At 43.2% G+C, this 68960-nt stretch overlaps 1 protein-coding gene across 1 annotated transcript; it reads right to left on the bottom strand.

Moving 5' to 3' along the window:
• Positions 1 to 8272: 8272 nt before the first annotated feature.
• Positions 8273 to 56650, bottom strand: LOC144696497 (sodium-coupled neutral amino acid symporter 1-like). The gene is made up of 16 exons (XM_078567850.1): positions 56430 to 56650; positions 44541 to 44707; positions 43927 to 44005; positions 42488 to 42603; positions 29857 to 29930; positions 27804 to 27896; positions 25278 to 25356; positions 24074 to 24156; positions 21169 to 21227; positions 20676 to 20783; positions 17743 to 17822; positions 17555 to 17655; positions 13792 to 13910; positions 11484 to 11625; positions 11270 to 11361; positions 8273 to 9865 (listed from the first exon to the last, which is right to left on the bottom strand). Exons 2-16 carry the CDS (start codon positions 44618 to 44620, stop codon positions 9743 to 9745), a joined length of 1428 nt encoding a protein of 475 aa, XP_078423976.1. The 5' UTR covers positions 44621 to 44707; positions 56430 to 56650; the 3' UTR covers positions 8273 to 9742.
• Positions 56651 to 68960: the final 12310 nt, after the last annotated feature.

Below are 68960 nucleotides of genomic sequence, written 5' to 3'. Positions count from 1 at the left end.
ATGCAGCTGACAGGGAGGAACATCCAGCGATGATTGCAATGGGTGCAGGGAAAGGGAAATTAAAGTTGGGGTCTGAAGGCAATGGTAGGCTTCCCTGGCTGATCTTCTCCCTCTGTTTCCACCTTTATGCTGGCTGATCTGGGGTAGGAATGTGAGGGAGAATCCAGACCAGGGTCTTCATGGGAATTGGGGTGTGAGCAACAGCGACAACTTACATTTATATAGTAATGAAACATCCCAAGGTGCTTCAACAGGAGCATTATAAAACAAAGTGTGACATGAGCCACATTAGGAGATTATTAGGTCAGATGCCCAAAAGTCTGGTCAAAGAGAAAGGTTTTAAGGAGTGTCTTAAAGGAGGAAAGTGAGATGGAGAGGCAGAGAGGTGCAGGGAAGGGATTCCAGAGCTTGGGACCTAGGCAACTGAAGGCATGGCCATCAATGGTGGAACACTTGGGAAAGAACAAGAGGCCAGAATTGGAGGAACGCAGATATCTTGTACTGTTGTGGGGTTGGAGGAGATTGCAGAGAGGAGGGCAAGGCCCATAGAAGGGTTTGAAAACAAGGATGAGAATTTTAAACGTAAGAAGTTGCTTGATCAATGTAGGTCAATGACCACAGGGGCAATAGGGGAATAGGACTTGCTGCTAGTTAAGACAGGGGCAGCAGAGTTTTGAAAGCATTGTCCAGGTGGCAGTTGATGGATTTGTGATAGAGCTGAAATGTCTCATAAGAGACACTAAATTTACAATCATATTGATAGACAAAATCTGAAACTGACTGACTCCAGCATTTTTGCCACAATCGTCTTCAACGCTGGTAAGTGAGTACACTACAGCTGCATATTTCCATTTACCCAATGTCTGACCCTGTTTCCTAGACAACTCTTCTCTTGGGAATGATGCCATGTCTCTCATTGTACCTGATCAGAAGACAGAAAAGACGAGAGATGAGCAGCTGGTTTGAGACTGTGCTGATGGAAGCATTAATCAATAATTTAAAAAGAACAATGCCCTCAGGATGAATGAAGGTAAGATTGCTTTAGATAGATAAATAAATAATTAACGTAGTACTGCTTCTTCAAAGGGTGAGTGCTCCAAAAATTTGCTTTGCATTTACTGCTTTTACAATCTTACGAGATGGAACAGAAACAGTGTGGTTGTCCTGTTCTAAAGGTTAAAAGGTTTGTAAATTAGATTTATTATATTACAGGAAAGTGATGAGCTTGATACCTCATTAATAGCACACAGTTCCAGCCTGCTGCAGTACACAAATTCTCACATAAATTCTCATTATAGGCTCAAACGCTTTTTGTGGACATTTCTTGTAAATTGAATGCAGGTTGAAGGCAATTGCAGCCTACCGTTAGCTTCCCGCACAGTATCACAGGTCAGCATTTTCCTTCTCTTTTGTCAATGCTTTCTACAATTTTCTCCCCTTCTGAAAGTGATGACTGCTTGTTGGGTAATGATTTCATGGCTGCAAATCACCCCTTAGTGCGTTGTCCAAGTGGCTATTTATTTATGTGTAAGCCTTGATGGTGAGTGTATCCAAGCTATTCAAAAAGGGGGCATCACAGCTGAACCTGATCCTGTCCTGACCTGTTGTCTAATGGGGATTGTGTTCAAGAATGGCAATCTTGGATGACTTTATTCTTCCCAACCTGGCTAATGAAGGCAATTGCAGCTACCATAATATTGGCTCGGCAGATATCAACGAATTCAACATGGGCTTCATCTGTATATCTCAGTGGCTCACTAGACAGTACACCCCCCCCAATTTGGCTCACCAGAAATGTTTCACTTTAGCATCCAAAATCCATGCAACTTCTGAGCTGATCATTCAGGATGAGCTCAACCTTGATGCCTTTTTTGAACAAATCTTCAAACCTTACCTTAAACATCACAAGAAAAAAATTTATTTTCACTTCTTTACATCACTCATCTGTCCCTCACCTGTACATTCCTAACTTGACTTTCTCAATTTTCCCCTTGCCAGTTCCTTACTACCACTCAATGTAACTGCAACTTATCCAAATCTCTGCTGCCTCCATCCTATCCAATTTCTTTCTCCTTATTTATCAACTCTGTCCTCACCCACCTTCACTATCCTCCTGCTCCCAAATGCAATGATTTCAACATCCTTATTGTTGTTTGTAAATTTGTCTATGGCCTTGCTCCAACCTATGGGCTGGAACTTACATTTTTCAGTGGAGGGAAGCCGAACAGAAACTGAGTGGTCTGTTCGCTTCTGCTCTCGCCGTCTCAGTTCATCCGATCAAGCACCGGATGGCCAATTAGGGTCTGTCCGCCTGGCAGGAAGCCAATTAGAGGTGCAAAGTTAGGGGGGGAGGTGCGTGGGGGGGATACGCAACACCAGATAAGGATGATAGGCTGGGATGTTATGTGGCAGAAGGGTAATGAACAGAATTTGTATTCATAGCCCCACATCAAAGACTTTTTAACCACTTGGAGCTGTCATTCAAACTGTGAACTGACAGGCACCTGATAATGATAGGTTATGAAATCAGTGTCATGCAGCACAAATCCTATAATGATAACCCTCAGGCTATTGTCAACAGCCAGAGTAAAATAGCAAGCACTGATTTTTTTAAAAACTGCAGACTTTTTATTAATTTAAAGGGCGGGAGATTTAAATGTCTTGACAGCTTAAAAGTTTCAGTGGGATTTAAATGCCTTGACAGCTTGACAGCCCCAATAAGTTCATTCAATTTTTACAAACATCGATGGCCTGAATTTTTCAGTTGGCAGGCAGGCTCAGCGGGCGGGGGCGGTCACAGAGCCGACTGTCACCCGCGATTGGTTTCACGCCACCATTTTACGCGGGTGGGCCAATTAAGCCCCACCCAGTGTAAGACGTGAGCCGTAGCGCTCAGCGCTGCCTGTGCAGGTGGGGGGAGGAGGGAGAGTCAAGGCCAGCGCCCTTTCGTGCATGCGCGCAAAAGAGCGCTTCAGTGTCCCTGAGGCACGCCGCTGCCTCAGGGTGATTGAAGCGATTGTTAAAAAAATAAATAAATGGATTAAAAATTTAATTGAACATGTCCCCTCATGTGACTGTGTAAACAATTACATTAATCAATTCGTCACTGGCCTTAATAGGCCTATCAGTTATCGGTGGGCGGGCAGCCAACTCCGGCGGGCGTCCACTGAACGAAACATCGTGAGACAGCGCGACGATGTCGGGACACACGCTCGATGTCATTGCGTGTTATTTTACATGCCAGCTTGTTGGGCCCGCCCCCGCACGGCAACTGAAAAATTCAGGCCCATGTCTACTTTTAACAGTCCTAAAATGCACTCGACTTCTTTCAAAGAGCACTTGGCTTCTTCCAAAGGGCACCTTTCCTTTCCCAAAGGTCTCCCTGGACCTATTCAAAAGGACACCCCACCTCTCCAAAGAACTCTGGTAGGGTTAAACCTTCCCCTGAAAAGTATAAAGCCCACAAGTCATGTTTTGGAGATTCCACGAGTGAAAATTGGATCTGTTTGAAGGCAGCTGCACTTTTACATGTGCAGCTGCCTCCGTGAACCTTTGATGTGCGAACTATAACACCCCATTCTGCCCCACCCACCCCCGCAACGGTGAAAATGGTGTGTGCCGGGTTTGGGAGTGGGACTCCCAAAATTGTGGCTCTGGCACCATTTTGGCTATGCCAGGGAGCCTCTTCAGCCCTGTGAAAATTCAGGCCATAGTTCTAAATACTGCTACACAGCAGAAAGCCTTGTGAAAAACAACTCAGTTGAACTATATTTATCATTAAGGTGTTGAGGTCTCTTCAGTAGGAAACAGCCTTCAAACTTAGAAAGGAAAGGGAAGTCTAATGTACTTTTAAAGTGTCTTGTGTCGTTGCGGCCTATGCATGTGATCAAATGTAAGAATGAAGATAAGTTTTGTAAGCTAGCATAGTAGTCTGGCCTACATGTGACTCCAGACCCACAGCAATATGATTGACTCTCAACTGCCCTTTGATATGGCCTTGGAAAGCACTCAGTTGTATCAAACTGCTATGAGAAAGGATAATAATAAAATAGGGCCACCTGGTATTGACCTCAGCACCAGACATGAGGCACACCCAGCCTGGTCAACGCTTTCTCTCCACTCACACCTGAGAACTTGTGCCAAAATTGGGAGAGCTGTCCCACAGACCAGTCATGCAATACCTGGACATAGTTTTTTCACAGAATCATACCTTTTAGCTATTGTATTAGACTCTTACATCACCATCCCTGGGTCTGCCCTGCCTCAGCACAGCACAGTGGTACACAGTCAAGAGAGAGAAAGGCCCTGGGACTTCTCAGCATTGAATCTGGAACCATGAAGTTTCATTGCATCAGGCAAACATGGGCAAAGAATCCTCCTGCTGGTTACCACATACAGTACTTCCTCAGCTGAATTATTATAGGAACATGGGATTTAGGAGCAGGAGTAGGCCATTCAGCCCTTCAAGCCTGCTCCGCCATTCAATAAGATCATGGCTGATCTGACTGTGGTCTCAACTCCACTTTTTTGTCAGTGATTCCCTTGTCTATCAAAAATCTATCTAACTCAGCCATGAATAAATTCAATAACTCAGCCTCCCTTTCTGGGGAAGAGAATTCCACAGACTCACCACTCTCTGAGAGAAAAAAAAGCCTCATCTCCATCTTAAAAGGGAGACCTCTTATTCATAAACTGTGTCCTCTAGTCTGCCCCACAAGAGGAAGCATCTTCCCAGTATGCAACCCATCAAGTCCCCTCAGGATCTTATATGTTTCAATAGGATCACCTCTCATTCCTCTAAACCCCAATGAGTATATGCCCAACCTGCTCAACCTTCTTCATAAGATAAACCCTTCATCCCAGGAATGAGCCGAGTGAACTTTCTCTGAACTGCTTCTAACACAATTATACATTTTTTCAAATAAGGAGACCAAAACTATACATAATATTCCAGATGCGGTTTCACCAATGCCCTGCATAAACCATCCCCACTTTTAAATTCTATCCCACTTGCAAAAAATGCCAACATTCCATTTGCCTTCCTAATCACTTGCTGTACATACATACTAACTTTTCCTGATTCATGTGCAAGAACGCCCAGATCAGTACTCCTCCATGCTGAACACCACTTGGAAGAAGCACTGAAGGAAGCAAGGGCACAGAATGTACTCTGAGTAGGGGACTTCAACATCTGTCACAAAGACTGGCTCTGTAGCACCAATACTGGCTGAGTCCTGAAGGGCAGACTCTGGCTGTGGCAAGTGCTGCGAGAACCCACAAAAGGGAAGAAGCTTCTTGATCTTGTCCTCACCAATATATCCGTTACGGGTGCAATTGTTAATGGCAGCACTGGTCGAAGTAACCTGCGGAACCAAAGTCCTGTCTTCACACTGAGGATACCGTTCATTGTGTTATGTGGCACTACCACCGTGCTAAATGGAGTAGATCCAGAACAGATCCAGTAGCTCAAAGTTTGGTATCCATGAGGTACTATGGCCAATCAGCAGCAGCAGAATTGTATTCAGCCACAACCATGAACTTCATGGCCTGGCATAGTTTGGCTTGTGTCTTTTCTCTCCAATTTTCTTGGGTCCGCTGATGGTCGGTGACTTCAACTATTTAGGCCCAAAACTCTGGAATTCCCTCCCTAAACCTCGTGTGCTCTCTCTCTTCCTTTAGGACACGCCTGTGAACTACCTTGAGACATTTTGCAATATTGATGGCACTATATAAACCTAAGTTATTGGGCTGGATTATATGTTGAGAGTGGGCTCCTTGCACCCCAGTGTGAATGTCATGGGCAAACCTGCCTCTGCATGGATTTTACAGCCGACAGGTCTTTAATTATTACAAGGTGAAGCTTCTGCCGCTCTCCAGGAGGAAGTCCTGCCTCCTAAAGCTGCCGACCAATTGGAGGACGGCAGCCCTGCAGTACTAGCCACGTCATCAGCAGGGTTGGCCACTGCCGGCACTGCACTGAGCACGTTGAGATGGAGGCATTCAGCCATGCGGATCACCATGGAAGTTTGGGATCTTGCTGGAGCTGGACTGGCAGGCTCTGGTGGGGGCGAGTGAGGAGTGCGGGGAGGAGAGGCAGTAGGGGAGACCTTGGAAGTATGGAAATGGGGCTTCTGTCACTGGGGACCCTGAAAGAAGGCTGCCCCCTTTTCACTGGCCAGCAGCCCACAGGGTCAAACCTACCAGAGTTGGATGCAGGCGTCTCCCGCTGCCCATTAAATCTGAGAGATGGTGGGATGAGGCATTTAACTGGGCATTAACAGCCCACCTGAAACCTCCCTACCACTTGCAAAATGGGTTGACGGTGGTTACGCCGCCAATAGCACCGTGCCTTTTTTTCGGGTCCACCTGCCCGTGGGTGGCCTGTAAAATTCAGCCCATTGTTGTTGTCATCTGGACATGAATCTAGCCCCACTTCCAAACAAACAGCATCTGAATAATTCACCACAGCATAATTGAGTGGCGTCTAGACATTGAAACCATGGGGCATACAGTCAAAGATGTTCTGTAATAACTTGTATTGGTTCTTGATCATTAGCACTCTCACCTCTGAGTCAGAGGTTGTGGACTCAAGTACCGCTGTAAGGGACTTGAGCACAAAGTCCAGGCCAACACTTTAGTGCAGTACCGAGGGAGCGCTGCATTGTCAGAGATGCCACCTTTCAGGTGAGACATTAAATCAGGTGAATGTAAAAGTTGGACACCAAAAATTCCAGGGCTCTGTTTCAAAAAGAAGTGTTATGGAGTTCTTCCTGGAGTGCTGCCTGGAATATATCCCTCAGCCAACATCACTAGAAAAAAAGCAGATCCATTGGTCATTACTTCATTGTTTATTTGTCGAATCTTGCTATGTGCAATTTGGCTTTTGCATTTCCTACTTGACAACAGTGACTACAATTCAAGAGATGGTAAGGCATGTTTTGATGCCCTGAGGTTGTAAAGGCACTATATAAATGCAAGTTCCCTCCTCCTTTCTAATAGAATTTGGAACTGGCATAGTCTTTTCTAGTTCAGTACTTTCCAATGCTCCTACTTCAAATGATGTAGAAGTAATGTCATTAGTCTGACTGCCCTTTCACTCATCTAGGGATTCCTGTGTAAACCTGAGAGGCTGAAAAGAGAAGAAAAATGCTAAGTAGTTTGTACAAAAACACAAAGGTGAATGTAGTTGAATGGATCTGTAACAGGGTTGAAATACACAAAAGAATACTACACTGAAATGATAAGGCATTTAAAATGTGAGAAGAAAGGAGCTTTATACAAATAAAATTCACAATATTTCTTTATTGTATTACATGAAAAAAAGACATAAAAAACATAATCTTTTGTTTTGTATTTATGATCAGTATTTGTACTACATTTTTCATTCCACATCGGAAAGTGTCACCAGTTTTAATGAAATAAGCTAACTTCTTCGACATGAGTGTAGCGGCCTTGTCCCAGAGGTGTTGGGTCACAAATAAATCAGTACAGTATTTTCTAAAATGCAAGTACTTGGCAGGATTTCAAATCCATTAACAGAAATCACTCAGTCTTGTTAGTTAGCTAGTAACTCTTACTAAAATAAATTGCATTATTTCATGGAGGTGAATTTATATCATAGTAAAAAAAAGTCTAGTTTACAACTATACTATAAGATACATTATATACACTGAAAGATGAACAAAGAACTGGTTTCAGTACTAAGTTGCTACCAACATGAATGTTAATTCACGTACTTTAAGAAAACACAGATTCAAACTATATCTCTTTAAATTAGGGTGCAGAATTTCTCCACTCTGAAAAGTCAGAATGCACCTTCGGGCTATATTGGAGGTGGCTTGCTTGCTGATTTTTAAATCAGTCCTTGTGTTGAAACTATTTCTGGCTTAGTGTCTCAGCCAATATTAAGGCCAAGATTGGGAAAATAAAGATTCTTTTACATTATGGGTAATTTTGACATTGTGTAATCGTGTAATATGGACAATGGCAATATAGGCAGTTCATTTTACATCTCTCCTGTTGGCTTCAAGGAACTATAAATGACAACAGATGTAAAATGGATGGCTGATTCACTATCATCCACTTTACACTATCATGCAGTCAAAATCTGCCTCCATTAGGTCCATCATTTTTCAAATTGTTTGAAAATTGTAATTTGAAGGAGTAAGGGCAACTGATATATGTGAACACCACCATCTGCAAGTTTCCCTACAAGTCCCTCACCCACCTGACTTAGAAATATATCACCGTTCCTTCACTGTCACTGGGTCAAAATCCTGGGACTCCCTCCCTAACAGCACTGCGGGTGTACCTGCACCATATGGACTGAAGCAGTTAAAGAAGCAGCACACCATCACCTTCTCAAGGGAAATTAGGGATGGGCAATAAATGTTTGTCTTGACAGCAATGCTCACATCCAAGAACAAATTTTTAAAAAACTCACATGAAAATACCACTTGGATTTAGAAGAAAAATTGTTGGCTGTGAAAGTGTCTGCAGCATTTATATTGGATATAATTGAGATTGGAGAAGCTGGGGTTGTTCTCCTTAAGGAGAAGGTTGAGAGGAGATTTGCTAGACAAAGGGTCTAGACAGAGTCGATGGTGAGAAACTGTTCCCATTGGTGAAAAGACCGAGAACCAATGGACATGGATTTAAGGTGATTGGCAAAAGAAGCAGACACATGAGGAGAAACCTTTTTACACAGCGAGTGCCTAGGATCTGAAATGTACTGCCTGAGGGTGTAGTGGAAGCAAATTCAATTGTGGCTTTCAAAAGAGAATTGGAAAAGAACCTGAAGAGCAGGGCTATGGGGTATGGGCAGGGGAGTGGGATCAGCTGAATTGCTCTTTCACAGAGCGGTATGGATATTAAAGGCCGAATGACCTCCTTCTGTGCTGTAACCAGTCTATGATTCTGGATACTGTATCTCCTAATATAGGGGTAATTAAGTAACAGTCAAATAATAATCTGGAAAATGCAAAATTTTGATAAGCACTGTTATCTAGGTCATGCAGTTCTCCAGCTAAAAAAAATACTGCTCCATTTGTCTCCGTTGAAATTGCAAAGAGAGGGATTTAAGAAGAATGTATTAAGTACTCATCTCTTTGTATCTAATGATGTAGTTTGAATCAAATTTTATAACTGGGATCTTTTCCAACTGAGGTAACACTAATTTCCCCAATACATGGCGATGTGCCATATTAAAGTAACTGATGGAGAAGGCAGGGAGAAGTTTTTAGGAGGTTTGTATCCATTCGTAGGAAATAAATCCTCTTTTAAAATGCCTAATTAAAATGAAATAACCTGCAAAGAGGCTGAAAAAATGTATTCTTCTGGTAATTTAAGATTTAGAATTTCTGGAAATACTTGAATATTTTCAGGAATTTTCATTTGCCAGTTAGGCACATACAAATTCTATAGAATTATTTTGCATTTACAATGGAAATGTATTCCAAGTTGTTTTTTTTTAGCAGCGACGAAATTTTGTGACAATTTCAAAAATAAAATCTGCTAATGATAGCCTGTCTATGAAGATTACGGCTTCAAAATGGTCCAAGAGTATATGATCAAATTGTTATCAAAGTTGTAAGAGGGATGCATTTTCCTTCAATGACAATCTTCAAAAAAGCCATGAAATGCAGTACTTTCTGACTAACCAGATAACATTTCAAACAAAGCATCTTCAGAGGCTCCTGCCTTGTTGAGAAAGCTTGCCTTGTTTTTCATCCTGTTGCTGATGTCAGTGTTGCCCAGGGCAGCTGTCCGTGATAGTGCTATTGTTGCTTCTTTTGTTCCATTCAACAAAGATCAATGGCACAGTAACAAACATAAATATTATTCCAACAGCGAGAAAAGCCATAGCCTGGAAGAAGTAAAAGACTAAAGGTAAATTACTTCTCATTCAATAAAATAAGTGATGATCAGCATTTAAATCACCAGTGGCTTGCGTACCTGTGAGGTGTGGCAAATGTCACTCTGATGGGATTTGACATACATTTTAGTGAAATGAGTACTGAGAGCAACAATTGCCAGCATCATCAATAAGATGTCACAGCACAACACTCAGTCATTTCAAAATACTTAAAATGGGACATGCATTGGCCTAAGGAGCAATGGTTATCTACTGCTGGATGTTAAAATGGCAAGATGAATTCTAAACAATTAATCTGTAGCATTTGTTGTGCTCTCTGTTTAAAAACAAGTATAAAACAGGTGCAGAAATTGATAATTTCTCTCTCCAAATACTGAACCAAGTTGAAAGTTCAAGAAGTGATCCAATATTGTAAGTTGGACTGGAACATCTATGCAGAGCTATTAACCACTCAGGTTGGATATTAAGGAAGCAGCATGGGGTCCTGTTGCTGAGGGAGAAAGCAGGGAACAAAGTCGCTCCACCGGTCAGCATAGCTGGGGCTACATCTTGTCGAAAGCAGCCAATTAAGTAGCTGCCATCCCATTGAGGATGGCCATCTGCCCCAATAGCTGCCAGCCAATCAGAGGGCCAGTAGCTCAGCATTACCACTGGGAATTGTGACCATTGCTGGGGCTGCACCTGAAGGAGGAGGTCGCATTGATGGCCCTGGTGAGATGGGGGAGGGGTGGGGAGCGGGTTGGCTGAGGGCAGGTGGCGCCCTTGCTGCAGGAGCAGCTATTATTACCAGGGAGCACCTCATTGGGCCGAAGAGTGCCTAAAAAGTAGGGCTCTCCCAATCCCTAAAGTCTGCCAGGAGGCAGCTTGGATTTATCTGGCAGTCTCCCCATATGACAGAGGGCTCCACAATTGATGGTTAAAAAGCCAGAGGAGGTGGGAAGACACCCTCAATTGGGCACTCAAGTGGCTTAATTGTGCTTCGGGCAGGAGGGCCGTGTGCCACCTTTTCCATTGCTGGCATGAAAGGATTGGCGGTGGAAAGCTGATGGGTATGCCAATCGCCACCTTTCCACCTCCCAGCTGGCCCCCAAGGGGCTGGTAATATCCAGGCCTTTGTCTATGTGCCCCTCCAGTTCTAGCCAGATATAGCTAATTTGTCTGTCCATTCTATGCAAGGTGTATGCATCAAATTCCTGCTGTAGTCTGCAGGTGTGCTTACCTCTCCTTCAGAACAAGATGGTTGCACAGGAAAAAAACAGGCTCTCAAAAGTAAGGGGACGCAAGGAAAAGCAAACATTTGATAGGAATATGCATTATTTTTCAAAACAAATCTATAATGTAATTTTCACATCCTGAAGTCATAAAATTGATGAATGCAATATCAAATGTACTTACCCCTATCCTTTGCCGGCTACTTTGAGGTGTGGCAAGTTTTAAATATAATGAAGCAGGAAGAATGAAGATCAACGTGTTAGCAGAAGTGCAACCTGTACCATAGAAAAAAATTTACATTTGAAACTGATATCAAACACAGTGCAATGCAAATGAAATGATGTTATTGAAAACAATATTGTAATTCAGCCTGTACTGAAATAATATTTTAACTTACCAATGACAGCAAATACATCCATTATCGATGGAATGTATATTACCAAAAGGTTACTGGCAGCTAGAAGAAAGGCTGTAATTAAAAAATGGTGAAGCCAGCTGAACTTTCCCTTAAACAGCAACAAGACAATTGAAGAGCGGACCTGTGAAAATAAAAATGACAAACATTTGTGTTAGCAAATTCCACGGATATAATCACTATCACAGCCAAATATCTTCATACTGGCTTCCCTCATGTTGCAAGTTTCTATATAATTTTCAATATCAATAGTTCAGCCAAATATATAAATATAATTCACAAATACATACACATAAGCAAAAATCAGAAGGATTTACACTTCCATCTCACGAAACAGAAGTGCTCAAGAATTGGCTCTATGTCAGAAATCTAAAAGGGCTTCCTCAGAAACTGATACACAGTAAAGCCATACATTAGCTTAATAAAAAGATCCCCTTTGGGAGATGCCCACCAGCATAAATCCTTCTCAGGCCATGGGCAGCAATGGTCTGGGCTTGTTAGCTTCTCCATAACAGTTATTAATATCTTTGTGATTACACATAGCAGTTATAATGCAATTAGGGAAAGTCACTCACTAAGCTCTGCATTCTACAAAATGGAAATTGTTCAATTCAGTGAGATACTCCATTTTGTTTACCCAATAATATAAATAAGATAAATTCACAAGCTCCATATAAAGAAAAAGCAACAAGATACTACACTAACATGAAAACTTACTGAACATACACTCTCAAAAGCTACATATGCCCTTGGCTAATTGGTAAAAGGGCTTTGAGATACCTAACTGAGAGCACAAACAAGTAACAAGCATGCTCTTAAGCATGCTCTGGAACAAATTCCCTCCATAAAACTATATGCTTGGATTAGAAATATAATTTAATTCACAACATCACTAATCAACAATACTAGAGTAAATGTATAAGCTAGAAAATCTAAATAGAATATAAAGGTAGGCTCTTAACTAGGACTAAAAATTCCCTATATCCCATTATTGCTTTAAAACAAATACCATTAAATGTATCTGAACACTGGTCTATTATGGTCCATGGAACTCAGTCTTTTGAATGGCAATAATAGATGACTATACAAAATGCAACAAGTCAGGTATATGTTGGTAATTATACCTGTGCAGCAGAAAGTCTAGTGTCTTTTATTACTCCCTGAAGGCCAGGCATGTGAACTGCTAACTTCTAGTCCATGCTATTCCTGGCTACAAAGAGGTGCAAGAATGGCCTGACCTGATTTTCCCTTCAATTGTCCCCTCTTTTGAGAGGAAGCCCTTTAAAAATGGAGGATGGGACCCGATTCTGGGATTTTCATCCCCATTCCCCGCACCTCCAATTTTCACCAGCATATGAACTCAAGACCTCACTGCCTCCATTACAGGGATAGACACCCTCCTATTTTCGTGGAGTCGGGCTAGCTTTTCAAGGACTCATGTTTCTTGACCCCTCAAAAGTGTCCTGAGCCATAGTCTGGATGAGGGAATCTTTTGAAAGATAAATTCAAAACATCTTATCATTGCTGCCCATGCCAACTCATGCACCACACCCACCCTCAATGGCTCCTCGCACCCTCCATGCCACACCAGAAAACATTAGTCTGTTGAAACAGCTGCACACAAGGGAAAACATTACTTGTTTGGCAACTTTTTTTTTTAGATCTATTTTGTCTTTTGCTCAATGTTTATTTACACAGGATAGAGGTGTCAAGTGCTTGCAGTTTCTGCAATCGATACTTCAAATGGCTGACTGATTGACACTTTATATGGTTTTATTAACAGCAGTTCTTTTTCAGAAAGTTATGAATGAATGGCTATTTTTTTTTACCACATGCCATTGTTACTATAAGGTTCGCTGATTCTGTACAAAGTATATATTAGTTGAATGAGCATGGAAGTGCTTAGCATTGGCAAGGAGGATATGAAGGGCCATTGGGGTATGTGGAGAAGCATGGGCTGGCATGAGTTGGAATGAATGAGGCATGGGGAGTGCATGGGGCGATGTGAGGGGTGAGGGCTAGAGGACTTATCATTGAATAAAACAAGTGGGACAAAATCCCAGAGAACCGAGGTGGACCTTTTAACTAGCCCACTTCGGCCCTCAGCAACCCTTCTGGCTGCCTCCGAACTGTCTCCAGGGCAGCAGACCGACTCCAGCATGCTGTGAGAATGGGAAAGGGGAAAGCAATTGGAAATCAATCTGAGGACCTTGTGTGTTCTGTTGATTTTTGAAACAAATCTGCGAAACAAAATTGATCAACTGATCCAAACTTAACCAGTAATACTCACACTGAACAGAAGGACGGGCACAGTCAGAACAACTGCTGTTATTACAGCCAAGCGAAGTACCAAAATAACTTTGTCACTACGATCAACATAAGAGAGAAGCAGCTCTTGATTAACATGGTCTGTATGAAGAAATAAAAAAATAACCAGGGAGTTTAGTTTTTTTTTGCTGTCATTAGCTTGCTTTCCAATTTACAAATAAACATAGTAAATTCTGCAGTATGATTCTAGTTAATGCTGTAACCTAACTCAATTCCAGAGTTCCCACTTCCCAGTTTCAATTAAATACCACGCATCCTTTATTAAAGAAATACAAAAATACAAAATATCAGTTTGCTTACACGACAATGTCAGCTCTTAAAGGAGTCATTAGGGAGAGTGAAATATCATCAGTCTAACTATTTTCTCTCCTGTGTTGAAGATAAGTTAACGTTTTCTAACTGGTTTTATCTGAACAGCATTTTGCAGTTGAGGTGCTGGACTCCCACAACCCCACTCAGAAGATAATCCCTATAATATTATCTCTTAACTCCCTTCTGCTGACACCTCACAAAAGAAAATTGTATTTAAACTCTGACACCCAATCTAGGTTTCCCTTGTGGTGTTAGTTTCAGGAAAGGAATATTTTTAGTTAAAATCTGAGAAATGTATTACTTGGAAAATTAAATCATTCGCTAACATTAACGAAACAATACAGGAGGAGACAGTAATGAGTCATGCCAGTGCTTGCTATCTGGCTAATGCTGGTGCCATTCCAATTTCCCTCAGAAGCTAAACTTCAGCAGTACTGTAATTTTGGCCAATCCTGCTTTGAAGTTGAGCAATGCTGAGATGCAATGCCTATGTTGGCAATGACTGTTTTTCCAGATCTCACGGGCAGAACCATCTGTTTGGCGAGTGGGGGCAGGGCTCGCTCGCCGACTCGTAAAATGACACGGGATGGCGTCGGGCGTGTGTCCCGTCATCACTGCGCGTCATTCACATTTTCAGGTCGGCGGGTGCGCTGCCGAGTTGGCTTTTAAGGCCATTAAAAAAACTAATTGAAATCATTAATGGTCCTGCCCATCCAACCTTGAGGTTGGTGGGCAGACAGGGAGCCCTGGCGGGCTTCTGAAAAAGCATGAAACCTCATCCACGGGCGGAATGAGGTTTCAGGAGTGTTTTAAAAATCTCAGAATATTTCAAACTAAAAGTTATGGACATGTCCTAGCTCATGTGGCAGCAAAAATTTTTTTCTCATCTTTATTTGAAGTTTCAAATCAGAGCCGATCTCCCTGAGGCAGCACTTTGCCTCAGGGAGATCTGTACACTCTTTTGTGCACATGTGCAAAAGAGCGCACTCCCGGCTGAAGGAATACCACCCCCCCACCCCCCCAACCCACCCCCACCTGCACAGGGAGCGCATAGCGCTTCCTAGCAGACGTCATGCGGGCGAGGACGCACCACCATTTTATGTGGGCTGGCCAATTAAGGCCCGCCCACATAAAATGGTGGTGCGTCCTCGCCCGCTCGCACCCACTCCCGCCCGCTCGCGCACATCCCCCCCCAATGGGGTAGAAGAAGTAACAACAAGCAGTAATGTCCCAATAGCAAACCAACTTAAAGGCAGGGGAACAGAGGTAATACAAAATAAATGGTACAATTCCAGAGAGAATTCAGGAGCAAGGCAAGAAGATTATGATGAACCTTTAGAAAACACTAATTCGGCCTCAACTGAAGTACTGTGTTCAGTCCCCAGCATTGGACTTTAGGAAGGATGTAAAGGTTTTAGAGATGGTGCAGAAGTCTTACAAGAATGGTTCTGGGGATGAGGCGCTTCCGTTACATGGATAGTTAGAGATGCTAGGTGGTTCTCCTTAAATAGGGGGTTGAGAGAAGATTTAATAGAGGTGTTCAAAATCATGAGTGATCTAGGCAGAGTAGCTGGAGAGAAACTATTCCCATTGGCAGAAGGATCGAGAATAAGAGGACACTGATTTCAGAGAACCAACGGGGGGGTGAGAGAAAACCTTTTTCGGTAGCAAGGTGGTTTGGATCTGGAATCCATTGTCTGAGAATGTGGTGAAGGCAGATTCAATTGAGGCTTTCAAAAGGGCATTGGGTTAACACTTCAAAAGAGAAAAAATGCAGGACTATAGGGAAAGGGCAGGGGAGTGGGACTAGCTGAGTTGCTCTTGCAGAGAGTCAACATGGGGCTGGACGTCACCTCGCCCCATTTAAACTTTCAGGAAGGCGGGGGTGCAGCGAGAACAACTGCGTGCCCGCTGATCTTCAATGGCCAATTGAGGCCATTGACAGATCAATTAAAGTAATTAGTGGACCTGCCCGTCCAACCTTAAGGTTGGCGGGCAGGCCAGGAGCCCCAGCGGGCAGTAGAAAAAACATGAAACCTCATCCAAGGGCAGGATGAGGTTTCATGTAGGGTTTTAAAAATTTTAATAAAGCCTTTTTGGAAATTGCGAACATGTCCCAACTCATGTGACATTGAGGGGACATGTAAGGGAATTTTTTTTTCTATTTTTAATATTTTTGAAAGCAGAGCCGATCTCCCTGAGGCAGCACTTAGCCGCAGGGAGATGAGTGCGCACTTTCGTGCGCATGCGCGAAAGAGCGTGCTCTCAATTTTAGGAATCCCCCCGCCCGCACAGGGAGCGCATAGCGCTTCCCTGCAGACATCACCCTGGGCGGGCCTTAATTGGCCCGCCCATGTAAAATGGTGCCTTCGATTGGGGTCGCCGATTGGAAGTGCACGTGCACGTGCCCGCCCATCAACTTCCCCCCTGACGGGGGGGAAAATTCAGCCCATGGACTTGAAAGGGCCAAACGGCCTCCTTCTATGCTGTAACCATTCTATGATTCTTGGAGCTCATTTTCTGGGGCAAGGGGTTGGGGGGGGTGTGAAGTGGAAAGGGATTGGGGAGATTACCTACACCCCCCGGTGAAAAAGTCTATTGGCACTGCACCGACCAGAAATCCAGCTGCCCCACAGTGATAATGCACTGGGAGTGGCCTTAATTAGTTAAGAGTGGGACTTATGCCCTTCAAGAACAGGAAGCACCTCCCTAGAGAGCTGCTGGCCAATCTGATTGGCCGGCAGCTCTGTAGACCCAGCAACTCCAGGATCGAGTAGTCACTGCTGGAGCTACAAGCAGTCCCCAAAGATCAAGTGCTATGGATCCTGAGGTTCAGGTACGTCCAGGGATTTTGGACAGGTCTGCCTGGCAGACCCCAGCAAGTGGGTGGGGAGGGGGAGGGGGGCGGGCGGGGGGGTGTTGGTGGGGAGAAAGAGGTCGGGGTGTTAGGTTTTATGGGCCGGGGAGAAGAATAAAGGGATGGAATATGATCATGGGAGAGTGGGGGGATGCCCCTGATGGGCACCGGGACCTGCCAAAAGGAGATATCCACCCCTGCTTCCTGCCCACCAGGAACTCGTGCAGTGAACACTGCCAGGCTGCTTGCCATTCCCCCACTTGTTCCCCATTGTAGTGGAGGTGGACTGAAGCCCTTATGTGACAGTTAATTATCTACTTAAGAGCCTCAGTAGGCCTTAATTGCAGGCAGGTTGCCTGACACTTTCCCCGCTCCTGGTAATCCGGTGGATAGGTAGGGGGTGGGTGGTAAGGTGGCAGGCTGGCAACCCGCTTTATTTTATGTGCTGTGCTCACCTTCAAATAGGCCGGCGTTGGGGGGGAGGAGGGGCGGTGGGATGGGTGTAAAATTCACGCCTAGGACCTTGAATCTGGGCGGAAATGTTCTTCATACTTACCATAGAAGGTAAGATATCCAAAGAGTGCGGTCAGCAAGTACATGGTAAACATTGAGAGGAAGGATATAGCTGAAACATATTCCATTTTTCTGCATGTGCGACTGAAAAACAAAAATTATTTTATTTATGCTCAAGCTCAGCGGGGTTGCAAATATCTACTAAATATATATTTAATTAAGCACACTTACTGCTCGAGTTCACGGTAGATGGGCAGTACTGATGGATGGCACACGAAAGCAAAGGCCATAGTGGGCAAAGCATAAACTGTCTGGAAAATAAAACAACAGTTCATAGTCGAGCATGACTGCAAACCAAAACCAACAGCAAAATGAGCTTTGAGGTTACACACACCACACAGAAAAATACTATAGTGTTATATATTTTTCTAGTGAGTTTAAAATGCTTTCAATGACCTATGTATTGGAGGAATTGAGCACAGTGGCACAGAAAGGGAGGATACAAGTTTGAATTCCCAGAAATGTTCCGATTCCGAGCAGGGATGCCAGGTCAATGCTGTGGCACTTCTCCAAGGGGCTGGGGGGGGGTGGGGTGTGGGTGGGGGGGAGGGGGGGGGGTGCGGTGGGAAATCAGATGGGGGAAGTGGCTGCTGGGTTTCTCAGTAGGTGCCCAATGAAGCCATTGTTAGAGATCTAGGGCGGGAATTTTCCCTTGGCAGGCGGGCGCGTGCCCGACCCGCTTGAGTATGAAATGACGTGCGTTGGCGTCCACCGAGCACGCCGACGTCAACGCGCAGTGGTGCGGTAATCCGTTCGGCGGGCGTGCGGCAGAGTCGGTCTGTTAAGGCCATCAAGCAATCAATTTAATTGATTTTTTCACTGCCTGTCCAACCTTACGGTTGGCGGGCAGGTGAAAAGGCCAAGCGGCCTTTGCATTTTTTTGGAAACATCATCCACGGGTGGGCTGAGGTTGACAAAAGCAAATAATAAAATAAAAGTTTTAAAATTTAATTAACAACATGTCCCTGCTCATGTGACAGAGTCACATGAGGGGATGTGTTTCATTACATTTTTAAAAAATTAATTTTTAAAATATCACTTCATCTCCCTGAGGCACGGAGCTGCCTCAGGGAGATTATGCAGCGCTCACTCGCGCGCATGCGTGAAGTTTGGCCCGCTTGCACTCCCCCCACTGCTGCTTGCACAGTCAGTGCTCAGCGCTGCCTCTCGTGTTTCACGCTGGGTGGACCTTATTTGGCCCGCCAGCCTGAAATCACGGTGTGGTGCTGATCGCGGGCGACCATCGTCTTCCTGACCGCACCCGCCGAGCACCCCCGCCAAGGGCAAAATTCTGCCCCTAGAGGTGACCAGCAGAATGCGTTTGGCACTTGCAGTTGGTGTAGTATTATCTCCTGCCTGGTACAAAGCCAGATTTGAAACAAGCCCTGACCGTCCACAGTACTATTGGGAATATTCTAAATCCAGCAACCTTTGAGTAAAAGTGGGTAGTGTTACATGCTCTCTCACATCATTAGAAATTCAATGAACAGCAGAACACAATGCAGGTATCAACATTGCTCATGTCTATCAGCTCTTTGCCATACTGTAGAAATATAGAAAATCTATGGATAGAGGGAGTAGTGTCTAAATTTTCAGACACAACTGAAAAAAACGCAGTAAATAATTCTGACAGTGACAGGGGGCTGCAAGGGTGTGCTGGTAAGATGATGGAATGGGCAAATAAAGGTTGCAGGTGGAATTCAATTCCAGTGAATATGGGGTGGTACAATTTGTTTAAATGTTAGTGATTGCTCCTTTAATGAATGATGGGTAGGTGATGTTGAAGAGCAGAAGGATTTGCATGGACAGGTTCACAGGACATTAGAAGCATCATCTTCAAGTGGTTAAGGAGGTTTAGGAAAAAAACTAATGGAATACTGGGTTTTATGACAAGAGGGATAGAATAAAAGATTGAGGTATTATGATGATTCTATATAAAATCTTATAGGTCCACAGTTAGGTTTTAATTTAGTGAGGCTGCAGGGGACCCAACGATGGGCTGGAAAACCAGGGTAAACCCCTGACTTGGTTGTTCTGGGGATCCCAGGCCACATTTTAGACCCATCTGGCAACTAATTAGTTGTTGTTAGGGCTCCTGTCTCTTTATAAGAAGGGAGCAGATCCCCAAGAGCTGGTGGCCCCTGCTGGGACTGTACCCAGCTGAGAGGACGTAACAATAGACACTGCCCTCACAACTAACTGAGTTGCCAGGACCAGTCAGGCAGGCCCCAGTGAGGGAAGGAGGGTTGTTCCTGAGGTCTGACGGTGATATAACCATGGGGGCGGCCGATGGGACCCCTCCAAGGGTCACAGAGTGCCTGGTTAGGTTGGCCTCCCCCGCCCATAAGCCTGCAGGTAGGTTGCCAGGGTTTACCAGACAGTCTCCCCATGCAGCAGAAGGCCCACTCACAGCTCGTAAAATGCCAGCGGTAATAGACAGATGCAATTAATTGGCCACTTAAGTGGATCAATTGGCCAGTGGTTGGTGTGTCCAGGACACAGAGGCATAAATGTAGGATTAAATGTATGAGGTTTAGCACAGTAGGAGAAGCACAAAGGGCTGTGATGTTATACTACATTATATTTGTCCCCTTTTGAAAAGCTACTTTGTCCTTCAGAGATTCCTTCCACCACATGTAACTCTTGCTCCCAGACCTTTTCCAGCACCAGTCTTGAGCTCATGTCTGCAGGACACAAAGAAGGTTAGATATCAATGTCCCCTCCCAATTTTTTGCGTTGTGCATGTCCTATTTATTTGCATGTGCAGTACCTTTAGTTATTTGAACAGCTGCGCACACGTGGTATTTTAAAGTGGACGACTTGTGAGTAGCTTGCCTGGTACCTTCCAGGGTTGCCGCACAGCCACACACACACACACACACACACACAGCTCACAAGGAACACTCATTCATTTTTGTCATCTTCCTACATTGTAGAGTTAACTTTTATAATCACATTAATTAAATTAAGATCTCCTGACCCAAATCATTGCAATGGAAATATGTAATCGTAGTATTGGGAATGCCTAATGAAATGCATTAGTACCTTAATAAAACCATTTGGCATACATTCATACATCAGTAATGAAACAAAATGTTTGATACCTTATCATTCAAGACCAAACTCTTTGCTGTGCACGTGGTTTTACAAGAAAAGCTTGAAAGATTAGTTGATACCAAAGGACAGAGAAGCTGTGTCTTTTTATAGATAACCTGAAATCAAAGCAAACGATCACTGCTTCTTATGTTTCCCTCACCAATCATTTATAAGCATCATTGCCTAAATATATTTAACACCTGGTATTAATCCTAATATCTATTCTATGATTTCCAAAACAACATTCTCCAACTTTTCCAGTAATATACATTGTTGAGGCACGGTTTTATAACAATGCAATAAAAGCAAAATAACGCAAATGCTGGAAATCTAAAATAAAACAGGAAGTCCTGGTTCTGAGCAAGGGTCACATTTGACTCAAAACATTGTTTTTTCTCTCTCCACAGATGCTGCCAGACTCACTGAGTATTTCCAGCACTTTCTGTTTTTATTTATAACAATATATCTGGTTTGTCTGAATGAAATACAAATATTACTTACTACAATTAGGAAGAAAATCATACAGGCAAGTGAAAATCCACTGGTATATCCAAGGTACCCTATGAAGCAGGAGAAGAATATGTTACCTTGAATATTGATGCAGTGTAACACAGAGGGGGGTAAAGCAGGATATTTCATCTTTGGCCTTCACATTTGAAAGTACTTTTTTCATTAACAGACTAATGATAGTAATGTTCACAATGCCTTTAAATCACAGAATTGTTATGGTGTAAAAGGAGGCCATTCGGTCCATCAAGCCTCAGAAATTTCCACAAGTTTAGAAAATTATTTGATATTACTCTGTGCTATGGCCTTGCAAAGCACAATACCCAGATATTGCAATATATTAATCTGTTGACCTGCTCAACCACTTCATCTCCTCCACTTCTGATCCGTTTGTCACCCAGCAAAACGTTTATTCACCCCTATCATTGTCGGTGCCACTGTTATGGCTCCCGTCTTCGGTCCTTCAAGTCCAAGGAGGACAGACTTGAGAGCAAATTTGGTGCACAGCTGGTTTAGCCATCCATCAGCAAGTCTGGCCAGACCACATGAAGAAGTTTCCATCAGCAAAAGTAGAAAAGGTATAGAAGACAGTAGAGAAGGTCCTGGCAGGAGCCAAGAGAAGGAGAAAGGGAAAGAGAAATAACAGGATTGGGTTTGGAGCAGCAACCAAAAGGCTCATGTCAATGAGCAGATAGAATTCATTTACAAAGGGCACCTTGCAATGTTTCATCCTCAACTTCTGTGGCTTAGCGATTTTATTTCTTAGGCAAATTACAGCAGCCAATTTTCATACAACTAGCAATGAGATAAACGATTAGTTACTCTATTCCTTTTTACTGATGGATATAAACTACGGCAGCGAACAACACCCCTTTCTTCTTTGGGTTGATACATCCATCTTGTTGCAACATCTCATCTAAAAGGCGGCCCCTCCTCCAATGCAAAGCTCTCTCAGTGCTTCACTGTAGTATCAGCCTAAGAGATACTCAACTCTAGAATGGTACATAAGGCCACGACATTCTGACTCAGAGGCAAAAGTGCCACCTAGGACAAAGCTGATGGTTAATTTTACATAAAGGAGGAGGGGGATTTCCACACTTGGATCAGATAGATATCTTGCCACCGATTAAAAGCAGGCCCTTACTAGCACAGCAGATCAGGAGGAGAGTTTTTACCAGAATATCCAAGTGCAGCTTTGAAAATCCATTGGTGGAAGCCTGAACTTAGTTTGTCAATGTGCATTTAAGCTTCCAGAGATGGAGTTTGGGGGGGATTGGGCAAAAAAAAAAAATACTCATATCAAAAGCAATAAAAAAAAATCTAAAGTGAATTTTTTTTAAAAAAGTGAGCATTTTTGGCCAAGGGTTGTGAGGTAATTTTCCAATGTCTGTTCAAAATATTTTCATCTCTGGCAGTCATAAGTTTTTTCAATCTTTCGCCATGCCCTAACTCCTTATCTGTCGTGCAATAACATAATGAGCACTCCCTGTTTCAGCTCTGACTCATATTTGAATACCTGGTAGGGGAGGGTGGGGGGGGGGCGGGGGGGTGGGGGGGGGGAAGAAATGTAACTTGTGCCAGATTTCAGTGCAAAATGGGCTGCATGACGCAACACACACACCTGAGTACGTCAACTGAAGACCTGTTGGAAATTAGGCCATCGGCCTCACCTGCAAATGTAATTGGTGGGTAGGCGTAGCAGAGGAGGGAGAGCCTAGGGTAGCAGCCCCCCGCTGCAGTTTTGTAAGACCAACAGCACTGAAATGAAACAATTCACAAGGTTCCTTAACTTTTCATGGGTGGCTTCCAGAAGTCCCTTTAAAGACTATTTGTTAGGCTGCTGACGCCCCATATTATCTGTGCAGAGCAAGAGTGGCGTTATGCCCACTTGTTCACCAATTTTGCACGGAGGTTCTAAAACTGGTGCGACTTGCATATTCAAGCACCTTAAACCTGTTTCAGGCATCGGATACTTAGAACCACCATGTATTTCCGGGTCAAATCGGACTCTATCACAACCCAAATTTTGCCATTCCAACCTTCATTTCTCACCCCAAAAAATAAGCAAGCTAAGATTGAATTTCTCCCCCGCAGTGATTTAGTTAAGTTTGGCAAATGAACAAATGTCATTTAATGTAGACGTAAAAATAGCGGTGTGCCAGATATTTCCATGCACCCAGTAGCTAGGAACCATCATATTCCAAAGTATTTGGTTAGCAAAATCAATACTTTTCCTTGCAATCATCAGTTCCCTTCTTAAGTAGATCACCATTCAGCTTTTCATACCCCTCCCCCTTAATCCTGCCAATTTTCCACCTTGAAGGTGGAACTACAGTTAGTACTGTTCACAGCCTCTTTCTCCATCAAGTGCAATGCTCCATCCAACTGATGGTTCTTCACTGATATTCTATTTAATTGTGGGAGACGTCAGAGCCAATTTTTTTTTTTTCTTTATCCTTTCGTGGGACGCGGACGTGTGGTAAGGCCAGCATTTGTTGCCCATCCCTAACTGTCCTTAAACTGGGTAGCTTGCTAGGCCATTTCGGAGGACAGTTAAAAGTCAGCCGCATTGCTATGGGTCAGGAGTCACATGTAGGCCAGGCCTGGTGAGGATGGCAGCTTTCTGATCCCTAAAGGGCATTATATAGGGGACGAGATTTTCTGACCCCACCTGCCGTCGGGATTGTCCGGTCCCATCGAAATTCGATGAACCTTTGGCTGGGCCAGCGAATCTCCCGCAGCGGGTCCCACCATGTTGGGGCCAGAAAATCGCAGCCAGGGTTAACCTTTACCATATATGTGCTATTCTAAGCAATCATACATAATTATTCTTGTATATGTTGCCTTCGCTTCCTTTGACATATTAAGATACATTACTGCTGGCACATCAGATACTTACCTAAGTTCTTGAGTAGGCACAAGGGTAGGATGATGATTAAAGTCACAAGTATAACAAGGTAGTTGCCAACCATATACCACTCCCTGAAAGCAAATAAAAAGGGTGCTTACTTATCAGGAATAGTGAACATGGTGTCTCAGCTGAAAGAAACTAACTGCAACTTTCTTCCTTCGAAACACTACTGAACACTACTTACACATGTGCGAATTCAGAAACTGTTGGTAGCTAGCCAGCACATACAAGGTGTTCAAAATAATGAATGGTTCTGACTGAGTAAATAAGGAGAAACTGTTTCCAACGGTAGAAGGATTAGTAACTGGTGAAGACTGGTGAAAGAACCAGATGTGACATGAGGAAATGTTTATTTTTACACAGCAAAGTGTTGAGATCTGGGATGCTTTGTCTCAAAAGGTGGTGGAAACTGACTCAATGGCAACATTCAAAAGAGGATTTAGATAAATACTTGGAGGGGAAAATAAATTATGGGCTGGGGGGAAATAAGAGGATAGTTGGACTAACTGGATAGTTCTACCAAAGACCTAGCATATGCATGATGGTCCACTTCAGTGCTGTATTGTTTTGATTCTAAGAGGGTTAGAATGTGAATTTTTTTTACCACAAACTGTTGTTGAAATAGAATCCATTTTTTCAAGTAGAATTGGACATTGTTTAAAAACGAATATTGAGTAGTTCAGAGCAGGAATACAGGATTAGACCAGGCAGCTAATGTGGAGAAAAACAATCTTGCTGTTGCATTCTAATAAACATTTGTTAATTAAAAAATATTTGACTTGAATTTTCCCCCCACAGGATGAAACTTCAACTCTTGTTATCATTAATGACAAGACACTAAGAACTGTAGTTAAAAGATTCTCACTTAAAATGCCTAGTTATTCTTTTATATATGTATCCTAAATTTTTTTTTTTATTCATTGGATACAGGCATCACTGGCTAGACAAGCATTTATTGCTCATCCCAAATTGCCCTTGTTCAGAGGGCATTTAAGAGTCAATCACATAGGTGGGTCTGGAGTTACATGTGACAATACCATTGCGCCATTGCCTCCCCTTATCTGTCAGTACCAAGTTATGTGGCAATGAGTCAAACAATCTTGATTCCAATTTTTCTACATCACTTTCATGTGATGAACCAACTTCTCTTAATGGGTTTGCACATTTGAACACATAAATGAATCATACTTACTCAGAATTGTTTTGACCCATAAAGGACTGGATGACTTCTGGTAGTTCTTTCTTGACGACGAATAGGTAACTCAAGATCGCTAAAATAAAGGGAGGGTTACTTTAATATACAATCAGGTTTCTTGTTATTCATCATACCTTCCTCGGCCACCTAGAAGGACAAAGGCAGCAGACGCATGGGAGCATCACCACCAGCGCGTTCCCCTGCACACCAACGTGACTTTGAGCTATATCGCCGCTCCTTCACTGTCACTAGGTCAAAACCCTAACAACACTGTGGGTGTACCTACACCAGATGGACTGCAGTGCTTCAAGAAAGTGGCTCACCACCACCTTCTCAGGGGCAATTAGGGAATGGTAAAAATGTTGGCCTTGCCAGTGATACTCACATCCCATGAAAGAATTCAAAAAAACTTTTAACCTTCCTTCAAAATGCCACCAAATATATTCAATTCCAGACCCCCCGGTGACATTGCTCTAGGTGAGCGGCAGAATACTGCAGGGTAGGAGTGTCATCAATGAAGTGTTATAAGAGGTCAATTATAAAACTTTACAGGAAGGATATACTATGCCCAAGCTTTATGTTATATGTATGAATGCTCTATCCTGTCACTCTACAATCAGTAACAGAAATTCTTGGCACCAATGCTGATATAAACTATAATTTTGTATATCAAAGCAAAACAGGGATGAATATTTGATTTGCTGTTTTTTATGTATGTGCAGAAATACTTTTAATATTCATGGAAGAATGGTCTCACCTGCCACTGGAACTTAAGAAAAGTCAATCCCATTTACTGATTTTATGATTATTATTTCTCTCATACCAAGTACCAACAGCATCCTTCCCCCCACCAACTCCCTTTGCCCCACCATTAGTGGCTGTGCCTTCAGCAAGCCTATCTTAAGCACCGAAAATCCCTCTCTAAACCTTCCATCTCACTTCCTTCCTAAAAGAGCTTTGTAGACCATTTTTGAAATAATACTTTAATTAAATGGTAGCATTTCCATCAAATTGGAAGTAGGCGCATTTGTAGCCCTAACGCCACTGTAACTCAGAAAATGTATTTACAACCTGAATTAATAACATCCCTACCAACTATAGCAAAGCTCATGCACTGCTTTTAATGATATGGAGCAGAATTATAAGTGAGGTAAAGATTTTGTGTATGGCAGAGTAACAGATGCATAATGAAGACAGCACTATTTAGTGACCGTGTAAAGTAAATTGAATCTTTCTCTATTTTTGTGCCTTTTCATTACATTTTAGTATTAGTTGGCGAACAACAGTTGAGGTTATGTATCCCCTGTATTAGATTTGGTTAGCAGTGGTTTGACGAGATGGTGTTCCTCCTGCAAACTACAATTGGGGCAGAAATTTTCCCCTGTTGGGGTGGGGGGGTGGTTGAGTGGGGGCTGGCGGCATGTTACCTGGGTGGGCCAATTAAGGCCCACCCAGTGTGACGCTCGCCTGGAAGTGCTGAGCACTCCCTGTGCAGGCGGGGAGGGGGATTCCCTGAGTCTGGAGTGTGCTAAAGAGTGCAGAAATCTCCCTGAGGCACAAAGGTGCCTCAGGGAGATTTGTTTAAGTCTTAAACATTTAAATAAAGAAATTACATGAGCTGGGACATGTCAATGAATTTTTAAAACAATTTTACTGAATTTTTAAACACTTCATGAAATCTCACCCTGCCCGCGGATGAGGTTCCATGAAAAATGCGAAGGCCGCCTGGGCTCTTCCTCTGCCCGCCAACCTTAAGGTTGGACGGGCAGCTCATTTAATTATTTCAACTAGTTTTTACCAGGCCTTTGACAGTTTGGCGGGTGGGCAGCCGAGTCCTCTGAACTGAAAACCTAAATGACGGACGGTGATGTCAGGACATCTGCCCGACGTTACTGCGCGTCATTTTACCCGTCGGCTAGCGGGTCCCACCCCCACCCCCGCTCGCCAACCCGAAAATTCTACCCTTGATGACTCTTCTCTACAAAAATGGCAGAAAGTTGCTGTTCAGAAAGATTTGTCCCATCCTCAAGGCTCCAATAACCTAGTGTTTCAGTGAATTTGCAAAGTTGTTCATTTTATGGAATAAGACACAATGACTTGCTTTCTGAGGTGTCTGATTTATTCTAGTTGATCATTTTATTATTATATTTAATGAACAGAGAGCATAAGGAAATTAGAGACCACAGATAAATCAGGGCTGTTGGTATTTCAAGTACAAGGGCATTAGGAGCCATAACAGAGAGGGTTTGTGTTTCCTGTGACAGTCACCACCACGATAAAGGGTTTCAAATGAAGACAAGATCAAATGCCATTAATGGTAAATACTTTGTCTGGAAATTTACTTGTGTTATTTTAATATAAGTATAAGGTACTCTGCTCTGGTTGGACAGCTGCCGGCCTGTTATGAGTACTGAAATGTGTCATGGGTAGAATGTGACCACACACCAATCAGCAGATTGAGAACTACTGATTTGACTGTTAACACACTTGTGACTAAAATGACCATAGTTCTCTAAGTATTACCTCCGATGTTCTGTAGTGATGTTGATCCAAAGACTGCAAATTTCCCAGGTTTACCGAATGCTAGTTGTCCCAGTGTTTCATAAACCATGGAACCTAAATGCAGGAACAGTTTTGGCAATTAAAAAAGTTAAGCTTTCAAAGTAAAATTTCAAAGTGCTCAGATATTTTCTCCAATAATTTGCTGCTTTGTCAGTAGGTCATTATTGAAGTCACTTTGTGATTTGTTATACATTTTCATTGAAATGGACAATATCTGATTTCACAAATTAAATGCATAAAAGCTCTGCATTTCAGGAGTTTCATTAATATTGGTGAAAAACATGCTTTTCCCCCATTTTGGTAGAACAGAAATACATTGGCTCACTGTATCATTGGGAGAATTCAAAAATGCTGCTCTAACTTTAGTGTTAGGTTTTCAAGTTTCTTTGCATCACTTTTCATTCTAGCTCTGTCGAATGTCAATGTCTCATCAATTATATTGTTAAGGTTTGTTAATGTCAATTACATTGTTAAGGTTAAGAAAAACAGGTGATGGCTATTAATTGTCATTAGCACATATAAATAGGAGATAGCTGGGAGACTTGGTGTGTGAGAGGTTAAGCTGTGAAACTGAACAAGTAAATAAACCCCCTCTGCGTCTTGGTTGCTGCTTCACTAACCGGCTTGAACGTTGTTAACATCGAGTACATCGTATAAAATTTCCTGCCTCTTGATTAAATCATCTAATCTTATAACTTTTCTCACCAATGTTGAAACGTTAACTGATTTGAAAAAGCTATTTTTGTTCTGGATTGTTGGCCTAAATTCAGATATTCCAAGCAAGCAGAGGCTAAAGTACTGAGGAGACTACATTCTTAAGATAATGTAATTGATAGGTTTTTAAAATATATGAAGCTGAAACTGCTTATAGCTTTTAATTTATGGTAAGTATGATGGTTCAGTGCTTTAAACCATGTAATGAATAAGTTAATAATTTAAGAAACATAGGGCAGCACCCCGTTGGGGGGGGTTGTGCGGGGGCTGGCGCAAACCCGATCGGCGCCCCCGATCGGAGACGCGCCGCCATTTTACATGGGCGGGCCAATTAAGGCCTGAGCGCTCCCTGTGCGGGCAGGGGTGGGGGGGATTCCCTGAGTGGTTCCCTGCATGCACGCGAAAGAGCGCAGCGATCTCCCTGAGGCACGGAGGGTACCTCGGGGAGATCAGTTTAAGGTTTTAAAGTTTAAATAAAGGAAAAAAAAACTTTTAAAACATGTCCCCTCGTGTGACAGTGTCACATGAGCTGGGACATGTCAATGAATTTTTAAAATAATTTTTACTGAATTTTAAAACACTTCATGAAACCTCATCCCGCCCGTGGATGAGGTTTCATGAAAAATGCGAAGGCCGCTTGGGCTCTTCGCCTGCCCGCCAACTTTAAGATTGGACGGGCAGCTCATTTAATTGAGTTAATGCCTACTTAAATGGCCTTAATAGGCCTTTGACAGTTTGGCGGGCGTGCAGGCCAACCCGGCTGCGCGCCTGCTGAACTGACAATCTAAATGACGCGCGGTGACGTTGGGACGCACGCCCGACGTCACCACGTGTCATTTTACGCCTCGGCCAGCAAAATGCTGCCCATGGATCTAGTTGCTGGCTACTTTTCATTTTATTTATTTGCTTCAAAGGTTAATTTAATTACTTCATTTTACCTTCAAGGTATTTAATTATATTATTGTACATTCCTGATAAGAAACTATTTTGTTCAAAAGCAAAATCATGACAATCTGAAAAAGACATTGACATTTGTGGCGCTTGCAAACATATATATCTGAGTCCATTTTAAATTATGAAATGTGTGCAAACTTTACGTACAACCAATGTGCTCTCAGACAGGGTTTTTAAACGTGCAGATAACTACTGCATATGACCAAAAAATTAACCAACAAGTTTCAAAGCCAGAACTAAAGTTCATTTTCTTAGTTGTTTATCTAAACAATGAGCCCTGAAGATGCAAAGCAATTTAACAATTAATTCTGGTGCTATAGTCTGACAGAAAGTTAGGTCATCTTACCTGTTAAGACTGAAATCTGGAGCAAAAGGTGAATAGAATAAAGTGACAACAGAGCGATACCAATTAAAAGGAACCTGCAGAGGAAATAAAGTAAAACAAATGTCCTGAATGAAACTAACGAGCACTTTCTCAGATTTCTTTTGCTCGTTTTTATTTAAGCTTTGAAATGAAGACATGCCTGGTGGCATAACAGTCGACAAAGAAAAACGGGATCATTTGACTTTGGATTACAGTGTAAAATGGGTGGTATCAATACAAATCCCCATTATGCATCTATTCTGAAATGAAAATCAAGAGAGATATCTAACACACGGCTGAATCAATACTGACCATTTTACTCCACTGGCCAAAGTTAAAATCACCCTCAAGTAATTGCTGTAATTCTTTTCCTCAATGATTTTGAAAGGACTTGTTATGTATCCTGGTGAACTTCGTTTCACAGAATCACAGAATCGTCATGGTGCAGGAGGCCATTCGGCCCATCGTGTCTGCACCGGCTCTCTAAATGAGCACTATGGCTTAGTGCCATTCTCCTGCCTTTCCCCCATGCCCTTGCACATTGTTTCTATTCGAATAATCATCCAATGCTCATAACCTGCTTAATTACTATGTGGAAAAGAAAGCAATGAGACCAAATTGTAATCTCTGTAACAATGGAAGAATTTCAACTTACCTGACATGCTTGGAGCAGGAGGTAGGAGGGCAACAGAGCCTGGAGAACCTGGCTTCCTCTGCATGCTCCAGTGTAGGGGATAATTTTGGAGAATACTGCAGGACCTGCTGCATCTGTGCCCTAACTAGTTGGCAGGGATCCGATTCCAAGGAGTAGTTCAGGCTTTGGTTAGGGGTAGTTCAGGTGTAGGTTAGGGACTGGGGGAGGGTGTGGGAAATCAGAGCCTGGGCTGCAGGGGAAGGATCAGATGCTGGGTCGGGAGAAGAGATGGTAGTCCGATTATGGGGGCTGTCCAAGCAAGCATAGTAGATCCTGCTGGCGAGTGGAAAGGTGCTAACCCCCTGATCTTGCAGGTTCTTGTCTGGGTTTAGTTGGCAGGTTTCCCAAGGCTTAGGAAACCCTGACTTCCAGTCTTAAATTTCAAATGGTGAATAAAAATGAGGCACATGCTCTGTATAATAAATAAAATGCAACCCTGCATCCTTGGTGTGGGTTGATCATCTCATTCCCTTCCTGTCTCCATTAAAACTGGAAGTGAGCAGGTTGGAGATGGGTTGTGGTCAGGATTCGGACTTATAACACTTCAACTCATCCCACCCAAATCCATCCATTTTTAGGGGTAAAGCACCTTCAATTTGTTTAACCACTTCTGTTATACAAATCCATTAACTTTCTTCACTAAAATCAAAGTATTAACCCAATAGAAAGTTTGTAATATTCATTATAATGCAGCATAAGCATCACTGTTCGCTAATATCAATTCACACCTGATGCTTTGCTCACATTGCAATAAAAGCCCAAACAATAAGCTTTAAGTCAGATCTTGAGATCAGCAATAGATAATGACCAACCCCAGGAGGTTACAGGTCAAACAGGTAAAAAAACAAACAATTAAGGCCCGCCCAGCTTGAAACGTGAGCGGCAGCGCTGAGTGCTGCCTGTGCGGTCGGGGGAGGAAGATGAGCGTGAACTTGGCGCATGCGCGCAAGTGAGCGCTTGAAAATCTCCCTGAGGCACAGAGCTGCCTCGGGGAGATGAACAGTTTCCAAAAAAAAAATAATAAAGATTTCTAAAAAGTTATAAAACATGTCCCCTCATGTTATAAATTAAATGTAAAATGTTTTATTTTAATTTTTATTTGCTGTTGGAAACCTCACCCCGCCCATGGATGAGGTTTCCTAAAAAGTGCAAAGGCTGCTTGGCCTTTTCGCCTGCCCCGCCCACCGTAAGGTTGGACAGGCAGTGAAAAATTTAAGTTAACTATCTTTTTAATGGCCTCAATAGGCCTTTTAATTGTCGGCGGGCGTGTTGCTGATTCCCCACGTGCGCCCGCCGAACGAAATATCGCGTGACTGCGCGTTGATATCAGGACGCTCGCCCGACGTCAACGCGCATCATTTTACGCTCGAGTGGGTTGGGCCCGCCGAAGTAAAAATTCTGCCCAATATATATTGATTTCAAGTTCTGGAAAGTTGGATGGGTTCTATTACGAATTGGTGACCCACTCCCCTGGATTAACATGCAGTGAAGACTAAAAATGACCCCAATTACGTTTAATCTTTACACTCTAGAGACAGCTTCTAAATTTAGTTGTCAACTGTCCTTCAAAATTTGAGATGGTGGCGCAGGGGATGGTGAAGCATCATTTGTTAAAGATATACAAAATGCTGAAAATGTCTTCTCTCCTATGGCAGTCTGCCACTAATGCACATGCAGAAGTTAGCAGATTCTTTTTTTTTGACATGAAATAATAGTGGCCTCTTGTTTAAAAATACTGTTCAACACCATATATTTACACTTATATGAAGTGTCAAACCCAAGCGAAAGGAATAAAAAAAACCACAAGTAGCTACAAGTAAAAAAAACATGCTGGGTGCAGCAACACCTCTCACATACAATAATGTATGTACACTAACGGTAAAAGACCAAATGTAGTCAAATGTTATGTATAAATCTAGGTTAAGGGTCGGTAAAGCGCCCACAACAGACCCTGTTTTTTAATATTTATACTTTCATGGGATATGGGCATCACTGGCAAGGCCAGCATTCATTGCCCATCCCTAATTGCCCTTGAGCTGAATGGCTTACTGGGCCATTTCACGGGGCAGTTAAGAGTCAGCCACATTGCTGTGGATCTGGAGTCACATGTAGGCCACACTAGGTAAGGATAGCAGATTTCCCTCCCTAATGGACATTAGTGAACCAGATGGGTATTTACAACAATTGATTATAGTCACCATTACTGAAGCTAGCTTTCAATTCCAGATTTTATTATTTGAATTTAAATTCCAACAGCTGCCTTGGTGGGATTTGAACCCTCATCGCCAAAGCATTAGCATTAGCGTTAGCCTGGGCCTCTGGGTTACTAGCCCAGGGACATGACCACTATGCCACTATCCACACCCACCCCCCACCCCATCCCGTGAAGTTAATCTGGGGTAATTTCCACAGACAATCGTGGATGGACAGCCTGCCATCCCACTGGAGTCAATAGAAAGGCAATTGGACAGGGCTTCTGAGAGAAATCAGGAGCCAGAGGATTGCACTTTTCACTAAGCAGCATCTCACTTTCTGCATAGGTGTAGAGAGTTGGGGTGCATGTGTGTGTGAATAGGATTGCCACACGATAAAGGCATCATGGCAGCTGTCATCGTAATTCCTGTGATCAGGAAATTAGCATACAGCGGACGGGTGACATCACCAGTACATTTAGTAAATTAATTTATTCAATTTTAGGAAGGTTGATTGTGAAGCCGCCAGGGTTGAAGTGGAGAGAACACATTAGAAAAATACATCAGGAAAATGTTAAATAAAAATAGAATACTTTTGAGAATGTATTGGAAAAGATGCAAATAAAATATATGCAATAAGCAAGTAGCTGGTTAATATTAAAGCCTTAAACTTAGTAGTGAAATACAGGGCTAAACAGGAGAAAAAATGTTTTAAGAGATTTAACAGGAAGGATGAAAGATCAAGCAATGCATAAAACAAAGCTAAAACTGCCAAGAGCATTATCTATGGTGGAAACAGAAAAGGGACAAAACAAATTGCAAGAGATATAAGGAAAAACAAAGATTTAAATATGTTCATAATGAATAAAGCATCAAAAAACAAATGGACCTCTTAAAGACTGGTGAGGTAACATAGCAGAAAAGGTAAAGATGCACACAAATATTACATTTATTTCCAATGAAGAATGACGGCGTTCCTTTAATAGAAGATGTATCTGCATTTCTTGAAAAATAGAGGGTTAATGAATGAAATGCTGATTAAAAAACTAGGGCGCTTGAATGTATATCAGACAGAAAACTGGAATACGTTCAGGGGGATGTTAGGCAATGCGGATTAGGCAATAAGGGAGAGAAATTGGTGTAAGTTTTTCATAGCTTATTAGTTATAGTGGGTGATTATATGATCCAGCACTCCCAGTGAGAAGGGATATTCATTCAAGGCACAGCCATAATTTATCAAAATGTTTTTCCTGCAAGGGTTACTCCCAGTGGGAGTGCTAAATTTTGGAATCAACCTACAGTGTCATAGCAGAATTGGGTAATTATTATTTTTTAACAATTATTTTAAAATGTCAAAAACATGAGTCCTTGCAATTATTAGTCAATTAGATTAATATCTATAAAAATAAAGGCATTAGGGCATATTAGTAAGGAAGCAATTCCACAACATTTAGCATGTATTTGAATAATTTGAAGATAATGCGGGCTACTGAAAGGAAACAATGAAAGTAGTGGTTATTAATTGCAATAGTTCTAAACAGGCAATTGCAGCTGGAGTACACCAGCACTCTGCCTTGAAACCTATATTGTTCACAATAGTTATAAATAATTCCGATGAAGCTGCTAAAAGTGAAATGTCTAGTTTGCAGGCTCTTTATCAGTGAAAGCAACAAGTTCAGCAAAAAATTGAAAAAGCTCTATAGAGACTTAGTAACAGGATAGATGAATCACAAATGGTAATTAAAGTTGGAAATATGAGCTAATACATCTATATTAGTAATAAAATATCAAATATGAATGGGAAATGAATATTTAAACAAATTAAGTCAAAAAATGAGCTGCTTTTAGTAAATTTGCTGAACTAAAAGTATAGACATTGAATACGACAACTGTTGCAAAGCCAAATAAAATACTGAGAATGTCGATTTAGATCAGAGAATATAAATACAAGTAAGCTTTATTCACACTTCATGGGCTGAGTTGCCCTCCCCCCCCACCGTTAGGGGGGAAGTTGAATGGCGGGCGCGCACAGGCGAGCTTCCGATCGGCGCCCCAATTGGGGGTGCGGTGCCATTTTACTTGGGCGGGCTAATTAAGGCTCACCCAGTGTGATGTCTGCACAGAAGTGCTATGCGCTTTCTGTGCGGGAGGGGGACGATTCCTAAAATCGAGAGTGCGCTCTTTTGCGCATGTGCACGAAAGAGCGCATTCATCTCCCTGAGGCTAAGTGCAGCCTCAGGGACGTTGGCTGTAAATGTCAAAAAGATAAAAATAGAAAAATAAAATTTCCCTAACATGTCTCCTCACAATGTCACATGAGTTGGGACACGTCCATAATTTTGACAAAAACTTTATTAAAATGTTTTAAAAGCCAATTTTCCAATTTGCGCTGGGGCTCCTGGCCTGCCCGCCAACCTTAAGGTTGGATGGGCAGGTCCACTAATTACTCAATAGCCTCTATCAATGGCCTCAATTGGCCATTGATAGGTCGGCGGGTGCGCAGCTGATTTCGCTGTGTCCCTGTCTCCCTGAAAATTTAAATGGGGTGCGGTGATGCTGGGAGTTCCCCCCGAAGTCACTGTGCGTCATTTTACGCGTTGGCGAGCAGGCCCCGCCCCCGCTCGCTGACGCGTAAAATCCTGCCCCATAAGTTATTAGTGAAATCGCACATGGAGTTATGTGAGCAGATGTGGTCAACATTCTTTAAATGACATAAACATGGAAAAGGTTCATGAAAGAGCAACAGAAGGAATTAGGCAACAAACTTAATCCCACGGCCTTAATTTTGCACACGTTGTGCGCATGCGATTGGCGGGCCCAAAAACGGCCGCAAATATCAAAACAACGCAACTTCATGGTGGCTGGCCAATTAAAGGCCGGCCAGCGTGAACCATGCGCCTACATTGGGGAAGGGCTGCCGGCAGGGCGGGAGCATGGCGGGTGCCAACAGGGGCTCGGGGGCTTAAAACACTTGAGGCTGCACCTTGAAGGCCGCAAGGAGTTCCAGAGGAGGCACAGCGAGCTGTCCAAATCTAAGCTGAAGGTATGGCATAAGCTCCTCCTTGACATGCCAGGTGGGAGGGCAATGCAGGTGGGCATTCTGACCCCACTTCTCGACCGAGCGCCTGTGCACTCTTGTGGAGGCAGTAAGTACCAGGCGGGACATCCTGATGTCGTGGGATGGCAAGAGGAGACTGCCCCACCAAACGAAGAAGGCCTGGGTGGAGCTGGCAGACCAGGGCAGCGGGCATGGCGTCGTGTGCTGCACCTAGAGTCAGTGCTGAAAAAGGTTTCACGATCTTCTGCGCTTGGGAAGGGTGAGTACCAATTTGGCTTGGTATTGTGTGGAGAAGTCTTGAAGGGCGGCCATCCTTTGTGGCGCTCAGGGGTGTAAGATTCAGAGTAACAGAAGGCTGGGAGATCAGACCTGTAGACCTGGGTGTATTTAATAGTCAGGTGTGCAAATATGATGGGCACTTCAACCTGCTGCCCGGAGGCAGGGTGAGGGGGAGGAAGCAAGCCTGGTATGGTGTAGCTGGTAGAGGGCAGACTAATGAATGGACCTTTGTCCTTACAGGAGAAGAAAGGCCACAATGCCGCTGAGCCCACAAGAATGGGTGGTGGGGTGATCAATATTGCTCACCCTGAGCAAATCTGTGACGGACGCCATGGAGCTTGAGTGCGAGCGCACACCAAGGTCATCAGGTCACAGAGAGGCAGGCATCTAGGAGAAAGATAGGAGTCCAGTGGGTAGATGCGGGACAGACACGGACTGCAAACAATGTAGGGCTCTCTCATCTCAAAAGATAACTTCTAATCAAGAGCCCCCAGTGATCCAGCAATGAAGATGGCACCATGATGCTGCTATCCATAGTCTCACCAGGCCACCTAGCATGCACATACAATATGTGCTGATTGATACCACTGATATATTGTCTTCCTCTATCCTCCAGAGGCACCCAGTGGAGGAGCCACACACAGATCCACCTGTGTCACACGATCTCTTGCGACCAGGCACCAGCTCAGATATAAGTACGTCGATGGTCTCAAGTTCATCGGCTTAGATGGTTGTGCACTGTGGGGAGGTCAGGGCACATTACATAAGGAGCCGGCAGAGGCAGAGTGTGCCCAGGGCACCAACTGTTGGAGGACAGCTGGAGACCAGGGCGATACTGAGTCTGAGGGAAATGATCAACCTCTGGAGGAGTCAATCAGGCTACAGATGCTGGATGTCCAGCAGGATGCATGGGAAGATCTTGCAAAGATCCCTGGGAGTTTGCGTCCCATGGTCTCTGTTATGGAGGAGTCGTTGAGGAGCTTGAGCACTGCGTTGATCCTGTGCACCGGGTACACAGCCTCCTCCATGAGGGTGGCGGCTCCAGGAACAGAGTCAAGGGTTCCTGGGGTTGCGTTCGGATCTGCAAGCTCTCACACCGGCAGTGACCTCAGGATGCCATTGTGAGTGTGTGAGATGGATGAGGCACCTAGTCTCTCTGCTAGGTGCCCATCCATCAATGGTGAGCAGGGAGGTCCAGACATGCCTCACGCAGGCGGACGAGCTGCCTGTATTCTCAGTGGGCTTCTCTCAAGATGCTCTGGAATGAGGGCAGCAGGTCCTCCGCAACGCCCCCCCCCCCCCCGCCAGTGATTGTGGCATCTTGAAAGGCCGCAATGATTAAAGAGTGCCCAGCCATGTCACAGGTCACACCCTCCCAGATCGAGCCTACCCAGGCCCCGCCGGCCAGAGGATGACTACCATGGTCACCGGGGCCGACAGGGTAGCATAGTCAGAAATCTGCCTCCAATGCCGCTGCGAGTGAGTGGGGGGGTGGGGGTTGGCATCAAGACGTAGCACTCACAAGCGTAGGTTTAAAGCACCATGAGCACAAGATGGGGTTCTCACAGGCAACGTCCTTTCATTTCATCAGTGCTTTGTATTGTTTTTGTTTGACAGTAGCAACAAAACTATGTAATGTTCCTTTTTTGCAACTCTGGGAAAGATATAAATCTAGATTTTGTTTCAATGCCCTGAGTGTCCTTCATGTTTTCCATAGGCGCTGGCCTCATCACTGCCTTATGATAGACGGCAGGGACAGCAAACATTATCACAGCGGTTGTGAGGCGACATTGGGGTCATGGGGTTTCCTCCTCAGAAATGTGTGTGAAGGAGGCAGCGCCCTCGCCATGACAGCGAAGCCAAGCCTTGGCAGCCTAGCTGAGGGTGCATTGAATCAAGGCCTCCCTGGTGTCCCTGCCTCCCTGAAGATTCCTCCAGTCTGCCTCCACGTCCTCACCGTGTGCCTGCCTGGGCTGCTCATCAGATCCATCAGTTGAGTCTTCCTCTAAGGCCTGTGGAGCTGTGTCACTAACCTCATCCTCCAGTGGGTTCCCCCCCCCATGCCAGTGCCTGATTGTGCAAAGTGCAGCAGACAATGGCGACAGGCGACACGTGTTCCGAAGGATATTGCAGGGCACCCCCTGATCGGCCCAGGCAGTGGAACCTCATCTTCAGCAGACAACAGACCTCTCGGCCACTGCCCTTGTAGAGGCGTGACTCCTATTGTATCTCTCTTCCGCCTCTGCCCTTGGGTGCCAGAGTAGCACCACCTTTTCAAGGGATAGCCTCTGTCACCCAGCATCCGACCATCCAGCCGAGCTGGTGCCACAAACAGCCTTGGCCCCTGGGAGTGTCGCAGGGTGTATGCATCATGGTAGCTGCCAGGGTACCTTGCACAGGCTTGCAGAATCTGGGTCTTATGATCACATACCATTCGCACTTTTTTGGAGTGGTGACCCTTTCTATTCACAAGGGCACCCGGCTAACCTGCTGCCGCTTTGAAGGCCACATGAGTGCAGTCTATGGCACGCTGTATGCAGGGGGAACCCAGCAATAGCTGCGAAGCCTCTGGCTCATTCAGCCTGGCTGGCCTGGTCCATCCGGTAATGAATGAGTGTGAGGACCCATCTGAACAGAGCATCAGTGACGAGCCTGACACAACTGTGAACAGTTGATTGGGACACCCTACACAGATTCCCCACTGACCCCTGGAAAGATCCAGATGCATAAAAATTGAGGGCTACTGGCACCTTCAGAGCCACCGGCATAGGGCGCCACCCATACAGTTGGAGGCGATCTCCGGCCCAATCACATGGCATATTGATGTCATGGTGTCCATGGAGAGGTGGAGCCTCCTGCGGCACTGGACCTCAGACATGTTGAGGTAGCTGGATCACTGCCTGTACACTCTGGCAGTGGGATAGTGGCGCCTTTTGTGGTCCCTTCCGCCTTGCTCTCCCTGCTGGTCCTGCACCCACAGTGCCACGCCTCCCCTCCCACAGGTCTGTCCCTGCGATGCTGCCTGCGGACACTTGGCCTCCTCTCCCTTCCGCCCCCCTCTTCCTCCTCAGAGGAGGTCCCCCCAGTGGAGAACATAATCCCCATCTTCTGAAATGCAGGTGGCACTGCCCCGTGCACTGAAGGCTGCACTGGGCAGAAATGTTCCAAGGGAGATTACAAAACAAAAGAGCCCTCAAAGCAATGCTAACAAAGCAAATACTTCAGAAGAGACCACAGGAAAAGGTATGAAATCTCAGCAAACAAGTAGCAGCAAACTCTCAACAAGAATAAAATACCTGGAAAAACTCAGCAGGTCTGGCAGCATCTGCGGAGAGGAACACAGTTAATGTTTCGAGTCCATATGACTCTTCAACAGAACTAAGGAAAAATAGAAAAGAGGTGAAATATAAGCTGGTTTAAGGGGGGGGGGGGGGGGAGGGGTGGGACAAGTAGAGCTGGATAGAGGGCCAGTGATAGGTGGAGATAGCCAACAGATATCATAGACAAAAGGACAGAGGTGTTGAAGGTGGTGATAATATCTAAGGAATGTGCTAATTAAGGGTAGAAAGCAGGACAAGCAAGGTACAGATAGCCCTAGTGGGGGTGGGGTGGGGTGAAGGGAAGGGATTGAAATAGGCTAAAAGGTAGAGATAAAACAATGGATGGAAATACATTTAAAAATAATGGAAATAGGTGGGAAAAGAAAAATCTATACAAATTATTGGAAAAAAGGGGGATCGGAAAGGGGGTGGAGATGGAGGAGAGAGTTCATGATCTAAAATTGTTGAACTCAATATTCAGTCCGGAAGGCTATAAAATGCCTAGTCGGAAGATAAGGTGCTGTTCCTCCAGTTTGCGTTGAGCTTCACTGGAACAATGCAGCAGGCCAGGGATGGACACGTGGGCATGAGAGCAGGGTGGAGTGTTGAAATGGCAAGCGACAGGGAGGTCTGGGTCATGCTTGCGGACAGACCGAAGGTGTTCCGTAAAGGGGTCACCCAGTCTGCGTTTGGTCTCTCCAATGTAAACTCTCACCTGAACCCCTCACAGCTCACGCAGCCAATGCTCTGCTCCCCTTTTATCCTGCCCTTGGATGAGAAAAGTGAAAAAACGAGTTGGCTGCCCACCCATGTTGCCCATGCGATGAGCGCCAAATCGCACGGGCAATGTAAAATTGACTTCAATTGCACTTTTAATTGCCTTAAGTGGCTGATTAATTGTTGGCGGGCCGCTTCCAAGCCCCATACTTGCCCGCTGACTGAAATATCATGCGAGATTTAACATTCTACTTTTGAGATTTAACACTATTCCGGGTCAGGCATGTGCCTGCTGCTAATGCGTAAAATTCTAGCCCACGTTTCTGATCACTAATTCATGAAGAAAGTTAAGTATATTCATATTTATAAAAAAGGGTGTTTGAAAAAATGAAGATAAATTGAATCTAGAGTGATACTTTGTGAAAAATCAGAATAGGCAAACCAGGGAACATGATTGCAAACTGAACAAGAGTAAAAATTAACAAAAGAAAATGATCTCTATCATTTCGGAATCTTTCACTTATTGAAATGATTGCTGCTTAAAAGTCCACAGGATTTATTATTGCAGCTTTAAAGTGAGAGCTGAATCAATTTTTGATTCAGCAAAAAAAAGTTGTGGAATACTGGGTTGGAATATGGAAGTTATTAAAAGTGGTCATTGTGGGTCCTTGAAGCAGCAGACTGGATAGGCTGAATAGTTTTTTTCAGCTCCTCTGTTCTTCATTCTTACAACAATAACCAACGTGTAGATGACCTTAACGCACTAGTTCTATTGAGGGCCTCGACAGCATTGCAAATTGTAGGAGATGAACCCTCATTTCATCTCCTAAGGGGAGAATTTTCCTCCTGTCGGGCGGGCTGGTTGGGAGCGGGCGCGGAGCCGATCGTCACCCGCGATCGGCTGCACGCCGCCATTTTATGTGGGCAGGACAATTAAGGCCTGTCCACCGTGACGCACGCCCGATTGCGCTCACGGAGCTGCCTCAGGGAGATTAAGTTTAGATTGAAAGTTTTTAATAAAGACAGATAAAAATTATTTAGACATGTCCCCTCATGTCACATGAGCTGGGACATGTTTATGAATTTTGGGAAAAATGTTTATTTAATTATTAAACCCTTCATGAAACCTCATCCTGCCTGTGGATGAGGTTTCATGAAAAACGCAAAGGCCACTTGGGCTCTTCGCCTGCCCGCCAACCTTAAGGTTGGACAGGCAGCCCTGTTAATTATGTAAATATGTTTTTAAATGGCCTTAACAGGCCTTTGATAGTTCGGCCGGCCCGCGCCCGCTGAACGGAAGATCGGAATGATGCGCGATGATGTCCGAACGCACACCAGTTGCCAGGAATAGCCAGTTTCCATGTGGATAGCCAAGTGTATTCAAGGACAATTGTGAGAACATGTTAACTAGCACTGAGTGCAGTCTTTTACTTTCTCCTTAAGTTGTAAGATGTGTTATTTATTTTACGCACCTAGTAAAGATAAAAGTTTGAGTTGATTTTCTGGCCCTGAATTTAATGCTACCTAATGAGCTGCTCAACATTCAACTAATTTAGATGTATCCATTAATCTTCATTTGTTTCTTATATGTGTGTTGACAACCCTATCACCTAGCTTCATTTACTGAGCATTTCATTAATGAAGCCAACAGCTCTGGATAAGCTTAGCAAATTTCAGGTATCAGTTCTGGTTAAAACATTCAGCAATTAAATTAACTCTGTACCTTCTATTAAATTAAAACTCATTCTCCTCACGTTATATATCAAATTATTTTGTTTTACCTAGATCGCTGACGTTGTCTGTGACACGCTGTGATACAATTCAGTAAAGTTGATCCCCATAAATATGCTGATTGGCCTTCACACAGTTCAAAATGAGCTGGATACAATTTATCATGAGAAAAAAAATTGCTACACTTCGTCAGTATATTTGTCCAATGTATCCACATCCAAGACAGTTCCCTATCATGAGTATAAACAGAATTACTCCCAAATCATCACAGATTTTCTGATTAAATACAAGACCAGCAAGAGAAAACATCTGAACACAATTTTGAATGTGATGTGTGGGTGATCTACATAGCATCTGAAAAGGCAAAAAGGAATTCTTAAAGTTTCAGACATAGTTTGAAACTCAAAACCATTGTATCAAAAATAATGTATCTTGCTACTGACCAAATGTTGTCAATCAAAAGAACCATGCAATAATCTCTTTACCAACCAACAGAGCAATGCTGTAAGGTGTTTGAACAGAACATGTTTATTTCTGATTGTATTAAAATTAAAGGAACTGTTCGTTATAAGAAAAGGTATGAGCTATAACAATAATGTTAACTTTTACATTTGATACTTACATAAATAGTGCAATCCCTGTATTGGCCAATGCAAATGATAAGCCTAAGAGCCCAGTGCCAATGATGGCATTGCTCAGGTTAAACACAGACATATAAGTGGAGGTTGATCCAGGATACTAAAAAAAAATAAAAAATAAAAAAATTAACGTGACTTAATCAGACTAACAGGTTTAACAAGCCTCCAACAGATGAACTGACACAATGATATCCCAAGTGATCATCGAATTTTAAACATTTGTATTTTACATGATGTAACCAAATTGTCAAAGTGGTGTTATAATTCAGGTGCATATTGGTTCTAACAGCCTTGCTAAACTTTGATTTGTATTAAGGATTTATCTACTTTCTGTGCCCTGATACATAATTTATAGAAGACATGCAATAACCCCAACTTTTGTTTTATTCATTAGTATGTTACTTAAAGACATAGAAAAGAATTCAGAAAACAAAATAAGCACAATGGGAACGGTTTTGGTGTGCATGTTATAAAATAGCTAGCAATTGCAATGTGTATTGTTTTTGTATGAAATTGGATTGTTAGGTATCTTACAATTAGAAGTTTTACTGAACACAATGGAGGTTATTTACAAGCGCTACTGGCAGGATGTTTCAGCTGACAGCAGCACACATCCAAAATTCAGGTCTTCATGGTCCATAATTTCATGATCATTAATAGAAATGAGCAGAACCTCATGAACTGTGCACTCCCGATCATTATCTCCCCCTCCTCCTCGATCATGTACAGAACCTTCTCCTCCCCTGATCACGCAGTCTCCCCTTCCCCGATCATGCACAGTGTCTCCCCATAATAGTTGATCGTCTCACCATACTAGTCAATCATGTACAGAGCCTCCTCCACCCACCGCACCCCCCCCACCCCCCCGATCACATACAAAGTCTTCCCCTCCCCCAGTCAGATACAGAGTCTCCCCCTCCACCCCAATCAGGTCCAGAGTCTCTCAAAACGTCCTCCCACCTTCCTCCATCGAATATTTCCAGATTCCCCCCTCTCTCTCTGTTCACAGCCTTGCCCCTCACTAACAGCTGGGGATGTTCCAACATGGTCCCCCACTGTGGCATCCTACGCCTTGCCACTGACTAGGCTGACCATCTGACTGGATGCCGAGTGGGATTCTGCATTATTTTATTTAAATGATATCCTACATTAAGATAGGCAGTGCTTCCTCATCCCCAACCTTGCTGGCTTCATTGTCTGTTGTTGGGCTACCCTGCACATTAAAATGCAGGCCATAAAATCACCCGCTGGATTTCTTTCTGAGTCATTCATCCAGGCCTTTGGCTTACTAGTACAGTAACATAACCACTACACAACCACTCCTTTACTGAACATCTATATCAAAGTTGCCAAACTTTGCTGCCTCTTCTTTTGAAGGTTGCAAATACATTCCGGTAGCTTCACAAAACCACTGGCTACTTACATGCTCCCCATTTTCCTTCCTTCCTTTATCACTGCTTCCATGGCACGCTGTACTTTCAAAATCATTGCCACCACATTTGCTGGAAGACAATAATAACAATATCACTTAAATCTATGTTTATAAATGTACTGGATTTAACCTTTGCTCTGTATCATATTCTCATTTTAAACATCCCTAATTATTGATTGAGCTGCATTTTAGATTCCCCTAAACAATTGCAAATAACATAATAAAACAATGAACTTGGGAAAATCCTTTAATTTTTTAGAAGCGAATTGGCAATTCTAATATAACATACACTAAATCATACCCCTAATGTTAAATGCCATTATTTTAATGTCTGACAAGAAAGCATATCTGCAAAAAAAGTAATTTGCATTCTCCATAATGTTGTATATTTTCCATTTTGTGATACTAACTTTCCTGAGAGTCCAGAGCTGCACTATTTTCGATAACTGATTCTTTTCTTCCAAGAAAGTTAATTTGATACCTGTAATGAATGTCCAAAATCTTATTATACAAATTATAAATGGAACAAGTGCCAACGATCCTAATATTAAGTGAATGTTTTTGTAATAATGTTGCATATAAGTGATTTTTTTTTTACTGCATACCTTTTCATTCCAACCCCTGTGAAGTCTTTGAGTTCAGAGCCTCCAGACTTGATACCAGCTCCAGATTCCAAATTATCCATTCCAACTCCCGGTACAGCTTTTGGAAATTTGCAGATAGTGGAGGTCTTTACAAAAATTGTTCAGCCTGGTCTCGAAGTAACTTTAACCTGTTTGGACCAAAACGTTTACCCATTAAAAGCAGAAATGGTACATTTAAAAGGGAGGAACTGCGTTACTGCTTGCTTAGCCACAGTCAGATCAAACTTCTCCAAAAAGTGTTTTGATCCATGCAATTGATGTGAATAACAAATCTATATAGAGTTTCAGGTAGTAAATGTGATGCATAAAACATCTAAAGAATCCCAAATTTAACATTCTACTAAATCATTCTGGTCTCACTGAATGCGCAGAGCAGATTCTTTGCAGCAGAACACCATTTTGGAGAGAGAGAGCTGGGGAAGAGATGGCAACATGTTACACTGTGTAAACTTCCAGGTTGTTAGCCCTACATTCTGTATTTTTATTGAAAGACATTATTAGCCTTGTAAGAACTGCAAAGGATTCACCAAAAATACTGAGCATTGAGAAGAATGATCTGCAGAAACTGCATCAAAATCAATCCGTTTGTTGTTTATTTTTAATGAGGGCAAAACCAATTTCAGTAAAACTTAATAGTCAGGATTTAATCACTTGAAAGCAGAAATTGAACTGGACCAGCCACATAAATACTGTGGATAGGCTACATGAGCAGATCAGAGGCTGGGTATTCTCTGGTGAATTACTCGCCTCCTGTGTCCCCATCTACAAGGCACAAGTCAGGGGTGCAATGGAAAACTCTCCTGCCTGGATGAGTGCAGCTCCAACAACATTCAAGAAGCTTAACATCTCCCAAGACAGAGCAGCCCACTTGATTGAAACCCCATTCGCCACCTTAAAAGTTCACTATCTCCACCATCATGTCTACAGTGTGTACTATCTACAAGATGCATTGTAGCAACTCGGCAAAGCTTTCTTGACAGCACCTCCCAAACCTGCAGCAGATGCTTGGAACACCATCACTTCCAACTTCCCCTTCGATTCGTACATCATCCTGACTTGGAAATACTTTAGCACTCCTTCATTGTCACTGGATCAAAATCTTGGAACTCATTACTTAATACATTATTGGAGTATCTTCATCACACAGACTGCAGTGGTTCAAAACGTGGCTCACCACCTTCTCAAGGAAAATTAAGGGTGTTAAATAAATGCTGGCATTGCATTCAACACCCACATCCTGTTGATGAATAAAAAGATAAGCACTTGTATTCTACTAGTATTCACATATAAAAGTTCAATAGAAAAAGGAATAGATCTAGAGGGCTGGTGAATAGCAAATGTAATTCTTATCTTCAAAATGGGAAATAGAACTAAGAAAGTTATAGACCAATTAACTAACTTAATGTCAGTGTTAGGAAAGATGCTAGAAAAAAAAACACTAGACAACAAAACATCTCAAGATGGAGAACGTGAAAAATTGCATGGGTTTCTAAAAAGAAAGGTTATGTTTAACCAACCATAACAAATTCTTTGAAGAAACAACAGAAAGAGCGGACAATGTCAAGGGCTGGGAATTTCCGGGTCCTGTTGGGGTGGGACCTGCCGCAAGGGATGTGGCGGGCCAGCAAAATTCCATTGATTTTCAATGGGACCGCAAGATCTCGACACCGGGCGGGATTGGAAAATCCCAGCCAAGGTGTGGTACACATGGCTTTTCAGGAGGCCTTTGATAAGGAGCCACAAAATAAACTGATGACAAAGACCAGGGGCCAGGTGACAGAATGGCATCAGATATAGCAGATGGCTATGAAACAGAAAACAGAGGAATAGAACACAAAAACAAGGAGGTAAAGTTAGATTAATGTGGAACTATGGCTATAGAATCACACTTGGCCTACTTTGTGCAGGGCTGGATTTCGTACATGTGCTTTGGCACAGAGCACTATAGACAAATGCAAGTTCTCTTATACACGATGGATATCAACGGGCTTGAACTACTGCAATATCACCCGGATACCATCTATATTTACATGGGCCATTTATATTTGCACAGTTACTTTCTTTGTTTGTGCTATGACAAATTTTAAATTTGGAGACAGAAACACGGGACAATTCTCTTCATAACACACTCCATTTACGCAATGAAAGACGTATTGCATAATGCTTTTCATCCTGTGCTCATCAGGACAAATGCAAGAGAATTGTTTGTATCCTTCATGGCCTTTTTGACTCATGTTGCTACTTTTAGTGCTTTATGAATCAGTATTCCTAGATCTCTTGGCTCCTGTACCACATTTAATTTCTTCCCTTCCAAGGAACAAGTGGCCTCTTTATTCCTCCTGCCAAAATGTGTGGCATTAATAGCTACACTAACTATTTAAATAATCAGTTGAGCTCATAACGTGGCTCATTTATGCTTACCAGAAGCAACATATATTCATATGGAGGGACCCGAACTCTGCAAACAAAAAGAATACTTCAAGCCTTGCATCTTTTTTTGAATTGTCCTGAAGCATGAGGAGCCTATAGCCCCCTGTTGCATTCTCCATGGGAAAGCCTCAGCCAATCAGAGCCGACTTGCCAACCAATCAGCACTCCCTTTTCTCAGATGGTATAAATTGTGGTGAGCGTTTGAAATTTGGCATTCTTGTGTTTGTCCTGATGAATGCAAGGTGTAAATCTTCGGCAACATGTCTCTCTTTTTAACAATATTCATACTCCAGCTTATTAAGATTTAAATATGAATACAAATGGACAGTTCTCTTACATAGGTCAGGCCTGCACTAACACAGTTCAAAATGTTTTTCTGTTTGCAGCTTTAGTAGATCACAACTGCTACCATGGTTCATTGATTGTATACAGAAAATTCTGGCCTCTAAACCATGAAACATCAACGAATATTGCAGCTACACACAATTTCTCAGCTATGTATAGCATATGGAGTGTGGAAGATAACACACACTTCACTGTAGACTATAAAACATTGGCATGGCAACCCGTACATCCACAGCCAAAGCAAAGCGTTGCCATGGTGCAAGTATCCCATTCTATCCCTTCACTTGAGTGTCAACTGATTATATTTAGCTTGCTATTTCGATTTATGTATCTCAATTGAAGTGTTACTGTGCATCAGATGTGCATCAGATGTTCACCTGTAATAAATCTGTAACAATGACACTTATTTTAGTCCATTGCATATTTCAATTTTCCTTACCAAAACAAACAATAATTTAATGTTAAATTCTAAGAAAAGATTAATCAGATTTGCTGTTCAGTATTGTTATCACCAATAAACATAAACATTGTGAAGCTCGGGGAAGAAGAAGTTTAGACCCAAAGCTATATGTGGGACTTCAGATGGAAGGAGGGCTGATGTAAGCAAAATTAAAATTAAAATTAAACTGGAAATGAGGAGCGAATTTGTAGAGATGTCAGCACTGCAGTATGAACAAAGGTGCTGGAAATGTACTCTGTTTAGTGATGTCTCAGAATAATTAAAAATTTTGCATTCAAACTGTGTCAATGGTACTATATCTCTTAAAGATGTAATGCCACAACAGTATTACATCCACATGGAATAATAAATGGCCAGCTCAAATAAGCAATATATGCTACAACAAAAACAAAAATTGCCGGAAATACTCAGCAGGTCTGACAGCATCTGTTGTCTCTTCATCAGAAGACTCTTCTGTCTGACTCTTCATCAGATCTATATCTTTGAAGCAATATGTGCTGTCAGCCACGTTCATTGACTCAAGTATTCCACTGCCTCAAGACCAAGCAACCAAAGGACAATTCCATGCATTAGACAGTCAGTGCCACAATTCTATCCAATCAAATTACCAATTTGGTTTAGCAATCCAGAATCAGTAACGGTCTCAAGATCATTGATTTACTGCAATTACTTCCTTCCAAACAAAAGCTGCCCCCTGCAGAAGTCTGCAGAGTCTGTCAGGGGCCCAAGGGCTTGTTTTGGAAATGGCACGCCGATATTGGGCGGTGGGATTTTCAGTCGCTATGAGCAAATGTGTAATAGACACAACATAGGAGTTTTCATCTACACCCTGCTGATGACCCATGTCACATGAAACCAGTTGCTGGAGAAGTGAGGAATTATTGCTCTTGATGCCAAGTTCAATGCGTGAGAAAGTCAGAGGACTGCATGACGAGAATCATCGTTTTCACCCTACTGTAGAACTACGATATCCAGGCTGTACAGTGACAATCCACATCGATAACAAAGGGGTAGAAAATTTACAAATAACAATGACTTCAGTGCAGCAGAGAAAAGATACAAAAAGCAATATGATTACATTCTTTTCAGCATTTTATACAATTTAAAGCAGTAACTAAATACTCTGAGTTAACAGGAGTTTGATCATTGTTGTTGCTCTGTATATTCCCTCATGGTGAAATAATGCAGCTCGATAATTTGGGTGTTGTTTTTGACCATATGTTTGCTCATTAGTCTTGAATAGCTCGAGGTAGCACACATTGGAAAGACTTGAGCATCCAGTCCAGATCGCAAGTGGTATTATTACAGTATTATTATACCACTGGACTTGTTAGATATTGAACCTGTGAACCCCTTCCCCCGCAATGCAAGACACTCATAGGATAGACTTTTCAGACTGGAGGATTGTAGACAGTGGTGTTCCCTATTTTAGCAGAAGGGATTGGGAGAGGCGGTATATACTTAATGGTAAAGTTCTAAAGAGTGTGAAGGGACAGAGGGATCTGTGGTGGGGGATAGGGAGGGGGGTGGTTCCTGTGCACAGATCTTTGAAGGTGCCCTGGCATGTTGAAGGAGTTGTTAGCCAAGAATATGGGATCTGGCCTTCATAAATAGAGGTTCTGGGCTAGATTTTCATGGAGTCGGGGAGATTAGGTGGAACGGTGAAAATGGCAGCCAGGGGTTCAATTCCAGGTTTCCCAATCCCATTCCTGGGGTTTCTAACTTTTAGCAAGTTGTTTAAGCGTGCGGGTCGATTCGGGCTGTGAACCTGGACCCTGCACTCCCGAACTGGCTGGTTCCATTGCGGGGATAGGCATGTCCTAGTCTTCTGCAATTCTTATGGGGCAACATTTTCCCCCTGTTGGGGGGGATGTGCGGGAGTGGGCGGGCGGGTGGGTTCCCGATCGGTGCCCCGGCTTGGGGGCGCACCGCCATTTTACATGGGTGAGCCAATTAAGGCCCGCTCAGCATGATGTCTGCCAGGAAGCACTATGCACTCCCTGTGCGGGTGGGGAGGACGGGGGGGGGGGGGGCGGGGGGGTACCCTCAGCCAGGAGTGTGCTCTTTCGCGCATGCGCAAGAGCACACAGATCTCCCTGAGGCAAAGTGCTACCTCAGGGAGATCGGCTCAGAATTGAAACAGTAAATAAAGATCAGATAAAAATTTCGCTGCCATGTCCCCTCATGTGACAGTGTCACATGAGTTGGGACATGTCCATAACTTTTATTTTAACATATTCTGGAATTTTTAAATCCCTCATGAAACTTCATCCCGCCCGTGGATGAGGTTTCATGCTTTTTCTGAAGCCCGCCAAAGCTCCCAGCCTGCCCGCCAACCTTAAGGTTGGACGGACAGGTCCATCAATTATGTCAATTACTTTTTTAATGGCCTTAATAGGCCATTGACAGGTCGACAGGTGTGCAGCCGACTCGACAGCGTGCCTGCCGACCTGAAAATGTGAATGATGCGAGGCGATGTCGGGACACACGCCTGTCAGCCCGCGTCGTTTTACGCGTTGGCGAGCAGGCCCCGCCCCCACTTGCCAGCCAGAAGATACAGCCCATGAAGTCAGGCTAGGTTTTCTAAGAGTTGTGGTTCATGGCAACTCAGAGGTGTTATGAGCCATAGTCTGGATGATGGGACCTTCTGAAAGGTAAGTTCAAAAGTCCTACCATGCCACCATGTCAAGCTGTGACTGCACCCTCGCCCCTCCATGGCCCTTCATACCCCCATGCCAAGCTATGACCCCACCTGCCCTCATGGCCTCATACTCCCCATGCCAAGCTATGACTGCCTACCCACCCCCTTGGTTCCTCATAACCCCTTGCCAAGCAATGCCACTTCCATGCCCATCCATCCACTATACACTCTGTCTTCATTGTCGTCTTGGCTAACAACTCTCTCAATATGCCAGGATACCTTCAAAGATCTGTACAGTGTGTTAAGAATGCTTTATAATAGTCCTTTATTCATAAAAATTGCTTTTACTACAGCCCAATAAAAGTGTCAATCATCCAGGTCCTTTAAAGTATCAATAGCAGAAACTGTTTGCAGCTTATTTAGCATTCTTGGCTGAGAGCCTAGACACCCATTAGAGTGCTCAAACAGCTGCAAACCAGAGAAAACATTGCTTGATTGACAGCTCTGGCTCTCTTAGTTCCTCTGTCACTTGCACAAATTTTATTTAAACAAGATAAAGAGGTTTCAAGTACTTGCAGTTTCTTTTATTGATGCTTTAAAGTGTCTGGTTGATTGACACTTTTATTGGGCTGTAGCAAAAGCATTTTTATGAATGAATGAATGTTTTTTTAAAGCTTTTCCTGCACATATCCTATTGTCACTATAGCGTTCATTGGTTCTATACAGTGCGTACAGTGGGTCAATGGGCATGGAAGTGCCATAATTTTACATAGGGGTATCAGGAATGTTATGACACAGCAGATAATGTGTGCCAGGTGGATCAAATCCACGAGGGAAACTTGATCGCACTAACACAGTGGTTTTGCAATTTGTATTTATTTCGAGATGCGTGCATTGAATTCAGAAGTAATAAGTCCACCGAAACTTTGGAAATTAAAAAAAAATGTAAATTAAAATACTTATCAAGAAAAGATTTCAAGCATGCACAAAGGTCTGCAAATTATTACTATAACTCCTAAAATCCCTAATTAACCTGGCTCCCAGTTCCCCCCACTTCAAGGCAAGGTCCAAAAATAGATCTTAGATATTAAACAGATCCAGCAAATTAACACAATCCTCTGGACAGTGGAATTGAAAATAGCTCTCTCCAGCTTCGGTTTCTGTAGATAGCAGGTTTATGCACAAATACTGGAGGCTTCACACACTTCTGTTAGATCTTATAATGCTTTCCCCTGACAAATAGCCTCATTCTCCTTTGTATATGTTTCACCATTTTTAATATGTAAATTCCAATGTTTCCATATGTCTTTGGAACTTTTACCTTTCCTATAATATAGGCACAGGCTTAACACAATGATACTCCATTATGACACTTGATTCTTTTCTGTCCCTATCTCCACAATCTATCAACTGTTATCTTTGCACTTTCACTTTAAATAGTGCAATTGAAATTGACCCAAGTGATCTGTCATCATGCTCACTCATGCTAATTGGTCAGGACCCAGAAGTCAGATGCATATGCAGTGACTGGGTTAATAAGCCACTGACAAATGCACTGTACTTCTGGGCTCCCCATGTGTTGCTGGATGCCACCCCTATCCTACCCCACATCCCATCCCCCTGCATCCCACCCACTCCCAGTGCATCACTAAGTTAAAATTCCTCCCTTAGAGCATGCAGAAAGTTTCTACAGATTCACAGTTGCTTGTAAATCTCCAGGGAAGGTTCAGGTTGTCAAAAACCAATCAGAAAATTGCTGGCTTGTTTTTCTATACTAAACTGTGCATTATAACAGTACATGATGAACTGAAGTGTGCTGGTAGCAAGCTAGATGCAAGACTTTTGTACGTATTGGTATAGCCAAAACTTACATTTGATAATGAATAAATGTATTTTATTAAGTCAAATTGATATAGGGAGTGACAAGGCACTGGAGGTGTTGGCAGGCTTAAAAGTAGACAAATCTCCAGGTCCGGATGATTTGTGTCCCAGACTGCTGAGGGAGGCAAGGGAGGAGATCGCAGGGGCTCTGACCCAAATTTTTAATTCCTCTCTGGCCACGGGGGAGGTGTCAGAGGACCGGAGAACAGCTAATGTGGTGCTGCTATTTAAGAAGGGTTATAGAGATAAGCCAGGGAACTACAGACTAGTGAGTCTCACGTCAGTTGTAGGGAAACTATTTGAGAAAATTCTGAAAGAGAGAATCTATCTCCACTTGGAGAGGCAAGGTTTGATCAGGGATAGTCAGCATGGCTTTGTCAGAGGGAGGTCATGCCTAACAAATTTGATTGAATTTTTTGAGGAGGTGACCAGGTGTGTAGATGAGGGTAGCGTAGTTGATGTAGTTTATATGGATTTCAGCAAAGCCTTTGACAAGGTCCCACATGGGAGACTTATAAAGAAGGCAAAGGCATATGGGATACAGGGTAATGTGATAAGGTGGATCCAAAATTGGCTTAGTTGTAGGAGACAGAGGGTGATGACAGAAGGATGCTTTAGTGACTGGAAGCCCGTGTCCAGTGGCGTACCACAGGGATCTGTGCTGGGTCCCCTATTATTAGTCATATATATAAACAACATAGATGACTATGTGGGGGGCAGGATTAGTAAGTTTGCGGATGACACAAAGATTGGCCGGGTGGTTAACAGTGAGGTAGAGTGCCTTGGGCGACAGGAAGATATAGACGGGATGGTCCAATGGGCAGATAAGTGGCAGATGGAATTTAACCCTGAAAAGTGTGAGGTGATACACTTTGGAAGGAGTAATTTGACAAGGAAGTATTCAATGAACGGCATGACACTAGGAAGTTCTGAGGAACAAAGGGACCTTGACGTGTGTGTCCATAGATCTCTGAAGGCGGAGGGGCATGTTAGTGGGGTGGTGAAAAAGGCATATGGGACACTTGCCTTTATCAATCGAGGCATAGATTACAAAAGTAGGAAGGTCATGTTGGAGTTGTTTAGAACCTTAGTGGCCACAGCTGGAGTACTGTGTGCAGTTCTGGTCGCCACATTACAGGAAGGATGTGATTGCATTGGAGGGGGTGCAGAGGAGATTCACCAGGATGTTGCCTGGGATGAAACATTTAAGTTATGAAGAGAGGTTGGACAGACTTGGGTTGTTTTTGTTGGAGCAGAGAAGACTGAGGGGCGACCTGATCGAGGTGTACAAGATTATGAGGGGCATGGACAGGGTGGATAGGGAGCAGCTGTTCCCTTTAGTTGAAGGGTCAGTCACGAGGGGACACAAGCTCAAGGTGAGGGGCAGGAGGTTTAGGGGGGATGTGAGGAAAAGTTTTTTTACCCAGAGGGTGTTGATGGTCTGGAATGTGCTGCCTGGGAGGGTGGTGGAGGCGGGTTGCCTCACATCCTTTAAAAAGTACCTGGATGAGCACTTGGCATGTCATAACATTCAAGGCTATGGGCCAAGTGCTGGTAAATGGGATTAGTTAGGTCAGGTGTTTCTCATGTGTCGGTGCAGACTCGATGGGCCAAAGGGCCCCTTCTGCACTGTGGGATTCTGTAATTGTGGAGAGCTGTTTTGTCTTGTGGCCTAAGGAAGTTTTCATTAAAACCGTAATGCTTACTGTATGAGTAATTTTTTCTGTGTGGGCAGTAAGGAGTTATGTTTTGAAGAGCGAGCTTATAGTGGGAAATAACGTGGAGAGCTGCTTCACTGTTAAGCATAAAAAGCTCAGTTTACAGGACGGATGGAGGCTATTCAACATATCGTATCTCTTTTTATAGCCTCTGCTTCACAATGTTTATCTCTCCTCCCCTTAAGAATTTCAATGGCCTCTGTCTCTACTTCCTGTGCCAACCCCTTCATCACGCTGTACTATTTTCTGCTAAGCTTATACTCAGTGATCATTTCAAATGCCTCTCCAACCAAAGAAAATGATCCTTCCCTGTTCGCCTCATAAAAGGCAACCATACTTTAAAATAGTTTTGTCGAATCGTCTTCTACCTTCCTCTGCTCTAGTGAAAATAGTTCCAGTACCTCAAGGGTCTAATGGAGTACAAAGAAACAAGTTGCAGTTACACAGCCCAATCCCAGCTCCAACTGTACTTCTAACATAAGCATTTCTTTAAGAGTGGTTTGTTTCAGTGTCTTATTCTGAAGTAGTTCCACCTGCTACAATCTCATTTGTATTCAAGAGCTTCTATATATATATATATATAAAAATACATATGAACAGATATAAACCAACACATATTCTAAAACTTGAATTTTGTAACACATACGGAGATAATATGAGGTCCACAGCTACTCATGTATGGACTTTGAATGCCAGACAAAACACTTAAGCTGCAGCTGTCCTTTAGCCAGAGATGAACGGCGGGATTTTCCGCGCCCGCCCGCTGCCACAATCTTCTGGTCCCGCCGCAAGTCAATGGGCTTCTGGGTGGGGCACCACCTCGCCCACGGCAGGTCCCATGGTGATGGGGCTGGAAAATCACAGCCGAAGAATTACATTCATGCACCTGCCTTACCGTAAAGCATACTGAAGGTGCTAAATTAGATCTTAAACAAGGTTTAATTTCCTGACAATGAAAAGCAAACAAAAAAAAGAAATCCAGCTGGCGAAGCATACAGAATGTAGAGATCATACAGCTTGGAAGGAGGTTATTCAGCCCATCATGCCTGTACCAGCTCTTTGGAAGAGCTATCCAATTAGTCCCACTTGGCTGATTTTTTCCGTAGCCCTGCAATTTTTTTTTACCTTCAAGTATTTATCCAATTCACTTTTGAAAGTAATTATTGACTCTGCTTCCACCACCCTTTCATGCAGCGCATTCCAGATGCCACCTCTTGGGTAAAAAGAATATTCCCTCCCAATACTCCTGGTTGTTTTTCCATTCATCCTTAATTTGTATCCTCTGATTGCCAACATTTCTGCCACTGGAAACAACTTTTCCTTATTTACTCTATCAAAACTGTTCATGGCTAAGAACGTGGCTATGAAATCTACACTTCAAACTTGCCTGCTCTAAGGGAAACAGCCCCAGCTTCTCCAATCCATCCATATAACTGAAGTCCCTCATCCCTAGAACCATTCTAGCAAATCTCTGCGGAGCAGAGAGGAGTGCAGCGGGGACTATTGCATCTTTTAAAGGATGAGAGGGTAAGTATTTGATGCAGAGAAGGATACAGGCAATGGAAAGGGAGCAAATTAGTTTTGGATAGATGAATCTATCACAATAGTGAAAGCTCTTAATGTACAGACTCTGTTGAATTGTTTCAGCCGCAAAGTTAATTCTTCATGCGGTATAAACTGTCGCTCTGTTGACAAAAAGATCAAGAGAGCTTAACGTTTAAAACAATACATGACAAAGTGGAATTGCCGGATAAATAAAATACGTAATGGACAACTGCGAACATCTTACTATTTATTTCCATTGGTGACGATCACTGAGAATTGAGGGTCCACCCATTCCGGAGTTCCCACTGAAAATCCTTCTGCTTTTGGGTCGTGATATTCAAAATCTAAGCTGCCATATATATCTATTCAAATTGTTTGTAAGTATTATTAAACTTTAATGGTAAAATGATGATACCGCAGTTTCTGAACCGCAGATGGCTCCAACATCCTGCCTTTAAAACCATTTTTTAAGGTTTAAAAAATGTGAGTTCTTACACATTCACTGCACTATTAACTAAATACATTAATAAAAATACACATGAAGATAATATATGATATAAAATGAAGTTTTGGAGTTGTCTACATATTTTTTCTAGAATGCTACAATTTTCTCTCGAAAACCGAATTCTAGTTTCCCCAGTTGAAGCAATGATTAAACTCTCATAGTCTATCAGTGCACCGTGCCCTGATCTTCACTGAGATCCAATTTTATAAAGGCAAGATTCCCTGTCAAATAAGAAATGTAATAAAGGCAGAGTTTATACGATCAAACATCACAGCCCGAAAGAACACTCATAGCGTCAAAGCAAGTTTTAAAGACTTTATTTTACCTTTTATTTTTAGGCTGGATAAACCACCTCTGCACTTTCTTCAGATCACTTTTTTGATGGATAACAATAGTTGGTGAAATATTTGGTGGTGTGGATCTGGCTGGATCAAACTCCACTGACTGATGTATCTTTGAATGTTAATATTGGCGGGAGGATTTGCCCTGCGCAATCGGTAGAGGGTACACAATAGCGCTCAGCAGCTCTTCAATATAAGCCTCAGTTCCCCCTGCATGTTCCACTACATGTTGCTGCCTCAGCAAATCTCGCGACAACATATAAGCCACAGTGTCACATGTACGACAAATACCGACCCACATTTAATTATTAATAAAAAATGCAGCCTTTGGGCTTCCAGGCCACATCCCAACAATTTTCCAGGGAACTAAATCACCACAAACTACTTAGCAGGTCAATCAGCATCTCTGGGCGCTCACCTGAATCTGTTTACAGATGGGGAGTGAGCTGTTGAGTCTGTCCTTGGTTCAGGTCCAGCGTCTGCAGTTTTCTTTTGCCTTTAGCTTTTGCAGGACATATGGGGTGTTGCGAGGGGGTTGGGATGGGGGGATGATTTTCCAGAAATAATGCTCTGGATGCTCTCCACCATTTCCCCATCTTGTGGCTTTTCCATAAAACGATCGGGAGTACTCATTAGAATGAGGGAAACAAGACCTCTGGTGTGTTTCCTGCCATTTATCCAGTTCAAACACTGGATGCAGAAGTTCTTAGGCTTCGGTGACCAATTTTTTGGTTTGGCAAAGAGAATCTAAAAGATGAAGTTGGAGAAGGGCCCCCGTAATCACCTACAGTCAAATGGAAAGAAATTATGAGGATGAGGGAATAATGAAGTTTGTTTCAGCAATCTGCATGGAAAGATGATGCCTTTCGTGTGCGCATTCATGGACTCCAAGGGGCTAAAATGATAGCCCCCACAAAACTATGGGTGAGGATCATTTGGATAAATGTGCTCTGTGGCTTTCCATATGTGACATTTGATGTTATGATATGTAAATAAAGGCTTTTGGGAAGTAGCAATTTTCAACACCACATGGAACATGGTGCCAGAAGTGAGTAGCTGGGATTGAGTGGATTTTAATAGTTGCAAGAGAGCCATCATATGTAAAAAAAAGAAACAGTAGAGGATAATTAAAACTTGGGTCTGCAACTTGGTGCAGGACATCGGCAGCTGAGTGAATCATTATGGCTTTGAAATTTCCAGTACCTGCTCCTATGGACAGATTTGAGAGGGAATTGGCAATTCTTCCAGTCTCAATGTTATAATTATCAGATTGCCACAGAGTTGAACATGAAACCTGAACAAATAACAGTGGCGACTCTTGTTATCATTGCTGGGGAAGAAATGCGCCAAGCTGTACTGCACCCAAATCTCACCGTGGAACAGAAATACAGATATGTGAAATTTTGGAAGACCCACTTTGAACCCTTTACTAATGTCATTTATGAACGTTATTTGTTTAACAGTAGAGCTCATGAAGAGAGAGATAATATTGATCAGTATGTGAGTGTACTGAGACATCTAGCTAAATCTTGTGAGTTTGGACAAACGAACGATGATCTCATCAGAGATAAGATTGTCTTAGGAACAAGGGGTCCTGCTGTGAGAACATGTCTTCCGAGGGAAGAGAAACCTATCCTCAAGGAAGTTATTGAATGTACAGAAATTCTGAGCTGGCTAATCAACATCTGAATATTGATGGAAGAACTGATGAAGCTGTGCACTATGCTGCGAGGCAGTCCAAGCCATCCCAGCACAAGTCAATGATGAAATGGAAAGAACCCTCAGAAGGGCAAGCAGAAAGATCAAGACCAGAGTACAGGATGAAAATGCTGTAGAAGACACCAGCAGAAGGAAATGGAAACATATCCAATGTGATGGAAGCAGTGTTCTAACTGCAAGAAGCTGAATCACTTTGCATGCAAGTGTTTAGCTTGAAAGAAAAGCAAGCATACAAAGATTGTTGCTAGATAGATGTTGGATGATGATTCTGACAAATCACTCTACACCCTAGAACATGCTGGTGCCATCAAATCTGGAGGCAGAAAGTGGCTTATGACTGTTAGAATGTTAACTGTAGAAGGAGAACATCAAGTTAATGTGAAGTGTCAGATAGACACTGGGTCTATGTGCAGCATCATGAGCTTCACAGGGTAGTGTGAAGTTGTTCAAGATGGTGACCTGAATTTGGAGCTGTCAAAGGTAAAGTTGATGGAATGTTGCCCATGCCAAGAGGACAAACTAAGCTGAGAGTCCAATGCAACAGAAAGAAAAATCTTCAGTTCCAGATAGTAGACACTAAGCAAAATCCCCTCAGCTTATTTGAAACAAGTCAAAAGCTTGGACTGGTAGCCCTCCATGTACCAGAAGAGACTTGAAATGTTTTGTATGACAACATACCATTGATTGCTGAACAGATCCAGACGGATTACAAAAATGTTTTCACAGGAGGTGAACTCAACATCTTCCGAGGAGAGTTCAAGCTGCCCTCAATTCCAACCTGAAATACTAGATAGAGGAGCTTGAAAAGATGGGAGCAATCAAACAAGTGACAACCCCAACAGAATGGATTAGCAGCATGGTAGCAGTGAAATTTCCTGGAAAGCTGAGAGTGTGTGTAGGTCCAAAGGACCTCAATAAAGCTTTGAGGAGATCTCACGACCCTATGCCAACTATTGAAGAGATTCTGCTTCGACTTGCCAAGGCAAAGGTCCTTATTACCCTGGGTATTAAGGATGGATAAAGGTAAGTATGGATGAAAGTAGCAGTTTTCTGATTATATTCTGGACGCTCTTTAAGAAGTATAGATGATTTCACAGGCCATATGGCACTGCTTCAAAGAATACCAATGTAGACAGCATGAAATAATCACTGATCTCCCAGGAATAGAAATGACTGCGGATGATCTACTAATCTATGGATATAGAGATACGACAGAAAAGCCATCACAGATCATGATCAGAATCTAGTGTGACTGCTAGAGAGAGCTTGTCAGATCAGCCTGAAGCTGAACAAAAGAAAGCTGAAGTTAAAGTAAACTGAAGTCAAGTATGTATGCAGCAACCACAGTTGTGAACGCAGTTCAACAACTTGTTGGATTTGTGAATTACTTAGCCAAGTTCTTGCCCAATCTGTTGTGTCAATCTCTATGCAAGCTCACTGCAAACAATGTTCAGTGGTATTGGGCAAAGGATAAGAGCAGCTTTTACTCGTATCAAGCAACTAGTGACGACAGTGACAGTGCTGGGGTACTATGATGTCAATGATGAAGCCACCCCGCAGTGTCTTGCTAGAGAAACAGGACTCGGAGCAACCCCCACGCAACAAGGAAAGCCATTTGCGTTTGTATCCAGAGCATTAACACAAACTGAATGACACTATGCACAGACCGAGAAAGAGCGCCTGATTATTGTCTTTGTTTGCGAGTGTATTAACCAGTACTTGTTTTGGAAAGAGAAATTATGATACTATCTGACCACAAGCCACTTCAAAGCATTTTTCTCAAACTGCTACTATGCGCTCCACAGTATTTACAAATGATGTTCCTTCAATTGTGGATGTATCACTTGGAAGTGAAATGCATGCAAGGGAAGCAGAATTGTCGTACATTTTGTGGCTAGGACATCCCTGGGCAGTTTTCCTGGGTAGATGCCAGTGTTGTAACTGCACTGTAACAGCATGACTAAGGGCGCAGCTAGTTCTGGAGCATAAGTCTTCAGTACCATTGCCAGAATATTGTCAGGGCCCATAGCCCTTGCAGTATTGAATGCCTTCAGCCACTTCTTGATATCACTTGGAGTGATTTGAATTGGCTGAAGACTGATATCTGTGATGCTGGAGACCTCCAAAGGAGGCCGAGATGGATCATCCACTCAGCACTTCTGGCTGAAGATTGTAGCAAATGCTTCAGCCTTATCTTTTGCACTGATGTGCTGGGCTCCCCCATCATTGAGGATGGGGGTATTTGTGGAGCCTCCTCCTCCAGTGAGTTGTTTAATTGCCTACCACTATTCATGACGGGATGTAGCAGGACTGAAGAGGTTAGATCTGATCTGCTGGTTGTGGGATTGCTTCGTTCAGTCTATTGCATCCTGCTTTCACTGTTTGGCATGTAAGTAATCCTGTGTTATAGTTTCACCAGGTTAACACCTCATTTTTAGGTATGCCTGATGCTGCTCCTGGCACACCCTCCCGAGCTCTCCATTGAACCAGTGCTCAAGCGGGAGGAGGTGGTGTAGTGATATCGTAGCAGGACTAGTAATCCAGAGACCCGGGTGATGCTCTGGGGATGCAGGTGCGAATCCTACCATGGCAGATGGTAAAATTTGAATTCAATAACAATCTGGAATTAAAAGTCTAATGACCATGAAACCATTGTTGGTTGTCGTACTAATGCTCTTTAAGAAAGGAAATCTGCTGTTCCTACCTGGTCTGGCCTGTGTGTGACTCCAGATCCACAGCAATGTGGTTGACTCTTAACTGCCCTCTGAAATGGCCTAGCAAGCCACTCAGTTGCATCAATCCGCTAAAAAGTCTAAAAGGAATGGAATCGGATGGACCACCTGGCATCGACCTAGGCACCGGAAACGACAATGACAAACTCAGCCCTGTCAACCTGCAAAGTCTTCCTTACTGACACCTGGGGGCTGGTGCCAACATTGGGAGAACTGTCCCACTGCCTGGTCAAGCAACAGCCTGACACAGTCATACTCATGGAAACATACCTTACAGACAATATTACAGACACCACCATCACTGTCCCTGGATATGACCTGTCCCACTGGCAAGATAGACCCTGAAGAGGTGGTGGCAGAATGGTATACAGTCGGCAGGGAGTTTCCTTTGGAGTCCTCAACATCGACCCCGGACCTCCTGAAGTCTCATGGTATCAGTTCAAACATGGGCAAGGAAACCTCAGTTGAAGAATCAATACTCCTCCATGTTGAACACCACGTGAAGGAAGCACTGAGGGCAGTAAGGGCACAGAGTGTACTCTGGGTGAGGGACTTCAATGCCCATTATCAAGAGTGGCTCAGTAGCGTCACTACTGACCGAGTTGGCCAATTCCTAAAGGACATAAGTGCTGAACTGGCTCTGCGGCAGGTGGTGAGGGAACCAACAAGAAAGAAAAACACACTTGACCTCACCCTCAATAACCTGCATGCTGCAGATGCATCTGTCCATGACAGCATTGGTAGGAGTCACCACTGCAGAGTCCTTGTGGAGATGAAGTCCCGTCTTCACATTGAGGAAACCCGCCATCATGTTGTGTGGCACGACCACTATGCTAAATGGGATGGATTTCAAACAGATCTAGCAACTCAAGACTGGGCAATCATGAGGTGCTGTGGGGTGGGAGGTGGTGTGGGGGTGGGGTGGGGGTACAAAAAAGACCGGAAGAGCAAAAGTGATAGGAGAGTTGATATTTGAGCGAACGCTCAGGTGTTTCTGCAGCCCCAGATGTGAATTCAGGGTAGTATTCCCGGTGCGAGGGTCAAGGATGTCACTGAACGTTTGAAGAACACCCTTAGGTGGGAGTGTGAACAGCCAGCAGTTGTGACCCACATTGGTACCAACAACATAAGCAGAAAGGGGGATGGTCCTACAGTTCGGGTCAGGGAGCTGGTAGGAAATTAGCAAGTGAGACCTCAAAAGTAGTCAGCTCTGGATTACTCCTAGTACCATGCACAAGTGAGTCTAGAAGTAAGAGGATAAAGCAGTTGAATGTGTAGTTAGGAAAATGGCACAGGAGGGAGTGCTTTTAATTCCTGGGACATTGGGATCAGCTCTGTGGTAGGTGGGACCTGTACAGGCCAGTCGGATTGCAGCTAAACAGAACAGGATGAACTTCCTTGCAGAGTGATTTGCTAGTGCAATTGGGGAAGGTTTAAGTTAACTTGGCAGGAGTGTGGGAACCAGGAGGTGACATCAGAGAGGAATACCAAGTAGAATACTGGGAGAAACAGATAGCGCAAATAGGAAATAATAAGCTATTAGGTGGGTAAGAAAGTAGTAATAAAGTCTAAATTAGGTTTACTGTGCATGTATGTAGAAGCACAGACTGTGGTAAATAAGATTGGTGAGATGCAGGTGCAGATTACCACATGGGCATATGGCAGAAATATGGCCTATAGGCCACCAACTAGTGGGATAGATATAAAGGAACAAATTTAGGGGAAGAAGGTTGTGTAGTGGTAATATCATTTGACCTAGTAATCTAGAGGCTAATGCTTTGGGGACATGGGTTCAAATCTCACCACAGCAGTTGGTGGAATTTAAATTCAATTAATAAATCTGGAATATAAAGCTAGTCCCAGTAATGGTGACCATGATAAATATCATCAATCATCAATTGTTGTAAAAACCTATCTGCTTCACTAAAGCCCTTTAAGGAAGGAAATCTGCTACCCTTACTTGGTCTGGTCTACATGTGACTCCAGACCCACAACAATGTGGTTGACTCTTAATTGCCCTCTGAAGTGGTCTAGCAAGTCACTCAGTTCGAGGGCATTTAGGGATGGGCAACAAATGCTGGCCTTGCCAGTGATGCCCACATCCCATGCAATGCCCTTTCCCTTTTTTTCAAGGCAGTCTCTGAAGTGCCTTTCTCTTATGGACTCGGATATAAAATGCCACTTCAATGAGTGGCTGCTCTGAGCCAAGGCTATTCCCTGCCCAATTAATTTTCGGATCCAACACGTTAAGACTAGTCACTTCTCATCTCAGACTCCAACCCTCAGAGTGTCAGATTATCAAGTTTGAACACAGAGAAAAAATTCCAAAGATAATGTAACTCCCTGTGACTCACTCTCCTGCAGGTCAAAAGAGCTTTCACGGTGAGTCAGGTAAGCCACATTTAAGTTGCCAGCATTCAATGGGTGGGTTATTGAAGGCACAGGAGGTTCATATCAGTTTCACTCAATCAGGGAGGCTGCATTAAATCGCAATGAATTACATTTAAATTGCTTGCAAGTGGTCGATTTTGAATATTTACGAGGTTACCGCCAATAATGGGCGAGTTTTGTATGAACATATGCTTGCCCGCTTCCTTACTCTACTGCCGCCAACATAATTGGGTGAGTTTTCCCACCGCTGGGGTTCTGCTGCACAGCCCCTGGCACGATTTTCCCAGCTTGCCTGCCATCTTGTCCTCTCCAGTGGGATCTGCGCATGGTGAGCCACCTGGCACATGTGTGCTGCATCCAGGGCAGGGGACATTGATTAAGCAGATGTCAGCTCGCTAGAGGGTGAGGACTTATGTGTGTTCTGCTTCATAGGACTCAGGTAAGGAAGTTGATGGGGAAGGCTACAGAAGCAAGCTGATGGACATATAGGACGAAATGCTTGATACTTTGAGAAGTCTGCCAGAAATTCTGTATTCACTGTCACAGGATATGGAGTAGCCTGGCACCAACTTGGCAAGGGTTTTGTGCATAGCTTGGAGTCCATCCTTTCCAGCGTGGAAGTGGTGACCAACTCTACGAGCACTCTTGTGGACTCAATTGTGGCACAGTGTCCAATGACTGATAGCTCAGCTTCCATTGCAGCACAGGCAGCATCCTAACAAGAAACTAACCCACTATTTGGTTACTGTAATGGAAGTTCAGACTACGTCCATCTTGGTTTAGGGTACCATTGTGCAAAGAAGCTCCCAGGGTATCAAAGCACCTCTGCAGTCTGTTCTTTAATGGTTCTGCTTTGTAAAGACCTGCTAATATGGCTTCCTGCTGAGAGCTGTCCTCTCTGTTCTCCTCTCTACTTTTCTAGTAGCTTGTCCTGCTTTACATGGCCTCTGCTCATTTTCCTAGTTATGCTCAATACCAAGGGGAAGCCCTACTCAGCCACCCATGTTTGGGGGCAACTGGTTTGAGCAGAAGCCTTGAGGTCAGCAAAAAGTCCTTCAGTATCTGCCACACCACTCCCTTTAGACTTCTGTAACTTGGAACAAGTACCAAAAACTTGAAAGATTGCAGCAACAGCCTTAAGAAATTAACTAATTCACTGCAGTCTTCGGAATTAAATATCAAACACTGTGTATAACAGGCAGCTGATTCAATACTACTTGTTTTATGTGACCACTAAGATGAATTTCTACCCCTTTGTCTTAGAGTGGAGCAACTGTGAAATGCAGCCAGAGTTGCAGCTGGATAGGGTGCTGGCATGAGTTCCAATATATAGGTTACTGAGATGGACATGTCCACTGATGTGTCGGAGAACAGGACAACATCTGGAACAATAGAAAGCCCTCTTTATGGTTAACCATGTGCATTCTCTAAGATTATCAAGGCCTATATGCAAGCCAGAAATAGTCAATGACAGAGCACTCTGGAACAAAGCCCCATGTTCAGTCCTTACATATGTTTGAAACTTACAGTGTAGCCAACCATTGATCCAAATACACAATGGATGCCAGATAGGAAAGTATCTCTGAGATGCAGATATTCAGCTCAGCCACACTGAGGCAGGTGTATCCATCCCAACCAGCGATAGATCTGCTTTGATTCTCAAATCCTGTTGTGTTGAAATTTAATGTGTTGCAATTTATTTCTAAGGTATTTAGTACAATGTTCCCATATCCTTAGCTAAGTGTTTTTTCTGTTATAATTTAGCTGATTTTTGATTTTTATTGGAAATGTAACCCTGTCAAGACCATAAAAGCTGGTGTGTTTGTTTACAAACAATAAAAAGCATTATTGGGGGAGGCGGTAGTGTAGTGGTATTGTCATCAGGCTAGTAATCCAGAGACCCAGCGTAATGAGCTGGGGACTTAGGTTCATAAACCCACCACAGCAGCCAGTGAAATTTGAACTCTATAAAAAAATCTGGAATTTAAAAGTTTAATGATGACCATGAAACCATTGTCAATTATTGTAAAAACCCATCTGGTTCACTAATGTCCTTTAGGGTAGGAAATCTGCTGTCCTTACCTGGTCTGGCCTACACGTGACTCCAGACCCACAGCAATGTGGTTGACTCTTAAATGGTCTAGCAAGCCACTCAGTTCTCAAGGGCAATAAATGCTAGCCTAGCCAGTGACGCCACATCCCATGAATGATTTTTTTTTAAAAAAATGGCCAAATGCCTGTCCATGAAAACAGTTTCAATTTAAAAAATAAACTAATGTTATGGAAAAAATGTAGATATTTTACAGATAATATACTTCATCCGACAAGGGTGTTCATTTTGAAATTGTCAGCAATTATTACGGTTTTGCGTACTGTTTATGTAGGTTATGTTGCTAACTAATGTTTATTGGATACAGGATATTTTAAATTACCATAAATGGCAGCGTATAAGTCAACCTGGCATGTAAGACAACCCCCCAAATCATATTTTTTGCATATACTCAGCATGTAAGTCAACCTCCTTTTCAGCCATGACATGCTATACTCGCATTAGTAGTCAGCCTCAATTTTTCTCCCCTCAAACGTATATTTTACTTACTGTACCTTATAATTGGGCATATGGGATCTAGGAGGCAATGCGGGCTGTGTTGCAAAGGTGCACGGGAATTTAATACACGCCCACTGTTGGCATTGGAAGCAGATGGCATTTCAAAATGGCAACCACCCACGCTGGCGTTTCACTTTTACCCTCGGCATACAAGTCGACCCCGGTTTTTGCAGGGAATTTTTGAGGCTTCAAATGTTGACTTATATGCCAACATCTACAGCATAGCACTAAGTTACATTGCTCATGGGGGAAATTTGATACTCGCATGATTGTAATTGCAAGCATCTGTAATTACTGAACAGTCTCGTGTCTATAGACAGGGAGGGGTGCCATCTATTTCAGTAAAACTTCGCAGGAGCTCACACTTTGTTTAAGACCCTCATTATAAATATGGTTCTTCTTTCAAATAAACTTGGAATGGGCCTAGTGTTGTTCTGACCGAAATTGGAAATGTTTAACAGGACAGATGGTTTTGAATAAAAAGATGTGAAAATGTAATTATCTTTTGAGACTGTTAAACCAATACAAGAATAGGAAGGTCATGTTTTCAGTTTTTCTACTGAGATTGAGATTTTAGTGTGTTTGTTAGAATAATCTGTTCCAGACTTAAGGTTAGAGCAGTAGAATTGAATATTAGCAGGGCAGCTTACACTATAATAAAAGCAGAAAACACTGGAAATACTCAGCAGGTTAGGCAGCACCTGTAGAGAGAGAGAAACAGAGGGTTGAATTGTATGGGGGACATTGAAGGCCCTCCACCAGAACCAAAAGCGAGAGGTGACCCTGCTCCGGTCGGCATTTTTCCGGCAGAGGCCAATTAAAAGTCTGTGACAGGGTCCACCCCCACAACAGCTGTCGGCCCAATCAGAGCTGACCACTGCTGAGGCTGCAGCAACAGGATGAAGGTGCCTTGTGAAGAGTCAGCAGATTTTTGGGGGAAGCTGGGGCCAGGCAGGCCTGAGATCGGGTGGGTGGCGCGGGTGGTAGCAGGGTCGTGGTGCACAGGTGGCACCATTCCTGCGGGGTCAGCTATCACAATTGGGGGGTTTTCCCCATGGGCCAAGGAGTGCTATAGAAGAGGGTTTACCCGGTGGTCTCCCCCATGGCATGGCAAATGCCAGCAATGGTGGGAAGTGGCCCTTAATTGGCCACTTAAGTGGCCCAATTGGCCGCCCAGTGGGCAGCTGCACCACCAAGTTTCCCACCATTGGTAATATGCCTTGGTGGTGAGAAGACATTAGGCTCCCTTCCCAATGCCTTCCCTTGCCATATTGCCAGCCCTCCTCCCCCAGTGGGCCAGGAAAATATAGCACATTGTTAACATTTCAGGTCAATGACCATTCATGCATTATAGTATATAGCTGTAATATGTACAGTATTACTGACTTAATATGAAATAGGTATACATTGAATATAAAGAGTTGAATCTCAAATGTTGGGAAATTAAGTTGAAGAAAAGATTTGCCTGATGATTTTAGGAGATACTGATAATTGAGGATAGGGTTGAGAATGATTACAATTTTCTGTGCAATGTTTACAATTGTTGAAGAAGAAATCTTCACTTTTTAAAAGTGTTATGTAAGTGTTTGAGATGATGATTACTAAAGCTTTGAATACATTAATATCAAAAGCTATCTGGAAGTGAAGACTATGAAAATGGATGGGTACTTGGCTTACATGACATTGAATTAACATCTTGAATAGTTTTTTTAAGTAAAATTGAAGCTGTGTTCACATAGAATGGTACTTTATGGTTCCTGATAGATATGTACCATATGTTTTTTATGACAAAAGTTCAAATATTTGTCAGAGTTGGTCACTTCAAAATCACTGGAAGATAATAGAGCTAATGTTGTCTTCAGGTCTAAGTCAGTTCTACATGGCTAAAGACTAATGCGCCTTCCTGCAGAATGGTGATATGTAAATATCTTTCAAATTTCCCTGGTAATTGATCTGCAAGATTATTGTCAGATCCACGTGCAAATTTTGGCAGGGATAGGAGACAATTAAAGGCAAGTGCCCTAATAGGGTGATAATTCTGAAAGCTGTTAGAAATGCTCCTTATCAACCCATCAATGGCCCTTCCCAAGGCTGAAGGGCAGGGAGCAAGAAGTGAAAGAAGAAAATGAATGATCAGGGAACCCTATGTCGAATGAAGAAGTGACCGGGGAAATGAAAGAATAGGTGTGAGGCAATTTTGGTGATAATTGTCATATTGTACTTTCACTTGCTGGCTGTAAATTAAAGCAACTTGGCAATTATATCTGGCCTTGTCACAGTGGAGTGTTCTCAACCCACCTGCTGAAAGATTGAAGGAGCACAAAAGGGCACGTGCGATGCCTAGAAACTCATTTGTGCAGTGCCCGTTCTTAAGGTGATCTTGCCCACAGCTCAGTAAAGTAAGCCCAGTGGACCAATTTCCTATAGTCCTGCCAGTGGCCTCATGCAGTATGCTTTGCGCATTGTGTGCAATCCATGGAGAGTAGATTTCTAGTTCACAAGAGATACTATTGATATGATAACCCTCCCCTACTTACCCAGTTACGCTATTGTCTGATTAGATATTGAAAATACAAATGCACTCCTGAGTGTAAGATGAGGAGACCGCTTATGAACGTGACAATATTTAAGATATGTCTGAAAACAGTGTGAACTATAAAACATTTTTAAAAAGTAGTTAGTGCAAATAGCATATTTACAATAATTGTAAACTTGACTATTTTCCTTGAATTGTCACAATAGCAGCAATAACAACTTGTATTTGTATGGTGTCTTTAAAGTAATAAAATGTCCCAAGGCACTTTTCAGGAGCATTATCAAACAAAATTTGACACCGTGCCACGAAAAGATATATTAGGGCAGATGACTTAAAGCTTGGTGAAAGAGGTAGGTTTTAAAAGGCATCTAATGGAAGAAAGAGAGGTAGAGAAGTGGAAGGTTTAAGGAGGGAATATCAGGGCTGGGCAGCTGAAGACTCCATTAATAGTGGAGTAATTAATATCGGGATGCTCAAGAATTACAAATTAACCAGAGCGCAGATATCTCAAAGCATTGTGGGTCTGGAG

The sequence above is a fragment of the Cetorhinus maximus genome, chromosome 22 (genome assembly GCF_964194155.1).
Source record: "Cetorhinus maximus chromosome 22, sCetMax3.hap1.1, whole genome shotgun sequence".
Classification (NCBI taxonomy): Eukaryota; Metazoa; Chordata; class Chondrichthyes; order Lamniformes; family Cetorhinidae; genus Cetorhinus; species Cetorhinus maximus.
This window is presented reverse-complemented; position numbering and strand designations above follow the sequence as displayed.

Bases quoted from the DNA above. Each gene is read 5' to 3' on its own strand.
- LOC144696497 (XM_078567850.1), bottom strand. From the start codon at position 44,620: ATGGATAATTTGGAATCTGGAGCTGGTATCAAGTCTGGAGGCTCTGAA. The intron at 27,897-29,856 runs GTAAGATGACCT...TCCTGCATTTAG, and splicing joins CCAGATTTCAGTCTTAACAG to GTTCCATGGTTTATGAAACA. The intron at 11,362-11,483 runs GTAAGTTAAAAT...TCTATGGTACAG, and splicing joins GGATGTATTTGCTGTCATTG to GTTGCACTTCTGCTAACACG.